At 55.0% G+C, this 72,089-nt stretch overlaps 1 protein-coding gene across 4 annotated transcripts; it reads left to right on the top strand.

Moving 5' to 3' along the window:
* Positions 1-17,130: 17,130 nt before the first annotated feature.
* DAG1 (dystroglycan 1) lies at positions 17,131-56,781 on the top strand. 4 transcript variants are annotated; one of them, XR_013218518.1, is made up of 4 exons: positions 34,339-34,491; positions 38,812-39,137; positions 51,567-56,143; positions 56,180-56,781. XR_013218518.1 is itself a non-coding variant. In XM_077277241.1 (3 exons), exons 2-3 carry the CDS (start codon positions 38,874-38,876, stop codon positions 53,955-53,957), a joined length of 2,655 nt encoding a protein of 884 aa, XP_077133356.1. In that variant the 5' UTR covers positions 17,131-17,276; positions 38,812-38,873; the 3' UTR covers positions 53,958-56,781. The 4 variants fall into 4 exon arrangements, 3 of the variants coding, with proteins under 3 accessions (XP_077133356.1, XP_077133355.1, XP_077133357.1); XM_077277241.1 differs by lacking the exon at positions 34,339-34,491 and adding an exon at positions 17,131-17,276 and having other exon boundaries at positions 51,567-56,781; XM_077277240.1 differs by having other exon boundaries at positions 51,567-56,781.
* The last annotated feature ends 15,308 nt before the right edge of the window (positions 56,782-72,089 follow it).

The raw sequence follows: 72,089 nt of genomic DNA, 5'->3' as shown, positions 1-72,089 counted from the left end.
ATATAGATAGATAGATAGATAGATAGATAGATAGATAGATAGATAGATATAGACTGTATATATGTTTTCACAAACATTTGAGCCCATGGATCCATTCTATGTCCATTTTGCAAGCTGGTGAGAAAGTCTCGCAGTACGGCTGCCATACGGAGGATGACAGGAGTAACATACGCTGCACACCCTGCCTACGGATGACATACGGAGGATGACAGGAGTAACATACGCTGCCACACCCTGCCTACGGATCACATACGGAGGATGACAGGAGTAACATACGCTGCCACACCCTGCCTACGGATTACATACGGAGGATGACAGGAGTAACATATGCTGCACACCCTGCCTACGGATGACATACGAGGATGACAGGAGTAACATACGCTGCACACCCTGCCTACGGATGACATACGGAGGATGACAGGAGTAACATACGCTGCCACACCCTGCCTACGGATTACATACGGAGGATGACAGGAGTAACATACGCTGCACACCCTGCCTACGGATGACATACGAGGATGACAGGAGTAACATATGCTGCACACCCTGCCTACAGATGACATACGGAGGATGACAGGAGTAACATACGCTGCACACCCTGCCTACGGATTACATACGAGGATGACAGGAGTAACATACGCTGCACACCCTGCCTACGGATTACATACGGAGGATGACAGGAGTAACATACGCTGCCACACCCTGCCTACGGATTACATACGGAGGATGACAGGAGTAACATACGCTGCCACACCCTGCCTACAGATGACATACGGAGGATGACAGGAGTAACATACGCTGCCACACCCTGCCTATGGATTACATACGAGGATGACAGGAGTAACATACGCTGCACACCCTGCCTACGGATTACATACGGAGGATGACAGGAGTAACATACGCTGCCACACCCTGCCTACGGATTACATACGGAGGATGACAGGAGTAACATATGCTGCACACCCTGCCTACGGATTACATACGGAGGATGACAGGAGTAACATGCTGCACACCCTGCCTACGGATGACATACGGAGGATGACAGGAGTAACATACGCTGCCACACCCTGCCTACGGATGACATACGGAGGATGACAGGAGTAACATACGCTGCCACACCCTGCCTACGGATGACATACGGAGGATGACAGGAGTAACATACGCTGCACACCCTGCCTACGGATGACATACGGAGGATGACAGGAGTAACATACGCTGCCACACCCTGCCTACGGATGACATACGGAGGATGACAGGAGTAACATACGCTGCACACCCTGCCTACGGATGACATACGAGGATGACAGGAGTAACATACGCTGCACACCCTGCCTACGGATTACATACGGAGGATGACAGGAGTAACATACGCTGACACACCCTGCCTACGGATTACATACGGAGGATGACAGGAGTAACATACGCTGCCACACCCTGCCTACGGATTACATACGGAGGATGACAGGAGTAACATATGCTGCACACCCTGCCTACGGATGACATACGGAGGATGACAGGAGTAACATGCTGCACACCCTGCCTACGGATGACATACGGAGGATGACAGGAGTAACATACGCTGCCACACCCTGCCTACGGATGACATACGGAGGATGACAGGAGTAACATACGCTGCCACACCCTGCCTACGGATGACATACGGAGGATGACAGGAGTAACATACGCTGCACACCCTGCCTACGGATGACATACGAGGATGACAGGAGTAACATACGCTGCACACCCTGCCTACGGATTACATACGGAGGATGACAGGAGTAACATACGCTGCCACACCCTGCCTACGGATGACATACGGAGGATGACAGGAGTAACATACGCTGCCACACCCTGCCTACGGATGACATACGGAGGATGACAGGAGTAACATACGCTGCACACCCTGCCTACGGATGACATACGAGGATGACAGGAGTAACATACGCTGCACACCCTGCCTACGGATTACATACGGAGGATGACAGGAGTAACATACGCTGCCACACCCTGCCTACGGATTACATACGGAGGATGACAGGAGTAACATATGCTGCACACCCTGCCTACGGATTACATACGGAGGATGACAGGAGTAACATACGCTGCCACACCCTGCCTACGGATTACATACGGAGGATGACAGGAGTAACATACGCTGCCACACCCTGCCTACGGATTACATACGGAGGATGACAGGAGTAACATACGCTGCCACACCCTGCCTACAGATGACATACGGAGGATGACAGGAGTAACATACGCTGCCACACCCTGCCTACGGATTACATACGGAGGATGACAGGAGTAACATATGCTGCCACACCCTGCCTACGGATTACATACGGAGGATGACAGGAGTAACATACGCTGCCACACCCTGCCTACAGATGACATACGGAGGATGACAGGAGTAACATACGCTGCCACACCCTGCCTACAGATGACATACGGAGGATGACAGGAGTAACATATGCTGCCACACCCTGCCTACGGATTACATACGGAGGATGACAGGAGTAACATACGCTGCCACACCCTGCCTACAGATGACATACGGAGGATGACAGGAGTAACATACGCTGCCACACCCTGCCTACAGATGACATACGGAGGATGACAGGAGTAACATATGCTGCCACACCCTGCCTATGGATTACATACGGAGGATGACAGGAGTAACATACGCTGCCACACCCTGCCTACGGATGACATACGGAGGATGACAGGAGTAACATACGCTGCACACTCTGCCTACAGATGACATACGGAGGATGACAGGAGTAACATACGCTGCCACACCCTGCCTACGGATGACATACGGAGGATGACAGGAGTAACATACGCTGCCACACCCTGCCTACAGATGACATACGGAGGATGACAGGAGTAACATATGCTGCCACACCCTGCCTACGGATTACATACGGAGGATGACAGGAGTAACATACGCTGCCACACCCTGCCTACAGATGACATACGGAGGATGACAGGAGTAACATATGCTGCCACACCCTGCCTACGGATGACATACGGAGGATGACAGGAGTAACATATGCTGCACACCCTGCCTACGGATGACATACGGAGGATGACAGGAGTAACATATGCTGCCACACCCTGCCTACGGATGACATACGAGGATGACAGGAGTAACATATGCTGCCACACCCTGCCTACGGATGACATACGGAGGACGACAGGAGTAACGTATGCTGCCACACCCTGCCTACGGATGACATACGAGGATGACAGGAGTAACATACGCTGCCACACCCTGCCTACAGATGACATACGGAGGATGACAGGAGTAACATATGCTGCCACACCCTGCCTATGGATTACATACGGAGGATGACAGGAGTAACATACGCTGCCACACCCTGCCTACGGATGACATACGGAGGATGACAGGAGTAACATACGCTGCACACTCTGCCTACAGATGACATACGGAGGATGACAGGAGTAACATACGCTGCCACACCCTGCCTACGGATGACATACGGAGGATGACAGGAGTAACATACGCTGCCACACCCTGCCTACAGATGACATACGGAGGATGACAGGAGTAACATATGCTGCCACACCCTGCCTACGGATTACATACGGAGGATGACAGGAGTAACATACGCTGCCACACCCTGCCTACAGATGACATACGGAGGATGACAGGAGTAACATATGCTGCCACACCCTGCCTACGGATGACATACGGAGGATGACAGGAGTAACATATGCTGCACACCCTGCCTACGGATGACATACGGAGGATGACAGGAGTAACATATGCTGCCACACCCTGCCTACGGATGACATACGAGGATGACAGGAGTAACATATGCTGCCACACCCTGCCTACGGATGACATACGGAGGACGACAGGAGTAACGTATGCTGCCACACCCTGCCTACGGATGACATACGAGGATGACAGGAGTAACATACGCTGACACACCCTGCCTACGGATTACATACGGAGGATGACAGGAGTAACATACGCTACCACACCCTGCCTACGGATGACATACGAGGATGACAGGAGTAACATACGCTGCCACACCCTGCCTACAGATGACATACGGAGGATGACAGGAGTAACATACGCTGCACACCCTGCCTACGGATGACATACGGATCACTTTTTTGGGAACATTTCTGCGTATTACGCCTGTAAAATACGGACCGTATTTCTCTAGGCTGAGTGTGGCGCCGGCCTCAATGTCGCGGCTTCTGGACTATATTATTACCAGGTGACGGAACAAACAAACTTTAGTCTCCAGAACATCAGCTTTTACCGATGGATCCAGATGCAGAGCGCTGTCTGCAGCGTCCACGCCGCCTCATCATACATACGCAGGCCCCCAATACTACACACGGTCATATGAGTGCGCCATATGGCCTATACGTCTGCAGCCACGAGTGACAACTCCACGGTGGAGGCATCGTATGATCCACAGGTAAAGATGGACACACATAGATCAGCAGAGGAGCTGCGTACACATTATTACCGTGGAAGAAACACAAGAGCGAGAACGTGACTGCAGTGACGGATTTACCAGAGGCCACAAAACCTCATGGGACAAGTGAAAGGTGCGGAGTGAACATGGCTGGGGAGCGGCGGAGGCAGCAGGAGAGGGGCGGAGGCAGCAGGGGAGGGGCGGAGGCAGCAGGAGAGGGGCGGAGGCAGCGGGGGAGGGGCGGAGGCAGCAGGAGAGGGGCGGAGGCAGCGGGGGAGGGGCGGAGGCAGCAGGAGAGGGGCGGAGGCAGCAGGGGAGGGGTGGAGGCAGCAGGAGAGGGGCGGAGGCAGCGGGGGAGGGGCGGAGGCAGCAGGAGAGGGGCGGAGGCAGCGGGGGAGGGGCAGAGGCAGTGGGGGAGGGGCAGGGGAGCGGCAGAGGCAGCAGGAGAGGGGTAGAGGCTGCGGGGGAGGGGCAGAGGCTGCGGGGGAGGGGGAGCGGCGGAGGCAGCAGGGGTGGGGGAGCGTCCGAGGCAGCGGGGGAGCAGAGTAGGCAGTGGGGGAGCAGAGGAGGCAGTGGGGGAGGGGGAGGCAGCGGGGGAGGCGGAGGAGGCAGCGGGGGAGCAGAGGAGGCAGTCGGGGAGCAGAGGAGGCAGTGGGGGAGGGGAGGCAGCGGGGGAGGCAGAGGAGGCAGCGGGGGAGGCAGAGGAGGCAGCGGGGGAGGGGGCAGCTCTGATGTCATATGGGAATATCTGCAGAAAGGAATCCCAAGGTGACTGAGGAGGGAGCGGCGGCCCCTTATCTCCAGGCCCCAGTACAGCGGTCATCAGCCGGCAGCTTAGTCAAGTGTTTGTTCGGAGTCTCAGCTTTTATCAGGCGCATCGTCTGCAGCCGCGACCCTGACAGCGAGCGGGGACGAAGGGTCTATGACGTCATCAGACGGCTGCAGGCGAGGACCGAAAGATGACGGGACCCCAGCACTCCACAAGTCACCCACTCTCCAAATATGCACCCCCATACACACTCCCTGAGCCCCCCGGACCCCCATACACACACGCACTGTGCAGTGTATACACTGTGGTGTAGTGACCCCTGTTACAGGTAGGGGGCGCTGTATGGGCTTCCCAGCGTGCGCATGGAGGCGTATGGAGGCCATAGGAGTGCATGGTAACCGAAGATATAGCTGTTGTGATGAGACAAAGTCCGGCAGAATTGTAGATGGCCGGTATGTGTGTCGCACAGGAGGATACTCTGCGTGGTCAGTCTGAAGTTGTGTTGTGGTCTGGGACCAGTAGTCCCACATGTAAATGTGTAGTTCTAATGGCAGATTGGCAGGGCTAGTTCTGAGAGATGGGAGGGTTAGACTAGCGCCACACACACACGCACACGCACACACACACACACACACACACACTCCCATCTAGGGGAGTGGTTAGTTCCATATAATGTGACGGAGGTCTGGTCACATGAGCTCTGAGTCTGGACCTGAATGATCTGTGCTGGAAGGTCCTGGAGAGCCCATGTGTTGGGAGTGTCGTCTCCCTGAAGAGCACATGGTGGGGCTTTGGACCTGGCACATGCCAGTGCTGTGGAACGGTCTGATAACCGTGGTAATGCTGACCGGGGTCAGTGAGAACGTCTGAAGGATACCTCTGTGGAGGAGAGGTATCCGAGAACTTGTGCGGCACCAACAGGTAACGGAAAGGGATCCATGTGTTATGCTGACCGGGGTCAGAGGAGAGAGACATTGTGTGTGGGGCACCTCTGAGGCCAAGAGGTGTCCAGGAACCTGTGAAGGTCACCAGCAGGTAACGGACGAGGTCCGTGTCTTATGCTGACCGGGGTCAGAGACGAACTATGGTAAAGCTGAATATATGCAGACGGTGTTCATGCTGTTATTAAGTTCCTGTGGATGTGGTTTTGCTGATGTGAAATAAACCTAAGAGACTGTGTTTTATAAGAAATCCGTGCCCGAGTGCGTTAATCCCATGCCAAGCGAGTGTCCCCCAAGACACGTAGTAGGCACTATGCTACAATATGTATATACAGTTGTGAAATATGTGTATATATATCTATATGTGTGTAGTGACCTATGTCTAGGGTTATATGTGTGACTAGTGATAATGTAACATCTGTCCTGAAGGCAAGTCGCACCTAGGTGTTAACAGGTACTTCCTTGGGACTAGTAGAATTGTGTCTCCCTATCTCACCAGGAGGTCTAGCTAGGGCCGAGAAGAAAGGGAACATTTGGCACCTCCTAGGTCTTGGAGGGGAGATGTTAATTGCAGCCGGAGGGTATCTATTCCTGAGAACCTTTTCACACGTATCTCAAGAGAAAATAATATATTCATTAGTATCGCGGCCGTGGCCCAATCAAACAGGCAGCAGTTATGATATTGGCCTGAGGGGTCGGTCTAGAAACCTGACCTCCAGACCAAAGTTATACATTTAGGCTGCAGACAGAGAATTGTGTTCACATGTTGGGGGCAGCCTGAGAAGCTGGTGTGGTCCAATCTACATTCGTCCTACCCTCGGAGCAGAAGACAACTATCAGTTAGATAATTTCTGTAACTTTTCTCCTGTTTATTTTGATACTGTTTTGCATAAGTTGTATGTCTTTTTATTATCATATTTTTATACCTTTTCTTATTGTAAGCACTGACCCTTTTGTTATTAAAGTATAAAACTTTAACAAGTTGAACCTTGAATGTCCTAAACGAATCCATAGCCTAAGATGTGTGAGCCTTATGAGTGATAGAAATATTTTTATTAGTATTATTATTAGACCGGGACTCATCGCCCGTGTATTCGGTGAGTGGTGGCAGCGCGTATGAGCGGGTGTGTGGCCTGGGTCGGTGTGTTATTTTTTTATGCTACCATTATGCAAGCGCTGCACAACGGGGGCAGCGGATGGTGTTTTTCAACGCATCCGCTGCCCCATTGTGAGGTGCGGGGAGGCGAGGGCGGAGTTCCGGGGGCGCATGCGCGGTCGGAAAAGACGGGAACGACGCACCAAAAAACGTTACAAGCAACGTTTTTTGGTGGCGACGGTCCGACGCAACACGACACAACCATCGCACGACGGTTGCGACGTGTGGCACTGCGTCGCTAATGCAAGTCTGTGGAGAAAAAACGCATCCTGCGAGCACTTTTGCAGGATGCGCTTTTTCTCCAAAACGACGCATAGCGACGCAGTGCACGACGCTAGTGTGAAAGTAGCCTTACAGCATAGGACAGAGGTTGAATGCTGGACTGAGAGAGGGGAGATAGATTAACCCTTGCAGGCACAACCCCAAGTCACGTGTGAGAGCGGGCACGTGACGAATAAGTGACACCACGGAGAAGGGATCTGTGACAACAGTTGTGCTCAAAAGTTTACACACCCCGGCAGATTATTTGCTTTCTTGGCCTTTTTTCAGAGAATATGAGTGATAACACCAAAACTTTTCCTCCACTCCTGGTCAGTGGTTGGGTGAAGCCATTTATTGTCTCTACTGTGTCTTCTCTTTATAAATCCTAATGACCCTGATCTAAAGTTCACATCCCCCGGTGATTGTGGCCTGATAACACGCACAGAAGTTGACACAAATGGGTGTGACTGGCTCCTAAAGGTAAGGAAAGCCACAAATAACATCAGCTGAAATGCTGGACTCTCTGGGAAGGAGCGGTGCGGCCGTCTCTAGCACAATTAGGGCTCATACTCACCTGCGAGGAACTCGGCTGAGTCTCGTATGTTAATACCCGGCACTCAGATCGGAGCGTGCGGCCGCATAGGAATACATGGAGCCGCACGCTCCGCTCCTGAGTGCCGGCAGCAGCACCGGGTATTGACGTGCGAGACTCATCCGAGTTTCTCACAGGTGAGTATGAGCCCTAATAATAATGATTTTATCATAATAATTTTATTTATATAGCGCCAACATATTCCGCAATAAGGAGGCACTTGAAGAAAAATGGACTGCATGGTCGAGTCACCAGAAGAAAGCCATTACTGCACAAATGCCACAAAGTATCTCGCCTACAATACGCAAAACAGCACAGAGACAAGCCTCAAAACTTCTGGAAAGAGGTAATTTGGAGTGATGAGACCAAAACTGAACTTTTTGGCCACAACCATAAACGTTACATTTGGAGAGAAGTTAACAAGGCCTATGATGAAAGGAACACCATTCCTACTGTAAAGCATGGAGGTGGATCGCTGATGTTATGGGGATGTGTGAGCTACAAAGGCACAGGAAACTTGGTCAAAGTTGAAGGAAAGATGACAACAATCCAAAACACAAGGCAAAGTCGACCTGTCATTGGCTACAACAGAATAAAGTGAAGGTTCTGGAGTGGCCATCTCAGTCTCCTGACCTCAGTATCATTGCACCACTCTGGGGAGATCTCAAGCGCGCAGTTCCTGCTAGACAGCCCAGGAGTTTAGAGGAACTGGAAGCTTTTTGCCAAGAAGAGTGGGCAGCTTTACCATCTGAGAAAATAAAGAACCTCATCCACAACGACCACAAAAGACTTCAAGCTGTCATTGATGTTAGAGGGGGCAACACACGGCATTAATGGGGAATGTGAACTTTTGATCAGGGTCATTTGGATGTTTTGGGTTGTCATGATTTATAAAGAGGTAACGGTTCACGGGGAGGATACCTGTATCATCCCCACCACTCACATCAATTTATCATGAGCCGGGGTTGTTTGGTTGCCCCTGGTTCTTTCTGAAGGGGATTTATCTATATCCCAATTCCGTTCCGATTTGGAACTTGCAGCTCTCTGGTGCCCCCTTTACCCTCAGATCAGACAGGGTACTGCACCTAGGATAATTAGTCGCCAGAAAGGCTACCTTACTTCGTACTGGCTAATGGGCACAGTGCAGCAAGGGCACTATAACAACTCCCACTCAGGCGGGAACAATAATTATCAACGCCGCCGGTCGGTACAAAGCCTCCCAATCGCACAGGACAAATTCCGCTGCCACCAGCTCCGATTTCCTACGTAGTAATGGGTCCGGAGACAACCCAGATTAGTAGCGTAATTCACTTCAGAGGACACGACCATGCGTCATAGAGCAAGGAGAGACAAGCTAGTAATTTTATATTTTACTCCCAAAAAGGGTAGGCAGTGGCTACAGAGGTATAAAAAGATATTATAAAGAAGACAAGTATCATATGTACAGTACAATTACAAATAAATTGGGATTAACAGTGAATAATCACATTTCGTTATGTCATCTTATCTTATGGCTGACTGTGCTGTGGGGAAGGCCGAGCATATATCCAGATGCATCACCCCTGTATAGCAGCTAGACCCCAAAGACACATGAAGACTGCTTGCTTACCTCACTTATTTCCTAGCCTAAACCCAGGCACTCCCCCTGTGGTGACCTCACTTAGAGGCTGAAACCGCCCCTTTTACTTAGTGTTATGGCAACCATTTTTCTACCTATCTTGCTGTATGAATCTTGTATACGACAGACACCAGGATCAAGAGGTGCACCACGTCGGGGCGATTCTTTTAAGTGTAAACACAGCATATTTACATGACCTGCTTACAGAGAAACCCGCACTTTGCACTCGGGTTTAGCTTCTAGTAATTACAGGGAGTTATAGATCCCTCGATGGACATCAGGAATATAAAATTCTTATATCTCTAGCCCTGATCGATGCCAATATACATAACCTTGAAAGAACAATAGAAGCTCATGCTTTCTGTACCAGTTTTAACCTGTACCAGGTGGGAGGGGGGAATGAGTAGGGGAGACTTGTCTGCCCGCAGCATAGAGCCAAATACAGGTCCTTCTCAAAAAATTAGCATATAGTGTTAAATTTCATTATTTACCATAATGTAATGATTACAATTAAACTTTCATATACTATAGATTCATTATCCACCAACTGAAATTTGTCAGGTCTTTTATTGTTTTAATACTGATGATTTTGGCATACAACTCCTGATAACCCAAAAAACCTGTCTCAATAAATTAGCATATTTCACCCGTCCAATCAAATAAAAGTGTTTTTTAATACCAAACAAAAAGACCGTCAAATAATAATGTTCAGTTATGCACTCAATACTTGGTCGGGAATCCTTTGGCAGAAATGACTGCTTCAATGCGGCGTGGCATGGAGGCAATCAGCCTGTGACACTGCTGAGATGTTATGGAGGCCCAGGATGCTTCAATAGCGGCCTTAAGCTCATCCAGAGTGTTGGGTCTTGCGTCTCAACTTTCTCTTCACAATATCCCACAGATTCTCTATGGGGTTCAGGTCAGGGGAGTTGGCAGGCCAATTGAGCACAGTAATACCATGGTCAGTAAACCATTTACCAGTGGTTTTGGCACTGTGAGCAGGTGCCAGGTCGTGCTGAAAAATGAAATCTTCATCTCCATAAAGCATTTCAGCCGATGGAAGCATGAAGTGCTCCAAAATCTCCTGATAGCTAGCTGCATTGACCCTGCCCTTGATGAAACACAGTGGACCAACACCAGCAGCTGACATGGCACCCCACACCATCACTGACTGTGGGTACTTGACACTGGACTTCAGGCATTTTGGCATTTCCTTCTCCCCAGTCTTCCTCCAGACTCTGGCACCTTGATTTCCGAATGACATGCAAAATTTGCTTTCATCAGAAAAAAGTACTTGGGACCACTTAGCAACAGTCCAGTGCTGCTTCTCTGTAGCCCAGGTCAGGCGCTTCTGCCGCTGTTTACCTGGGGAATGCGGCACCTGTAGCCCATTTCCTGCACACGCCTGTGCACAGTGGCTCTGGATGTTTCCACACCAGACTCAGTCCACTGCTTCCTCAGGTTCCCCAAGGTCTGGAATCGGTCCTTCTCCACAATCTTCCTCAGGGTCCGGTCACCTCTTCTCGTTGTACAGCGTTTTCTGCCACATTGTTTCCTTCCAACAGACTTACCATTGAGGTGCCTTGATACAGCACTCTGGGAACAGCCTATTTGTTGAGAAATTTCTTTCTGGGTCTTACCCTCTTGCTTGAGGGTGTCAATGATGGCCTTCTTGACATCTGTCAGGTCGCTAGTCTTACCCATGATGGGGGTTTTGAGTAATGAACCAGGCAGGGAGTTTTTAAAAGCCTCAGGTATCTTTTGCATGTGTTTAGAGTTAATTAGTTGATTCAGAAGATTAGGGTAATAGGTCGTTTAGAGAACCTTTTCTTGATATGCTAATTTATTGAGACAGGTTTTTTGGGTTATCAGTAGTGTTGAGCGATACCGTCCGATACTTGAAAGTATCGGTATCGGAAAGTATCGGCCGATACCGGCAAAGTATCGGATCCAATCCGATACCGATACCCGATACCAATACAAGTCAATGGGACTCAAGTATCGGACGGTATTCCTGATGGTTCCCAGGGTCTGAAGGAGAGGAAACTCTCCTTCAGGCCCTGGGAACCATATTAATGTGTAAAAGAAAGAATTAAAATAAAAAATATCGCTATACTCACCTGTCCGACGCAGCCGGGACCTCAGCGAGGGAACCGGCAGCGTTGTTTGTTTAAAATTCGCGCTTTTACTTGGTTACGTGAGGTCACGGCTTGTGATTGGTCAGGGCGGCCATGTTGCCGGGACGCGGACCAATCACAGCAAGCCGTGACGAAATTACGTCACGGCTTGCTGTGATTGGTCCGCGTCCCGGCAACATGGCCGCCATTAACCAATCACAAGCCGTGACGTCACGGGAGGCTGGACATGCGCGTATTTTGAAAAGCGCGCGTGTCCAGCCTCCAGTGACGTCCCGGCTTATGATTGGTCACGGCGCCATGTTGCCGGGACGCGGACCAATCACAGCAAGCCGTGACGAAATTACGTCACGGCTTGCTGTGATTGGTCCGCGTCCCGGCAACATGGCCGCCATTAACCAATCACAAGCCGTGACGTCACGGGAGGCTGGACACGCGCGTATTTTAAAAAGCGCGCGTGTCCAGCCTCCAGTGACGTCCCGGCTTGTGATTGGTTAATGGCGGCCATGTTGCCGGGACGTCACTGGAGGCTGGACACGCGCGCTTTTCAAAATACGCGCATGTCCAGCCTCCCGTGACGTCCCGGCTTGTGATTGGTTAATGGCGGCCATGTTGCCGGGACGCGGACCAATCACAGCAAGCCGTGACGTAATTTCGTCACGGCTTGCTGTGATTGGTCCGCGTCCCGGCAACATGGCCGCCCTGACCAATCACAAGCCGGGACTTCACGTAACCAAGTAAAAGCGCGAAATTTAAACAAACAACGCTGCCGGTTCCCTCGCTGAGGTCCCGGCTGCGTCGGACAGGTGAGTATAGCGATATTTTTTATTTTAATTCTCTTTTTTACACATTTTTACATTAATGTTGTTGCGATACCCGATACCACAAAAGTATCGGATCTCGGTATCGGAAATTCCGATACAGCAAGTATCGGCCGATACCCGATACTTGCAGTATCGGAATGCTCAACACTAGTTATCAGGAGTTGTATGCCAAAATCATCAGTATTAGGCCGGAGACACACTGGTGCGAGAGACGGCCGAGTCTCGCTGGTTAAAAGCAAGCTGTGGCACCTGCACTCCGGAGCTGAGCGTGCAGCTCCATGTATTGCTATGGAGCCGCACGCTCCGCTCCGGAATGCAGGTGCCACATCTTGCTTTTAACCAGCGAGACTCGGCCGTCTCTCGCACCAGTGTGTCTCCGGCCTTAAAACAAGAAAAGACCTGACAAATTTCAGTTGGTGGATAATGAATCTATAATATATGAAAGTTTAATTGTAATCATTACATTATGGTAAATAATGACATTTAACACTATATGCTAATTTTTTGAGAAGGACCTGTAAATTCTTGAGGGAGGAGGGAAATGAGGGGTTCTGGGTTACACACAGGCACAGTGGGAAGAGGGGGGTGGGAAAGGCCCACAGCGTGTGTCTGAAGGCCATGGAACTTTTCGGTAGATACTCAAACATGGCATATTCCCATTATCGAGACAAGAGGAAACACAGTAGTAACAATAAATGGCTTCACCCAACCACTGACCAGGAGAGGCGGAAACGTTTTGGTGTTATCCTTCATATTCTCTGAAAAAGGCCAAGAAAAAAAATTCTGCTGGGGTGTGTAAACTTTGGAGCACAACTGTATACACATATAGACAGAGGATGGGAGAAAATGTACTGTGCAGTGTACACATATAGAAACACACACGATACTCACATACTGTGCCGCTCTCTCCCCCGCGCTCACATACTGTGCCGCTCTCTCCCTGGTGCTCACATACCGAGCCGCTCTCTCCCCCGCGCTCACATACTGCGCCGCTCTCTCCCCCGCGCTCACATACTGCGCCGCTCTCTCCCCCGCGCTCACATACTGTGTCGCTCTCTCCCTGGTGCTCACATACCGCGCCGCTCTCTCCCCCGTGCTCACATACTGCGCCGGTCTCTCCCCCGCGCTCACATACTGTGCCGCTCTCTCCCTGGTGCTCACATACCGATCCGCTCTCTCCCCCGCGCTCACATACTGCGCCGCTCTTTCCCACGGGCTCACATACTGCGCCGGTCTCTCCCCCGTGCTCACATACTGTGCCGCTCTCTCCCCCGCGCTCACATACTGTGCCGCTCTCTCCCTGGTGCTCACATACCGAGCCGCTCTCTCCCCCGCGCTCACATACTGCGCCGGTCTCTCCCCCGCGCTCACATACTGTGCCGCTCTCTCCCTGGTGCTCACATACCGATCCGCTCTCTCCCCCGCGCTCACATACTGCGCCGCTCTTTCCCACGGGCTCACATACTGTGCCGCTCTCTCCCTGGTGCTCACATACCAAGCCGCTCTCTCCCCCGCGCTCACATACTGCGCCGCTCTTTCCCACGGGCTCACATACTGTGCCGCTCTCTCCCTGGTGCTCACATACCGCGCCGCTCTCTCCCCCTGCGCTCACATACCGCGCCGCTCTCTCCCCAGCGCTCACATACAGCGCTGCTCTCTCCCCTGCGCTCACATACGGCGCCGCTCTCTCTGGTGCTCACATACTGAGCCGCTCTCTCTCTGGCGCTCACATACTGCGCTGCTCTCTCCCCCGCGCTCACATACTGAGCCACTCTCTCCCCCGCGCTCACATACTGCGCCGCTCTCTCCCCCGCGCTCACATACTGTGCCGGTCTCTCTGGTGCTCACATACTGAGCCGCTCTCTCTCTGGCGCTCACATACTGCGCTGCTCTCTCCCCCGCACTAACATACTGCGCCGCTCTCTCCCCCGCGCTCACATTCTGCTCTGCTCTCTCTGGCGCTCACATACTGAGCCGCTCTCTCCCCTGCGCTCACATACGGCGCCGCTCTCTCCCCCGCGCTCACATACGGCGCCGCTCTCTCCCCCGCGCTCACATACTGTGCTGCTCTCTCCCCCGCGCTCACATACTGCGCCGCTCTCTCTCTGGCGCTCACATACGGCGCCGCTCTCTCCCCTGCGCTCACATACGGCGCCGCTCTCTCCCCCGCGCTCACATACGGCGCCGCTCTCTCCCCCGCGCTCACATACGGCGCCGCTCTCTCCCCCGCGCTCACATACGGCGCCGCTCTCTCCCCCGCGCTCACATACGGCGCCGCTCTCTCCCTCGCGCTCACATACGGCGCCGCTCTCTCCCCCGCGCTCACATACGGCGCCGCTCTCTCCCTCGCGCTCACATACGGCGCCGCTCTCTCCCTCGCGCTCACATACGGCGCCGCTCTCTCCCCCGCGCTCACATACGGCGCCGCTCTCTCCCCCGTGCTCACATACTGCGCCGCTCTCTCCCCCACGCTCACATACGGCGCCGCTCTCTCCCCCGCGCTCACATACTGCGCCGCTCTCTCCCCCGCGCTCACATACGGCGCCGCTCTCTCCCCCGCGCTCACATACGGCGCCGCTCTCTCCCCCGCGCTCACATACGGCGCCGCTCTCTCCCCCGCACTCACATACGGCGCCGCTCTCTCCCCCGCGCTCACATACTGCGCCGCTCTCTCCCCCGCGCTCACATACGGCGCCGCTCTCTCCCCCGCGCTCACATACGGCGCCGCTCTCTCCCCCGCGCTCACATACGGCGCCGCTCTCTCCCCCGCGCTCACATACTGCGCCGCTCTCTCCCCCGCGCTCACATACGGCGCCGCTCTCTCCCCCGCGCTCACATACGGCGCCGCTCTCTCCCCCGCGCTCACATACGGCGCCGCTCTCTCCCCCGCGCTCACATACGGCGCCGCTCTCTCCCCCGCGCTCACATACGGCGCCGCTCTCTCCCCCGCGCTCACATACTGAGCCGCTCTCTCCCCCGCACTCACATACGGCGCCGCTCTCTCCCCCGCGCTCACATACGGCGCCGCTCTCTCCCCCGCGCTCACATACGGCGCCGCTCTCTCCCCCGCGCTCACATACTGCGCCGCTCTCTCCCCCGCGCTCACATACGGCGCCGCTCTCTCTCTGGCGCTCACATACGGCGCCGCTCTCTCCCCTGCGCTCACATACGGCGCCGCTCTCTCCCCCGCGCTCACATACGGCGCCGCTCTCTCCCCCGCGCTCACATACGGCGCCGCTCTCTCCCCCGCGCTCACATACGGCGCCGCTCTCTCCCCCGCGCTCACATACGGCGCCGCTCTCTCCCTCGCGCTCACATACGGCGCCGCTCTCTCCCCCGCGCTCACATACGGCGCCGCTCTCTCCCTCGCGCTCACATACGGCGCCGCTCTCTCCCTCGCGCTCACATACGGCGCCGCTCTCTCCCCCGCACTCACATACGGCGCCGCTCTCTCCCCCGCGCTCACATACTGCGCCGCTCTCTCCCCCACGCTCACATACGGCGCCGCTCTCTCCCCCGCGCTCACATACTGCGCCGCTCTCTCCCCCGCGCTCACATACTGCGCCGCTCTCTCCCCCGCGCTCACATACGGCGCCGCTCTCTCCCCCGCGCTCACATACGGCGCCGCTCTCTCCCCCGCGCTCACATACGGCGCCGCTCTCTCCCCCGCGCTCACATACGGCGCCGCTCTCTCCCCCGCGCTCACATACGGCGCCGCTCTCTCCCCCGTGCTCACATACGGCGCCGCTCTCTCCCCCGCGCTCACATACTGAGCCGCTCTCTCCCCCGCACTCACATACGGCGCCGCTCTCTCCCCCGCGCTCACATACGGCGCCGCTCTCTCCCCCGCGCTCACATACGGCGCCGCTCTCTCCCCCGCGCTCACATACTGCGCCGCTCTCTCCCCCGCGCTCACATACGGCGCCGCTCTCTCCCCCGCGCTCACATACGGCGCCGCTCTCTCCCCCGCGCTCACATACTGCGCCGCTCTCTCCCCCGCGCTCACATACGGCGCCGCTCTCTCCCCCGCGCTCACATACGGCGCCGCTCTCTCCCCCGCGCTCACATACGGCGCCGCTTTCTTCTCCCCAGCAGGATATATGTTTTCTCTGCCTCCTTCATGGAGTCTCCTGAGGTGAGCGTCCTCACTGCTGAGTGTTTGGTGCAGTGTAGCAGCAGCCCCCAGGACACAGTGTGGGGCAGATGACACAGCGGTGGGCGGGGCAGATGACACAGCGGTGGGCGGGGCTGTGGGCGGGGCTCCGGGCTGTGCAGCCTGTGTTCTCTGGTGTCTGACCAGCAGGCTGCAGGAGAGCAGCGTTAACCCTTCCGGCACCGGCGGCCGCTGCTGCTGACAGTCCGTGCCGCCCGTCACTATTGGAGGCGGCTGCAGCCAATCAGCGGCGGCTTCTCTGGGAGGGGGCGGGAATGGGCGGCTGTTTGGCTTCTTGCAGGACGAGGCCTCCGGTGTGTGCCGGTGTGGAGGCTGCAACCGGGAGCGAGGCTGCGGGACATGGAAGGTACCGCGACCCCCTCAGACACTGCGCGACCCCCTCAGACACCGCGACCCCCGACACTGCGACCCTCAGACACTGCGCGACCATCTCAGCGCACAGTGCCTCAGAGGCATATAATACGTCCCCCCCACACCCTGCGCTGTGCCCTCATATAATACGTCCCCCCCACACCCTGCGCTGTGCCCTCATATAATACGTCCCCCCCACACCCTGCGCTGTGCCCCCATATAATACGTCCCCCCCACACCCTGCGCTGTGCCCCATATAATACGTCCCCCCACACCCTGCGCTGTGCCCCCATATAATATGTCCCCCCCACACCCTGCGCTGTGCCCCATATAATACGTCCCCCCCACACCCTGCGCTGTGCCCCATATAATACGTCCCCCCCACACCCTGCGCTGTGCCCCATATAATACGTTTTCCCCACACCCTGCGCTGTGGCCCCATATAATACGTCCCCCCCACACCCTGCGCTGTGCCCCCATATAATACGTCCCCCCACACCCTGCGCCCCATATAATACGTCCCCCCACACCCTGCGCTGTGCCCCATATAATACGTCCCCCCCACACCCTGCGCTGTGCCCCCATATAATACGTCCCCCCCACACCCTGCGCTGTGCCCCATATAATACGTCCCCCCCACACCCTGCGCTGTGCCCCATATAATACGTCCCCCCCACACCCTGCGCTGTGCCCCATATAATACGTCCCCCCCACACCCTGCGCTGTGCCCCCATATAATACGTTTTCCCCACACCCTGCGCTGTGGCCCCATATAATACGTCCCCCCCACACCCTGCGCTGTGCCCCCATATAATACGTCCCCCCACACCCTGCGCCCCATATAATACGTCCCCCCACACCCTGCGCTGTGCCCCATATAATACGTCCCCCCCACACCCTGCGCTGTGCCCCCATATAATACGTCCCCCCACACCCTGCGCTGTGCCCCATATAATACGTCCCCCCCACACCCTGCGCTGTGCCCCCATATAATACGTCCCCCCACACCCTGCGCTGTGCCCCATATAATACGTCCCCCCCACACCCTGCGCTGTGCCCCCATATAATACGTCCCCCCACACCCTGCGCCCCATATAATACGTCCCCCCACACCCTGCGCCCCATATAATACGTCCCCCCACACCCTGCGCTGTGCCCCATATAATACGTCCCCCCACACCCTGCGCTGTGCCCCATATAATACGTCCCCCCACACCCTGCGCTGTGCCCCCATATAATATGTCCCCCCCACACCCTGCGCTGTGCCCCATATAATACGTCCCCCCCACACCCTGCGCTGTGCCCCATATAATACGTCCCCCCCACACCCTGCGCTGTGCCCCCATATAATACGTTTTCCCCACACCCTGCGCTGTGGCCCCATATAATACGTCCCCCCCACACCCTGCGCTGTGCCCCCATATAATACGTCCCCCCACACCCTGCGCCCCATATAATACGTCCCCCCACACCCTGCGCTGTGCCCCATATAATACGTCCCCCCCACACCCTGCGCTGTGCCCCCATATAATACGTCCCCCCACACCCTGCGCTGTGCCCCATATAATACGTCCCCCCCACACCCTGCGCTGTGCCCCCATATAATACGTCCCCCCACACCCTGCGCTGTGCCCCATATAATACGTCCCCCCCACACCCTGCGCTGTGCCCCCATATAATACGTCCCCCCACACCCTGCGCCCCATATAATACGTCCCCCCACACCCTGCGCCCCATATAATACGTCCCCCCACACCCTGCGCTGTGCCCCATATAATACGTCCCCCCACACCCTGCGCTGTGCCCCATATAATACGTCCCCCCCCACACCCTGCGCTGTGCCCCATATAATACGTCCCCCCCACACCCTGCGCTGTGCCCCATATAATATGTCCCCCCCACACCCTGCGCTGTGCCCCCATATAATATGTCCCCCCCACACCCTGCGCTGTGCCCCCATATAATACGTCCCCCCCACACCCTGCGCTGTGCCCCCATATAATACGTCCCCCCCACACCCTGCGCTGTGCCCCGATATAATACGTCCCCCCACACCCTGCGCTGTGCCCCCATATAATACGCCCCCCCACACCTTGCGCTGTGCCCCCATATAAAATGTCCCCCCACACCCTGCGCTGTGCCCCCATATAATACGTCCCCCCCACACCCTGCGCTGTGCCCCCACACCCTGCGCTGTGCCCCCATATAATACGTCCCCCCCACACCCTGCGCTGTGCCCCCATATAATACGTCCCCCCCACACCCTGCGCTGTGCCCCGATATAATACGTCCCCCCACACCCTGCGCTGTGCCCCCATATAATACGCCCCCCCACACCTTGCGCTGTGCCCCCATATAATATGTCCCCCCCACACCCTGCGCTGTGCCCCCATATAATACGTCCCCCCCACACCCTGCGCTGTGCCCCCATATAATACGTCCCCCCCACACCCTGCGCTGTGCCCCCATATAATACGTCCCCCCACACCCTGCGCTGTGCCCCCATATAATACGCCCCCCCACACCTTGCGCTGTGCCCCCATATAATACGTCCCCCCACACCCTGCGCTGTGCCCCCATATAATACGTCCCCCCCACACCCTGCGCTGTGCCCCCATATAATACGTCCCCCCCACACCCTGCGCTGTGCCCCCATATAATACGTCCCCCCACACCCTGCGCTGTGCCCCCATATAATACGTCCCCCCCACACCCTGCGCTGTGCCCCCATATAATACGTCCCCCCACACCCTGTGCTGTGTCCCCCCCCCCACACCCTGTGCTGTGTCCCCCCCCACACCCTGCGCTGTGCCCCCATATAATACGTCCCCCCCATACCCTGCGCTGTGCCCCCATATAATACGTCCCCCCCACACCCTGCGCTGTGCCCCCACATAATACGCTGTACCCCCACACCCTGCGCTGTGCCCCCACATAATACGGTGTGCCACCATATAATACGTCCTCCCCACACCCTGCGCTGTGCCCTCATATAATACGCTGTACCCCCACACCCTACGCTGTGCCCCCACTTAATACGTTGTACCCCCACACCCTGCGCTGTGCCCCCATATAATATGTTGTACCTCTACACACTGCGCTGTGCCCCCATATAATACGCTGTACCCCCACACCCTGCGCTGTGCCCCCATATAATACGCTGTACCCCCACACCCTGCGCTGTGCCCCCATATAATCCCCCCACACCCTGCGCTGTGCCCCCATATAATACGTCCCCCCACACCCTGCGCTGTGCCCTCATATAATACGCTGTACCCCCACACTCTGCGCTGTGCCCCCACATAATGCGTTGTACCCCCATATAATACGTTGTGCCCCCACACCCTGCGCTGTGCCCCCATATAATACGTTGTGCCCCCACACCCTGCGCTGTGCCCCCATATAATACGTTGTGCCCCCACACCCTGCACTGTGCCCCCATATAATACGTTGTACCCCCACACCCTGCACTGTGCCCCCATATAATACGTTGTACCCCCACACCCTGCACTGTGCCCCCATATAATACGTTGTACCCCCACACCCTGCACTGTGCCCCCATATAATACGTTGTACCCCCACACCCTGTACCTGCCTGTAACATGCCATCAGCAGGATCGGGGGTTTCCTTGACCCCTCAGTTTTGGCTTAGATCCTTAGTAATCACTGGCGGCCATCACTGCCCGTTCCCCACATTGAGGAGATCTTGCATTATAGCGCAGAGATCTCCAGGTTCTGCTGGAGCTTGTAGTTCTCCATTTGTGAGCTGCATGTGTTAGGGTCTTGTTGCAGCGGACAACGCTCTGCAGATTCCAACACATGAAAAATGCTCCCGTCATGTTTCCATGGGAACAGGAATCCTGTGAGACAATCGCTCTGCTCTTAGGGACGGAGGTCATTGGGGACACCGAATCTACCAAGAGGGTCCCCGACCTGACACATGGTCACACCAGCCCCGAACAGCAGAGGCTGTACATGGATCTGATCGGGATCGTTCACACCGAGATATTGATGTTGAGTCCAGATGAAAAACTTATTCAAATACTTTTATAATAATCTTCATATGTGCTAAACCCAGGATGGGCGGCACTGATCTCCACATGTATGGTTCCCATGGTGCTGGCCTCCACATGTATGGCTCCCATGGTGCTGGTCTCCTCATCTATGGCTCCCATGGTGCTGGTCTCCACATGTATGGCTCCCATGGTGCTGGCCTCCACATGTATGGCTCCCATGGTGCTGGTCTCCACATGTATGGCTCCCATGGTGCTGTCTCCGCATGTATGGCTCCCCTGGTGCTGGTCTCCGCATGTATGGCTCCCCTGGTGCTGGTCTCCGCATGTATGGCTCCCATGGTGCTGGTCTCCACATGTATGGCTCCCATGGTGCTGGTCTCCACATGTATGGCTCCCATGGTGCTGTCTCCACATGTATGGCTCCCCTGGTGCTGGCCTCCACATGTATGGCTCCCATGGTGCTGGTCTCCACATGTATGGCTCCCATGGTGCTGGTCTCCACATGTATGGCTCCCATGGTGCTGGTCTCCACATGTATGGCTCCCATGGTGCTGGTCTCCACATGTATGGCTCCCATGGTGCTGGCCTCCACATGTATGGCTCCCATGGTGCTGGTCTCCACATGTATGGCTCCCATGGTGCTGGTCTCCACATGTATGGCTCCCATGGTGCTGGTCTCCACATGTATGGCTCCCATGGTGCTGGTCTCCACATGTATGGCTCCCATGGTGCTGGTCTCCACATGTATGGCTCCCATGGTGCTGGTCTCCACATGTATGGCTCCCATGGTGCTGGTCTCCACATGTATGGCTCCCATGGTGCTGGTCTCCACATGTATGGCTCCCATGGTGCTGGTCTCCACATGTATGGCTCCCATGGTGCTGGTCTCCACATGTATGGCTCCCATGGTGCTGGTCTCCACATGTATGGCTCCCATGGTGCTGGTCTCCACATGTATGGCTCCCATGGTGCTGGTCTCCACATGTATGGCGCCCATGGTGCTGGTCTCCACATGTATGGCTCCCATGGTGCTGGTCTCCACATGTATGGCTCCCATGGTGCTGGTCTCCACATGTATGGCTCCCATGGTGCTGGTCTCCACATGTATGGCTCCCATGGTGCTGGTCTCCACATGTATGGCTCCCATGGTGCTGGTCTCCACATGTATGGCTCCCATGGTGCTGGTCTCCACATGTATGGCTCCCATGGTGCTGGTCTCCACATGTATGGCTCCCATGGTGCTGGTCTCCACATGTATGGCTCCCATGGTGCTGGTCTCCACATGTATGGCTCCCATGGTGCTGGTCTCCACATGTATGGCTCCCATGGTGCTGGTCTCCACATGTATGGCGCCCATGGTGCTGGTCTCCACATGTATGGCGCCCATGGTGCTGGTCTCCACATCTATGGCGCCCCTGGTGCTGGTCTCCACATCTATGGCGCCCCTGGGTCTTTGGCCTTTGTCTAAGGGCCCCTTCACACTGTGCAATCAAAGTCTGAACGAGCGTTCGATTTGTGACGTTTATCCGTCCTCGTTCCGAGGTTGCAAAGTGTGACATGGCGTTACGATTTGCGACGCAGCCCAGCATCGTACGATGTGAAAGAAAGAGCAGAACTTTCTTTCGTCGTAAATGTCCCGCTGTGGCGGTCGAAATCGTAGTATGTGACGGCGGTCATACGAGCTCGTAATGCGACTACGTGGGTTGGGCTTCCGCATACCTGTCTCCTGATTGGGCGTGACGTTTTAGCACGCCCATGCTGGTAATACGTCACGCTCGGAGTCGTAGGACTATGGCGGTGTGAAGGGTAGCGTACGATTGCGACGCGTGACGTTCACATCGCAACTACGTCAGAAAAAGCGTTAACATCGTAGAGTGTGACCGCTGGCTACGAGCTCGTACTGCGATGTCGAATATGACGCAAATGCGTCGTAATCGTAGCAGAATCGACCAGTGTGAAGGGGCCCTAATCCTGCAGGGTTGTCTTCCGTGTTTGCTTGCCCTGTGCACAAGAACATGGCTGCCAGTAGATGGTGTCTGTGACTGGGGAGTTAAGGTACCGTCACACTAGGCGATATCGCCAGCAATCCGTGACGTTGCAGCGACCTGGATAGCGATATCGCTGTATTTGACACGCAGCAGCGATCTGGATCCCGCTGTGAAATTGCTGGTCGCTGCTAGAAGGTCTGCACTTTATTTGGTCGCTAGGTCGCCGTGTATCGCCGTGTTTGACAGCAAAAGCAAGGATACCAGCGATATTTTACACTGGTAACCAGGGTAAACATCGGGTTACTAAGCGCAGGGCCGCGCTTAGTAACCCGATGTTTACCCTGGTTACAAGCGTAAAAGTTAAAAAAACAAACAGTACATGCTCACCTGCGCGTCCCCCAGCCTCTGCTTCCTGACACTGACTGAGCGCCGGCCCTAAACTGAAAGTGAAAGCACAGCGGTGACGTCACCGCTCTGCTGTTAGGGCCGGAGCTCAGTCAGTGTCAGGAAGCAGAGGCTGGGGGACGCGCTGGTGAGTATGTAGTGTTTGTTTTTTTAACTTTTACGCTGGTAACCAGGGTAAACATCGGGTTACTAAGCGCGGCCCTGCGCTTAGCAACCCGATGCTTACCCTGGTTACCCGGGGACCTCGGCATCGTTGGTCGCTGGAGAGCGGTCTGTGTGACAGCTCTCCAGCGACCAAACAGCGACGCTGCAGCGATCGGCATCGCTGTCGCTATCGCTGCAGCGTCGCTTAATGTGACGGTACCTTTAGAGAGAGTGAGAAATGTGGTCTCATCTTTCCCCTCCCCCTCTGTGAAGCACTGGCCCTCAAGTCCCACTCAGATGGAAAGATTCCTAAGCAGAAATTTTCCTATATCTTCTCTGTAACGTTTACTGAAAGTCCCCCAGCACAACGAGTGGGGGGTGCATCATCCCCCAGTTTTACAAGTGGGGCTCATTATCCCCCAGTACGACGAGCGAGGATGCATCATCCCCAGTATGATGAGCGGGGGCGCATTATCCAGCAGTACGATAAGGGGGGCCATCAATCCCCAGTATAATGAGCGGGGGTGCATCATCCCCCAGTATGACAAGCGGGGATGCATTATCCACCAGTATGACCAGCGGAGGCACATTATCCAGCAGTGTGACAAGCTGGGGCGCATTATCCACCAGTATGACCAGCGGAGGCACATTATCCAGCAGTGTGACAAGCTGGGGCGCATTATCCACCAGTATGACGAGCGGGGGCGCATTATCCACCAGTATGACGAGCGGGGGCGCATTATCCACCAGCATGACGAGCGGGGGCGCATTATCCACCAGTATGACGAGCGGGGGCGCATTATCCACCAGTATGACGAGCGGGGGCGCATTATCCACCAGTATGACGAGCGGGGGCGCATTATCCACCAGTATGACCAGCGGAGGCACATTATCCAGCAGTGTGACGAGCGGGGGTGCATTATCCACCAGCATGACGAGCGGGGGCGCATTATCCACCAGTATGACGAGCGGGGGCGCATTATCCACCAGTATGACTAGCAGAGGCGCATTATCCAGCAGTGTGACGAGCTGGGGCGCATTATCCACCAGTATGACGAGCGGGGGTGCATTATCCACCAGCATGACGAGCGGGGGCGCATTAACCAATAGTATGACGAGCGGGGGCGCATTATCCACCAGTATGACGAGCAGAGGCGCATTATCCAGCAGTGTGACGAGCTGGGGTGCATCATCCACCAGTATGACGAGCGGGGGTGCATTATCCACCAGCATGACGAGCGGGGGCGCATTAACCAATAGTATGACGAGCGGGGGCGCATTATCCACCAGTATGACGAGCGGGGGCGCATTATCCAGCAGTGTGACAAGCTGGGGTGCATAATCCACCAGTATGACGAGCGGGGGCGCATTATCCACCAGTATGACGAGCGGGGGCGCAGTATCCAGCAGTGTGACGAGCTGGGGTGCATCATCCACCAGTATGACGAGCGGGGGTGCATTATCCACCAGTATGACTAGCAGAGGCGCATTATCCAGCAGTGTGACGAGCTGGGGTGCATAATCCACCAGTATGACTAGCAGAGGCGCATTATCCAGCAGTGTGACGAGCTGGGGTGCATCATCCACCAGTATGACGAGCAGAGGCGCATTATCCAGCAGTGTGACAAGCTGGGGTGCATCATCCACCAGTATGACGAGCAGAGGTGCATTATCCAGCAGTGTGACGAGCTGGGGTGCATCATCCACCAGTATGACGAGCGGGGGCGCATTATCCACCAGTATGACTAGCAGAGGCGCATTATCCAGCAGTGTGACGAGCTGGGGTGCATCATCCACCAGTATGACGAGCGGGGGTGCATTATCCACCAGCATGACGAGCGGGGGCGCATTAACCAATAGTATGACGAGCGGGGGCGCATTATCCACCAGTATGACGAGCGGGGGCGCATTATCCACCAGTATGACGAGCGGGCAGTGCATTATCCACCAGTATGACGAGCAGGGGTGCATTATCCACCAGTATGACAGCGGGGGCGCATTATCCACCAGTATGACGAGGGGGGGGCGCCTCAATCCCCAGTATGACGAGCGGGGGGGTCGCATCAATCCCCAGTATAATGAGCGGGGGTGCATCATCTCCCACTCTCCCATAGAGGTGATGTCACAGCTCACCTACTGCTCTTTCTGCACAACATCTGAAAAGGTCACAAAGCTCCTATAGATGTGTGAGTCCTCTCCAGGTGGCATCTTCATGATACTGCTAAGAGTTGTACTGTTTATTACTCTTACCCTTAGTCTTTTTTGCTCCCCTTAGTCCTCATAACACTCCTTATAACTCTCCTAACTCCTTATAACACTCCTCTCTCCTTACTCCTTATAACTCTCCTAACTCCTTATAACACTCCTCTCTCCTTACTCCTTATAACTCTCTCTTTACAACTCTCTCTTTACAACTCTCTCCGCACTCCTTATAACTCTCTCCGCACTCCTTATAACTCTCTCCGCACTCCTTATAACTCTCTCCGCACTCCTTATAACTCTCTCCGCACTCCTTATAACTCTCTCCGCACTCCTTATAACTCTCTCCGCACTCCTTATAACTCTCTCCGCACTCCTTATAACTCTCTCCGCACTCCTTATAACTCTCTCCGCACTCCTTATAACTCTCTCCGCACTCCTTATAACTCTCTCCGCACTCCTTATAACTCTCTCCGCACTCCTTATAACACTCTCCGCACTCCTTATAACTCTCTCCGCACTCCTTATAGCCCTCGTCTCTCCGCACTCCTTATAGCCCTCGTCTCTCCGCACTCCTTATAGCCCTCGTCTCTCCGCACTCCTTATAGCCCTCGTCTCTCCGCACTCCTTATAGCCCTCGTCTCTCCGCACTCCTTATAGCCCTCGTCTCTCCGCACTCCTTATAGCCCTCGTCTCTCCGCACTCCTTATAGCCCTCGTCTCTCCGCACTCCTTATAGCCCTCGTCTCTCCGCACTCCTTCTCGCTCTCTTTATTACTCTCTTTTCTTCTTATTCTAGAGATATCGGCACAGAAGTACCAGTTCCGCAATCAGCGTTGTTAATTACTAGACCCAAGGTCTATCATTTAGTGATCTCCATTTGGCAATTTGTGATTTTTGAGATATTAACATTTTTATTTTCATCTCGTTGCCTTGGAAACCGTCCACCGCTGCTAGACATCGGAACGTTCTCGCCAGCTCTATCCATTGGGCAGTGTGATGTCTGGTACCTCCTAATCCCCAACACATTTATTGCAGCGCTTACAAGCTAGAAGGCAGCGGAGGTCGGTCTCCTAGGCAACGAGCTGTAAACAAGACAAAAGTGTTAAAGGTGTTATCCAGTTCCAGAGAATCCTCGTCCTCCAACTCTGGATTGTTTGAAACAATATTAATTATTTTCTCACCCTCTACAGGTCCAGTGCTGGAGTATAATGCCGCGTGATGGGTGATGGTGTTATATAGGTGGTGACCTTTGTTATATGGGGGTGACTGTGTTATATGGGGGTGACTGTGTTATATGGGGGTGACTGTGTTATACAGGGGGTGACTGTGTTATACAGGGGGTGACTGTGTTATATGGGGGTGACTGTGTTATGTAGGGGGTGACTGTGTTATACAGGGGGTGACTGTTATATGGGGGTGATGAGTGTTATGTAAGGGGTGACTGTGTTATACAGGGGGTGACTGTGTTATGTAAGGGGTGACTGTGTTATATGGGGGTGACTGTTATATAGTTGATGATGGGTGATATATAGTGCATGATGGGTGTTATATAGGGGTGATGGGTGTTATATAGTGGATGATGGGTGTTATATAGGGGTGATGGGTGTTATATAGTGGATGATGGGTGTTATATAGGGGTGATGGGTGTTATATAGGGGTGATGGGTGTTATATAGGGGTGATGGGTGTTATATAGGGTGATGGGTGCTATATAGGGGTGATGGGTGTTATATAGGGGATGATGGGTGTTATATAGTGGATGATGGGTGTTATATAGGGAATGATGGGTGTTATATAGAGGTGATGGGTGCTATATAGGCGATGATGGGTGCTATATAGGGGTGATGGGTGTTATATAGTGGATGATGGGTGTTATATAGGGGTGATGGGTGTTATATAGTGGATGATGGGTGTTATATAGGGGTGATGGGTGTTATATAGGGGTGATGGGTGTTATATAGGGGTGATGGGTGTTATATAGGGTGATGGGTGCTATATAGGGGTGATGGGTGTTATATAGGGGATGATGGGTGTTATATAGTGGATGATGGGTGTTATATAGGGGTGATGGGTGTTATATAGGGGTGATGGGTGTTATATAGGGTGATGGGTGCTATATAGGGGTGATGGGTGTTATATAGTGGATGATGGGTGTTATATAGTGGATGATGGGTGTTATATAGGGTGATGGGTGCTATATAGGGGTGATGGGTGTTATATAGGGGATGATGGGTGATATATAATGGATGATGGGTGTTATATAGGGGTGATGGGTGTTATATAGTGGATGATGGGTGTTATATAGGGCCTGATGGGTGTTATATAGGGGTGATGCGTGTTATATAGGCTGATGGGTGTTATATAGGGGCTGATGGGTGTTATATAGGGGCTGATGGGTGTTATATAGTGGATGATGGGTGTTATATAGGGGTAATGGGTGCTATATAGTGGATGATGGGTGTTATATAGTGGATGATGGGTGTTATATAGTGGATGATGGGTGTTATATAGTGGATGATGGGTGTTATATAGGCTGATGGGTGTTATATAGGGGTAATGGGTGCTATATAGTGGATGATGGGTGTTATATAGGGGTAATGGGTGCTATATAGTGGATGATGGGTGTTATATAGGGGTGATGGGTGTTATATAGGGTGATGGGTGTTATATAGGGTGATGGGTGTTATATAGGGGTAATGGGTGCTATATAGTGGATGATGGGTGTTATATAGGGGTAATGGGTGCTATATAGTGGATGATGGGTGTTATATAGTGGATGATGGGTGTTATATAGGGGTGATGGGTGTTATATAGGGTGATGGGTGTTATATAGGGTGATGGGTGTTATATAGGGGCTGATGGGTGTTATATAGGGGTAATGGGTGCTATATAGTGGATGATGGGTGTTATATAGGGGTGATGGGTGTTATATAGAGGTGATGGGTGCTATATAGGCGATGATGGGTGCTATATAGGGGTGATGGGTGTTATATAGTGGATGATGGGTGTTATATAGTGGATGATGGGTGTTATATAGGGTGATGGGTGCTATATAGGGGTGATGGGTGTTATATAGGGGTGATGGGTGTTATATAGGGGCTGATGGGTGTTATATAGGGGTAATGGGTGCTATATAATGGATGATGGGTGTTATATAGTGGATGATGGGTGTTATATAGTGGATGATGGGTGTTATATAGGGGTGATGGGTGTTATATAGGGTAATGGGTGTTATATAGGGGCTGATGGGTGTTATATAGGGGCTGATGGGTGCTATATAGGGGTGATGGGTGTTATATAGTGGATGATGGGTGTTATATAGTGGATGATGGGTGTTATATAGGGGTGATGCGTGTTATATAGGGTGATGGGTGCTATATAGGGGTGATGGGTGTTATATAGGGGCTGATGGGTGTTATATAGGGGTAATGGGTGCTATATAGGGGATGATGGGTGTTATATAGGGGCTGATGGGTGTTATATAGGGGTAATGGGTGTTATATAGTGGATGATGGGTGTTATATAGGGGTGATGCGTGTTATATAGGGGTGATGGGTGTTATATAGGGGCTGATGGGTGTTATATAGGGGTGATGGGTGTTATATAGGGGTAATGGGTGTTATATAGGGGTAATGGGTGCTATATAGGGGATGATGGGTGTTATATAGGGGTAATGGGTGCTATATAGGGGCTGATGGGTGTTATATAGTGGATAATGGGTGTTATATAAGGGCTGATGGGTGCTATATAGTGGATGATGGGTGTTATATAGGGGCTGATGGGTGTTATATAGGGGCTGATGGGTGTTATATAGGGGCTGATGGGCGTTATATAGTGGATGATGGGTGTTATATAGGGGCTGATGGGTGCTATATAGGGGATGATGGGTGTTATATAGGGGTAATGGGTGCTATATAGGGGATGATGGGTGCTATATAGGGGATGATGGGTGTTATATACTGAATGATGGGTGTTATATAGTGGATAATGGGTGTTATATAAGGGCTGATGGGTGTTATATAAGGGCTGATGGGTGCTATATAAGGGATGATGGGTGTTATATAGGGGCTGATGGGTGTTATATAGGGGCTGATGGGTGTTATATATTGGATGATGGGTGTTATATAGGGATGATGGGCGTTATATAGGGGATGATGGGCGTTATATAGGGGTGATGGGTGCTATATAGGGGTGATGGGTGCTATATAGGGGATGATGGGTGTTATATAGGGGCTGATGGGTGCTATATAGGGGTGATGGGTGTTATATAGTGGATGATGGGTGTTATATAGTGGATGATGGGTGCTATATAGTGGATGATGGGTGTTATATAGGGGCTGATGGGTGTTATATAGTGGATGATGGGTGCTATATAGTGAATGATGGGTGCTATATAGTGGATGATGGGTGTTATATAGTGGATGATGCGTGCTATATAGTGGATGATGGGTGTTATATAGGGGTGATGGGTGCTATATAGGGGCTGATGGGTGTTATATAGTGGATAATGGGTGCTATATAGGGGGGATGGGTGTTATATAGGGGTAATGGGTGTTATATAGTGGATGATGGGTGTTATATAGTGGATGATGGGTGTTATATAGGGGTGATGGGTGTTATATAGTGGATGATGGGTGTTATATAGGGGTGATGGGTGTTATATAGTGCATGATGGGTGTTATATAGTGGATGATGGGTGTTATATAGTGCATGATGGGTGTTATATAGTGGATGATGGGTGTTATATAGTGCATGATGGGTGTTATATAGTGGATGATGGGTGCTATATAGGGTGATGGGTGCTATATAGGGGTGATGGGTGCTATATAGGGGTGATGGGTGTTATATAGGGGTAATGGGTGCTATATAGGGGATGATGGGTGTTATATAGGGGTAATGGGTGCTATATAGTGGATGATGGGTGTTATATAGGGGCTGATGGGTTCTATATAGTGAATGATGGGTGTTATATAGTGGATGATGCGTGCTATATAGTGGATGATGGGTGTTATATAGGGGTGATGGGTGCTATATAGGGGCTGATGGGTGTTATATAGTGGATAATGGGTGCTATATAGGGGTGATGGGTGTTATATAGGGGTAATGGGTGTTATATAGTGGATGATGGGTGTTATATAGTGGATGATGGGTGTTATATAGTGGATGATGGGTGCTATATAGGGAATGATGGGTGTTTTATAGGGGTAATGGGTGCTATATAGGGGATGATGGGTGTTATATAGTGGATGATGGGTGCTATATAGTGGATGATGGGTATTATATAGGGGTGATGCGTGTTATGTAGGGTGATGGGTGCTATATAGGGGCTGATGGGTGTTATATAGGGGTAATGGGTGTTATATAGTGGATGATGGGTGTTATATAGGGGTGATGCGTGTTATATAGGGGTGATGTGTGTTATATAGGGGCTGATGGGTGTTATATAGGGCTGATGGGTGTTATATAGGGGTAATGGGTGCTATATAGGGGATGATGGGTGTTATATAGGGGTAATGGGTGCTATATAGCGGATGATGGGTGTTATATAGTGAATGATGGGTGTTATATAGTGGATAATGGGTGTTATATAGTGGATGATGGGTGTTATATAGGGGCTGATGGGTGTTATATAGGGGCTGATGGGCGTTATATAGTGGATGATGGGTGTTATATAGGGGTGATGGGTGTTATATAGTGGATGATGGGTGTTATATAGGGGTGATGGGTGTTATATAGTGCATGATGGGTGTTATATAGTGGATGATGGGTGTTATATAGGGGCTGATGGGTGTTATATAGTGCATGATGGGTGTTATATAGTGGATGATGGGTGTTATATAGTGGATGATGGGTGTTATATAGGGGTGATGGGTGTTATATAGTGAATGATGGGTGTTATATAGTGGATGATGCGTGCTATATAGTGGATGATGGGTGTTATATAGGGGTGATGGGTGCTATATAGGGGCTGATGGGTGTTATATAGTGGATAATGGGTGCTATATAGGGGTGATGGGTGTTATATAGGGGTGATGGGTGTTATATAGGGGTAATGGGTGTTATATAGTGGATGATGGGTGTTATATAGTGGATGATGGGTGTTATATAGGGGTGATGGGTGTTATATAGTGGATGATGCGTGTTATATAGGGTAATGGGTGCTATATAGTGGATGATGGGTGTTATATAGGGGTGATGGGTGTTATATAGTGGGTGATGCGTGTTATATAGGGTAATGGGTGCTATATAGGGGATGATGGGTGTTTTATAGGGGTAATGGGTGCTATATAGGGGATGATGGGTGTTATATAGTGGATGATGGGTGCTATATAGTGGATGATGGGTATTATATAGGGGTGATGCGTGTTATGTAGGGTGATGGGTGCTATATAGGGGCTGATGGGTGTTATATAGGGGTAATGGGTGTTATATAGTGGATGATGGGTGTTATATAGGGGTGATGCGTGTTATATAGGGGTGATGCGTGTTATATAGGGGCTGATGGGTGTTATATAGGGCTGATGGGTGTTATATAGGGGTAATGGGTGCTATATAGGGGATGATGGGTGTTATATAGGGGTAATGGGTGCTATATAGCGGATGATGGGTGTTATATAGTGAATGATGGGTGTTATATAGTGGATAATGGGTGTTATATAAGGGCTGATGGGTGCTATATAGTGGATGATGGGTGTTATATAGGGGCTGATGGGCGTTATATAGTGGATGATGGGTGTTATATAGTGGATGATGGGTGTTATATAGTGGATGATGGGTGTTATATAGTGGATGATGGGTGTTATATAGTGGATGATGGGTGTTATATAGTGGATGATGGGTGTTATATAGTGGATGATGGGTGTTATATAGGGGTGATGGGTGTTATATAGTGGATGATGGGTGTTATATAGGGGTGATGGGTGTTATATAGTGCATGATGGGTGTTATATAGTGGATGATGGGTGTTATATAGGGGCTGATGGGTGTTATATAGTGCATGATGGGTGTTATATAGTGGATGATGGGTGTTATATAGTGGATGATGGGTGTTATATAGGGGTGATGGGTGTTATATAGTGGATGATGGGTGTTATATAGGGGTGATGGGTGTTATATAGTGCATGATGGGTGTTATATAGTGGATGATGGGTGTTATATAGGGGCTGATGGGTGTTATATAGTGGATGATGGGTGTTATATAGTGGATGATGGGTGTTATATAGGGGTGATGGGTGTTATATAGTGGATGATGGGTGTTATATAGGGGTGATGCGTGTTATATAGGGTGATGGGTGTTATATAGTGGATGATGGGTGTTATATAGGGGTGATGCGTGTTATATAGGGTGATGGGTGCTATATAGGGGATGATGGGTGTTATATAGGGGTGATGGGTGTTATATAGGGGTAATGGGTGCTATATAGGGGATGATGGGTGTTATATAGGGGTAATGGGTGCTATATAGTGGATGATGGGTGTTATATAGTGGATGATGGGTGCTATATAGTGGATGATGGGTGTTATATAGGGGTGATGCGTGTTATGTAGGGTGATGGGTGCTATATAGGGGCTGATGGGTGTTATATAGGGGTAATGGGTGTTATATAGTGGGTGATGCGTGTTATATAGGGGTGATGCGTGTTATATAGGGGTGATGCGTGTTATATAGGGGCTGATGGGTGTTATATAGGGGTAATGGGTGCTATATAGGGGATGATGGGTGTTATATAGGGGTGATGCGTGTTATATAGGGGTGATGCGTGTTATATAGGGGCTGATGGGTGTTATATAGGGCTGATGGGTGTTATATAGGGGTAATGGGTGCTATATAGGGGATGATGGGTGTTATATAGTGAATGATGGGTGTTATATAGTGGATAATGGGTGTTATATAAGGGCTGATGGGTGCTATATAGTGGATGATGGGTGTTATATAGGGGCTGATGGGCGTTATATAGTGGATGATGGGTGTTATATAGTGGATGATGGGTGTTATATAGTGGATGATGGGTGTTATATAGGGGTGATGGGTGCTATATAGTGGATGATGGGTGTTATATAGGGGTGATGGGTGTTATATAGTGGATGATGGGTGTTATATAGGGGTGATGGGTGTTATATAGTGGATGATGGGTGTTATATAGGGGTGACGGTGCTATGCGCGGTGGGGGCAGGGATCGCTATCTCCCGCCGCTCTAGTGCCTTGTGTCGGTCTTTAGGACCCTGCGCGGATGCTTGTTAGGACACGCCCACTGGCTTCTCTCGCTCATAACTGGTAGTTTATGTAGCCGGGCGGGGTCATAAAGCTACGGGGCGGAGCGAACCAAAGCAGCAGGGGAGGACTGGACGAGCAGATTCAGAGTAGGGGTGGACACTGCGACTTTGGCGGCGGAGGAGGCCTGTGTGATAGCGGCGGCCCTAGAGGCCTCTCCCGGGACACGGAGCGGAGATCGACCGGTGCGTGAGGCCACGGCATGGAAGTGTGTGGAGGACGGGGGCAGTAGTGTCCGGTGTGTGTGGAGGACGGGGGCAGTAGTGTCCGGTGTGTGTGTGGAGGACGGGGGCAGTAGTGTCCGGTGTGTGTGGAGGATGGGGGCAGTAGTGTCCGGTGTGTGTGTGGAGGATGGGGGCAGTAGTGTCCTGTGTGTGTGTGGAGGATGGGGGCAGTAGTGTCCTGTGTGTGTGGAGGATGGGGGCAGTAGTGTCCGGTGTGTGTGGAGGATGGGGGCAGTAGTGTCCGGTGTGTGTGGAGGATGGGGGCAGTAGTGTTCGGTGTGTGTGGAGGATGGGGGCAGTAGTGTCCTGTGTGTGTGTGTGGAGGATGGGGGCAGTAGTGTCCTGTGTGTGTGGAGGATGGGGGCAGTAGTGTCCGGTGTGTGTGGAGGATGGGGGCAGTAGTGTCCTGTGTGTGTGTGGAGGATGGGGGCAGTAGTGTCCTGTGTGTGTGTGGAGGATGGGGGCAGTAGTGTCCGGTGTGTGTGGAGGATGGGGGCAGTAGTGTCCTGTGTGTGTGTGGAGGATGGGGGCAGTAGTGTCCTGTGTGTGTGTGGAGGATGGGGGCAGTAGTGTCCTGTGTGTGTGTGGAGGATGGGGGCAGTAGTGTCCAGTGTGTGTGGAGGATGGGGGCAGTAGTGTCCGGTGTGTGTGGAGGATGGGGGCAGTAGTGTTCGGTGTGTGTGTGTGGAGGATGGGGGCAGTAGTGTCCTGTGTGTGTGGAGGATGGGGGCAGTAGTGTCCGGTGTGTGTGTGTGGAGGATGGGGGCAGTAGTGTCCTGTGTGTGTGTGGAGGACGGGGGCAGTAGTGTCCGGTGTGTGTGTGTGGAGGATGGGGGCAGTAGTGTCCTGTGTGTGTGTGGAGGATGGGGGCAGTAGTGTCCTGTGTGTGTGTGGAGGATGGGGGCAGTAGTGTCCGGTGTGTGTGGAGGATGGGGGCAGTAGTGTCCGGTGTGTGTGTGTGTGGAGGATGGGGGCAGTAGTGTCCGGTGTGTGTGTGTGTGGAGGATGGGGGCAGTAGTGTCCGGTGTGTGTGTTGAGGACGGGGGCAGTAGTGTCCGGTGTGTGTGTGGAGGATGGGGGCAGTAGTGTGCGGTGTGTGTGGAGGATGGGGGCAGTAGTGTCCGGTGTGTGTGGAGGATGGGGGCAGTAGTGTCCGGTGTGTGTGGAGGATGGGGGCAGTAGTGTCCGGTGTGTGTGTGTGGAGGATGGGGGCAGTAGTGTCCGGTGTGTGTGGAGGATGGGGGCAGTAGTGTCCGGTGTGTGTGTGGAGGATGGGGGCAGTAGTGTCCGGTGTGTGTGGAGGATGGGGGCAGTAGTGTCCTGTGTGTGTGGAGGATGGGGGCAGTAGTGTCCGGTGTGTGTGTGGAGGATGGGGGCAGTAGTGTCCGGTGTGTGTGGAGGATGGGGGCAGTAGTGTCCTGTGTGTGTGTGGAGGATGGGGGCAGTAGTGTCCGGTGTGTGTGTGGAGGATGGGGGCAGTAGTGTCCGGTGTGTGTGTGGAGGATGGGGGCAGTAGTGTCCGGTGTGTGTGTGGAGGATGGGGGCAGTAGTGTCCGGTGTGTGTGTGGAGGATGGGGGCAGTAGTGTCCGGTGTGTGTGTGGAGGATGGGGGCAGTAGTGTCCGGTGTGTGTGTGGAGGATGGGGGCAGTAGTGTCCTGTGTGTGTGTGTGGAGGATGGGGGCAGTAGTGTCCTGTGTGTGTGTGTGTGTGTGTGTGGAGGATGGGGGCAGTAGTGTCCGGTGTGTGTGGAGGATGGGGGCAGTAGTGTCCGGTGTGTGTGTGTGGAGGATGGGGGCAGTAGTGTCCGGTGTGTGTGGAGGATGGGGGCAGTAGTGTCCGGTGTGTGTGTGGAGGATGGGGGCAGTAGTGTCCGGTGTGTGTGGAGGATGGGGGCAGTAGTGTCCTGTGTGTGTGGAGGATGGGGGCAGTAGTGTCCGGTGTGTGTGTGGAGGATGGGGGCAGTAGTGTCCGGTGTGTGTGGAGGATGGGGGCAGTAGTGTCCTGTGTGTGTGTGGAGGATGGGGGCAGTAGTGTCCGGTGTGTGTGTGGAGGATGGGGGCAGTAGTGTCCGGTGTGTGTGTGGAGGATGGGGGCAGTAGTGTCCGGTGTGTGTGTGGAGGATGGGGGCAGTAGTGTCCGGTGTGTGTGTGGAGGATGGGGGCAGTAGTGTCCGGTGTGTGTGTGGAGGATGGGGGCAGTAGTGTCCTGTGTGTGTGTGTGGAGGATGGGGGCAGTAGTGTCCTGTGTGTGTGTGGAGGATGGGGGCAGTAGTGTCCTGTGTGTGTGTGGAGGATGGGGGCAGTAGTGTCCGGTGTGTGTGGAGGATGGGGGCAGTAGTGTCCTGTGTGTGTGTGTGGAGGATGGGGGCAGTAGTGTCCTGTGTGTGTGTGGAGGATGGGGGCAGTAGTGTCCTGTGTGTGTGTGGAGGATGGGGGCAGTAGTGTCCGGTGTGTGTGGAGGATGGGGGCAGTAGTGTCCGGTGTGTGTGGAGGATGGGGGCAGTAGTGTCCGGTGTGTGTGTGGAGGATGGGGGCAGTAGTGTCCGGTGTGTGTGTGGAGGATGGGGGCAGTAGTGTCCTGTGTGTGTGTGTGGAGGATGGGGGCAGTAGTGTCCAGTGTGTGTGTGGAGGATGGGGGCAGTAGTGCCTGGTGTGTTTTCAGGGCTGTAGAGGACTCTCCTTGTGAATAGAATATACTTGTTACGCCCCGCCTCCTTGTCTCTCCCCTGTGTATCGAATATACGGGTTATGCCCCGCCTCCTGGACCCTCCTCTGTGAATAGAATATACGGGTTATGCCCCACCTCCTGGACTCTCCCTTGTGCAGAATGTTACGCCCCTCCTCCTGGACTCTCCCTTGTGTATAGAATATACGTGTTATGCTTCGCCTCCTGGACTCTCCCTTGTGTAGAATGTTACGCCCCGCCTCCTGGACCCTCCTCTGTGAATAGAATATATGGGTTACGCCCCTCCTCCTGGACTCTCCCTTGTGTATAGAATATACGTGTTATGCTTCGCCTCCTGGACTCTCCCTTGTGTAGAATGTTACGCCCCGCCTCCTGGACCCTCCTCTGTGAATAGAATATATGGGTTACGCCCCGCCTCCTGGACCCTCCTCTTTGACTAGAATATGCGGGTTATGCCCCACCTGCTGGACTCTCCCTTGTGTAGAATGTTACGCCCCGCCTCCTGGACCCTCCTCTGTGAATAGAATATATGGGTTACGCCCCGCCTCCTGGACCCTCCTCTTTGACTAGAATATGCGGGTTATGCCCCACCTGCTGGACTCTCCCTTGTGTAGAATGTTACGCCCTGCCTCCTGGACTCTTCCCTGTGAATAGAATATATGGGTTACGCCCTGCCTCCTGGACACTCCCTTGTGCAGAATGTTACGCCCCGCCTCCTGGACTCTTCCCTGTGAATAGAATATATGGGACACTCCCTTGTGCAGAATGTTACGCCCCGCCTCCTGGACTCTTCCCTGTGAATAGAATATATGGGTTACGCCCTGCCTCCTGGACACTCCCTTGTGCAGAATGTTACGCCCCGCCTCCTGGACTCTTCCCTGTGAATAGAATATATGGGACACTCCCTTGTGCAGAATGTTACGCCCCGCCTCCTGGACTCTCCCCCGTGTAGAATGTGTTACGCCCCTCCTCCTTGACTTGTGTGGGTGGGCTCAGCAGCAGTGGGATGACATTGTTCCCCTCGTGGGGGTCTTGAAGGATGGGCAGTGTTGTATACTGGGCGCCCTATAGATGGCTGCGCCCTGTGTGATCCCTCCGGCCAGCGCTGGGGATCCTCAGATCTCTGCGGTCACTGTGGAGTTTGGTGCAGTGGTCTCTGCTGCTCATACATTGTCCCAGCACCTCAGCTGTGTGATGCTCTGTGGGGGTATGGCCGCCACCTGACTCGTCTCCGCAGCTCTGGCTGTGACTGGAGGAGTCCTGGTAACCTAATGCCGCCGTGGGTATAAATACTGTCCGGCCGCGGCTATTCCTGGCACTGCCGCCCCCTCGTCTCCTGCGGGTTGGCTCCGCGGCCCCCCGTGCTCTGACCGCTGACGAGATGCCTCAGAGTCTCTGCGCTGCTGATCTCCAGTATTGGTGCGGGACGTCTGACGAGAGCCCTGTGATGTCTGGTAATGGGGACCCCAGAATTTACACCTGGGAACGGAGGACAGCGGTGGGGGGCTCCATGTTCTGTGGGGCTGTGCTCCTGTTCTGTGCCTGCAGTGTAAAGCATGGTGGACTTGACCACATCTTAATTTTTGTTTCCTCAGATGTCGGCAATGAGGGGCCATAGTGTCCAGTGAGACCCCCATATCCTGCCGGACACAAGAGGATGATGACCGAGATGAATGCCCCCCGGACCCTCCTGGTGCTTGTCTTGGCCTCCTCGGCGTGGGCGGTCTGGCCAAATGATGCTGTGGGACAGGACCGCGACTGGGACCCTCAGCTCGAGGCCTCCATGCATTCCCTCTTCCCAGATGTTAAAGAGACCGTGACGCCAATGAGTGGAATCCCTGACAGCTCCACTCTGGTGGGCCGAGCGTTCAGGATAACCGTGCCCACCCATCTGCTGCCCGCCGGGGAAGAGTCCATCCAGGTGAGAGATGTGGGGGCAGAAACAATCGATCCATCAACAGCCCACCCACCGCAGTGGTGTGCTCCAGGACAGACCTTATGGTGGGCACGGCCCGGTACTGACCGCTGGGGAGGGGGAGCCGGAGGGCACGGCCCGGTACTGACCGCTGGGGAGGGGGAGCCAGAGGGCACGGCCCGGTACTGACCGCTGGGGAGGGGGAGCCGGAGGGCACGGCCCGGTACTGACCGCTGGGGAGGGGGAGCCGGAGGGCACGGCCCGGTACTGACCGCTGGGGAGGGGGAGCCGGAGGGCACGGCCCGGTACTGACCGCTGGGGAGGGGGAGCCGGAGGGCACGGCCCGGTACTGACCGCTGGGGAGGGGGAGCCGGAAGGCACGGCCCGGTACTGACCGCTGGGGAGGGGGAGTCGGAGGGCACGGCCCGGTACTGACCGCTGGGGAGGGGGAGTCGGAGGGCACGGCCCGGTACTGACCGCTGGGGAGGGGGAGTCGGAGGGCACGGCCCGGTACTGACCGCTGGGGAGGGGGAGTCGGAGGGCACGGCCCGGTACTGACCGCTGGGAAGGGGGAGTCGGAGGGCACGGCCCGGTACTGACCGCTGGGGAGGGGGAGCCGGAGGGCACGGCCCGGTACTGACCGCTGGGGAGGGGGAGCCGGAAGGCACGGCCCGGTACTGACCGCTGGGGAGGGGGAGCCGGAAGGCACGGCCCGGTACTGACCGCTGGGGAGGGGGAGCCGGAAGGCACGGCCCGGTACTGACCGCTGGGGAGGGGGAGTCGGAGGGCACGGCCCGGTACTGACCGCTGGGGAGGGGGAGCCGGAGGGCACGGCCCGGTACTGACCGCTGGGGAGGGGGAGCCGGAGGGCACGGCCCGGTACTGACCGCTGGGGAGGGGGAGCCGGAGGGCACGGCCCGGTACTGACCGCTGGGGAGGGGGAGCCGGAGGGCACGGCCCGGTACTGACCGCTGGGGAGGGGGAGCCGGAGGGCACGGCCCGGTACTGACCGCTGGGGAGGGGGAGCCGGAGGGCATGGCCCGGTACACACCGCTGGGGGGGGGAGCCGGAGGGCACGGCCCGGTACTGACCGCTGGGGAGGGGGAGCCGGAGGGCATGGCCCGGTACTCACCGCTGGGGAGGGGGAGCCGGAGGGCATGGCCCGGTACACACCGCTGGGGAGGGGGAGCCGGAGGGCATGGCCCGGTACTCACCGCTGGGGAGGGGGAGCCGGAAGGCACGGCCCGGTACTCACCGCTGGAGAGGGGGAGCTGGAGGGCACGGCCCGGTACTCACCGCTGGGGAGGGGGAGCCGGAGGGCACGGCCCGGTACTCACCGCTGGGGAGGGGGAGCCGGAGGGCACGGCCCGGTACTGACCGCTGGGGAGGGGGAGCCGGAGGGCATGGCCCGGCACACACCGCTGGGGAGGGGGAGCCGGAGGGCACGGCCCGGTACTCACCGCTGGGGAGGGGGAGCCGGAGGGCATGGCCCGGTACACCAGTTGGGGGCGAGTGGGAGACGGCAGTGGATACCGTACACCAGTGGGGGGAGACGGCAGTGGATACCGTACACCAGTGGGGGGAGACGGCAGTGGATACCGTACACCAGTGGGGGGAGACGGCAGTGGATACCGTACACCAGTGGGGGGAGACGGCAGTGGATACCGTACACCAGTGGGGGGAGACGGCAGTGGATACCGTACACCAGTGGGGGGAGACGGCAGTGGATACCGTACACCAGTGGGGCCTGCAGCTGCTCCCGCTCTGTAAACCTGTAATGATCAGTCTTGTGTCCTGGAATGTGGAGGATTTCACAGGGAGCAGATTATGGCGGCTGCTCCCCTCCCCCAGTAAAGGTCATGGACGTTGCAGGGAGCTGCGTACTGGTGCTGGAATGTGGAAGCGGGCATGCTGCGTCTCCTCCCGACCACCTGAGAGCGCGAGGCCTCGGGGCGTCCTGTTCGGGGCGTCCTGTGCTTATCGGTGACACTGTCTGGGTGTGGACGCACCAGTGACCTGCCGGATGGGGAGTATTAGCGCCCTCTATTGGTACCACTGGAAATCCGCACCTCGGGGGAGATGAAGACCATTTCATGTCCTTGAGGGTCACCCTCCTCTATATTTCATTAACGTGGTGGGTATCTGGACAGAACGCGGAGGACCGTGGCCGGGTCTTACGGATGTCGCCTCATATGCGCCTCTCCTGATGGGGTGCCCATGGATCATGTGACCCCCAAACCATTAAGAACAGAAAAGAGAATAAGAAATAAAAATGGTGACAATCGTAAGAATCCTGCCATGTCCCAGCGTACCTGAGGGTATCTGACGGCCTCCACCCTGTCCCAGCATCCCTGAGCGTGTCTGATGGCCTCTGCCCCGTCCTCTGTGCACCACCTGAGCGTGTCTGATGGCCTCCGCCCCGTCCTCTGTGCACCACCTGAGCGTGTCTGATGGCCTCTGCCCCGTCCTCTGTGCACCACCTGAGCGTGTCTGATGGCCTCTGCCCCGTCCTCTGTGCACCACCTGAGCGTGTCTGATGGCCTCTGCCCCGTCCTCTGTGCACCACCTGAGCGTGTCTGATGGCCTCCGCCCCGTCCTCTGTGCACCACCTGAGCGTGTCTGATGGCCTCCGCCCCGTCCTCTGTGCACCACCTGAGCGTGTCTGATGGCCTCCGCCCCGTCCTCTGGACACCTGAGCGTGTCTGGCCTCCGCCCCGTCCTCTGTGCACCACCTGAGCGTGTCTGATGTCCTCCGCCCCGTCCTCTGTGCACCTGAGCGTGTCTGATGGCCTCCGCCCGTCCTCTGGACACCTGAGCGTGTCTGATGGCTTCCACCCCGTCCTCTGGACACCTGAGCGTGTCTGATGGCCTCCGCCCCGTCCTCTGTGCACCACCTGAGCGTGTCTGATGGCCTCCGCCCCGTCCTCTGTGCACCACCTGAGCGTGTCTGATGGCCTCCGCCCCGTCCTCTGTGCACCACCTGAGCGTGTCTGATGGCCTCCGCCCCGTCCCCTGTGCACCACCTGAGCGTGTCTGATGGCCTCCGCCCCGTCCTCTGTGCACCACCTGAGCGTGTCTGATGGCCTCCGCCCCGTCCTCTGTGCACCACCTGAGCGTGTCTGATGGCCTCCGCCCCGTCCTCTGTGCACCACCTGAGCGTGTCTGATGGCCTCCGCCCCGTCCTCTGTGCACCACCTGAGCGTTTGACGGCCTCCGCCCCGTCCTCTGCACCTGAGCGTGTCTGATGGCCTCCGCCCCATCCTCTGTGCACCACCTGAGCGTGTCTGATGGCCTCCGCCCCATCCTCTGTGCACCACCTGAGCGTCTGATGGCCTCCGCCCCATCCTCTATGCACCACCTGAGCGTGTCTGATGGCCTCCGCCCCGTCCTCTGCACCTGAGCGTGTCTGATGGCCTCCGTCCCGTCCTCTGCACCTGAGCGTGTCTGATGGCCTCCGCCCCGTCCTCTGTGCACCACCTGAGCGTGTCTGATGGCCTCCGCCCCATCCTCTGTGCACCACCTGAGCGTCTGATGGCCTCCGCCCCATCCTCTATGCACCACCTGAGCGTGTCTGATGGCCTCCGCCCCGTCCTCTGCACCTGAGCGTGTCTGATGGCCTCCGTCCCGTCCTCTGCACCTGAGCGTGTCTGATGGCCTCCGCCCCGTCCTCTGTGCACCACCTGAGCATGTCTGATGGCCTCCGCCCTGTCCTCTGCACCACCTGAGCGTGTCTGATGGCCTCCGCCCCGTCCTCTGGACACCTGAGCGTGTCTGGCCTCCGCCCCGTCCTCTGTGCACCACCTGAGCGTGTCTGATGTCCTCCGCCCCGTCCTCTGTGCACCTGAGCGTGTCTGATGGCCTCCGCCCGTCCTCTGGACACCTGAGCGTGTCTGATGGCTTCCACCCCGTCCTCTGGACACCTGAGCGTGTCTGATGGCCTCCGCCCCGTCCTCTGTTCACCACCTGAGCGTGTCTGATGGCCTCCGCCCCGTCCTCTGTTCACCACCTGAGCGTGTCTGATGGCCTCCGCCCCGTCCTCTGTGCACCACCTGAGCGTGTCTGATGGCCTCCGCCCCGTCCTCTGTGCACCACCTGAGCGTGTCTGATGGCTTCCGCCCCGTCCTCTGGACATTTGAGCCTTCACCTGTAATGATCGCTCTCAGATTTTCCCAGAAATAACGAACGGCCGATATAAAAGCACCACAGGGACCAGAAATGCCACAGACCACGTAACCAGTCCTACAGGGCATACAATGTCCGACCTCGAGAGACCCCCGACCGGCTGTCTGTAAGCTGCAGTCCCCCATATGAGGGCACTGGGACCCCCAGAGGTGCGCTGGTATTTTGTGGGTGACGTGTGTATCGTCTGCTCCAGTACGGGGAGGGTTTGTTGTCTTCATGAATTGAACTCTTCACATGTGCTTTTCCCCAGATTTTTTTTTTGGGGGACAGGGTAGATTTTCTAGACTTTCAGATTGGAGTAAAGGAAGGATTCCTGGTCACAGAAACCTCCAAAATCTCAATGCCACTAGTTCTGATAGTGCTCATCCTCCATACACAAAGATCCCTCCCGTACAGGCTCCTGTGTGTGTGTATAGGATCCCTCCCGTACAGGCTCCTGTGTGTGTGTATAGGATCCCTCCCGTACAGGCTCCTGTGTGTGTGTATAGGATCCCTCCCGTACAGGCTCCTGTGTGTGTATAGGATCCCTCCCGTACAGGCTCCTGTGTGTGTATAGGATCCCTCCCGTATAGGTTCTGTGTGTGTGTATAGGATCCCTCCCGTACAGGCTCCTGTGTGTGTATAGGATCCCTCCCGTACAGGCTCCTGTGTGTGTATAGGATCCCACCCGTACAGGCTCCTGTGTGTGTATAGGATCCCTCCCGTACAGGCTCCTGTGTGTGTGTAGGATCCCTCCCGTATAGGTTCTGTGTGTGTATAGGATCCCTCCCGTATAGGTTCTGTGTGTGTGTATAGGATCCCTCCCGTACAGGCTCCTGTGTGTGTATAGGATCCCTCCCGTACAGGCTCCTGTGTGTGTGTAGGATCCCTCCCGTATAGGTTCTGTGTGTGTATAGGATCCCTCCCGTATAGGTTCTGTGTGTGTGTATAGGATCCCTCCCATACAGGCTCCTGTGTGTGTATAGGATCCCTCCCGTACAGGCTCCTGTGTGTGTATAGGATCCCTCCCGTACAGGCTCCTGTGTGTATGTATAGGATCCCTCCCGTACAGGCTCCTGTGTGTGTGTATAGGATCCCTCCCGTACAGGCTCCTGTGTGTGTATAGGATCCCTCCCGTACAGGCTCCTGTGTGTATATAGGATCCCTCCCGTACAGGCTCCTGTGTGTGTGTATAGGATCCCTCCCGTACAGGCTCCTGTGTGTGTGTATAGGATCCCTCCCGTACAGGCTCCTGTGTGTGTATAGGATCCCTCCCGTACAGGCTCCTGTGTGTGTATAGGATCCCTCCCGTACAGGCTCCTGTGTGTGTATAAGATCCCTCCCGTACAGGCTCCGGTGTGTGTGTAGGATCCCTCCCGTACAGGCTCCTGTGTGTGTATAGGATCCCTCCCGTACAGGCTCCTGTGTGTGTGTATAGGATCCCTCCCGTACAGGCTCCTGTGTGTGTGTGTGTGTGTGTGTATAGGATCCCTCCCGTACAGGCTCCTGTGTGTGTATAGGATCCCTCCCGTACAGGCTCCTGTGTGTGTATAGGATCCCTCCCGTACAGGCTCCTGTGTGTGTATAGGATCCCTCCCGTACTGGCTCCTGTGTGTGTATAGGATCCCTCCCGTACTGGCTCCTGTGTGTGTATAGGATCCCTCCCGTACTGGCTCCTGTGTGTGTATAGGATCCCTCCCGTACAGGCTCCTGTGTGTGTATAGGATCCCTCCCGTACAGGCTCCTGTGTGTGTATAGGATCCCTCCCGTACTGGCTCCTGTGTGTGTATAGGATCCCTCCTGTACAGGCTCCTGTGTGTGTATAGGATCCCTCCCGTACAGGCTCCTCTGTGTGTGTGTATAGGATCCCTCCCGTACAGGCTCCTCTGTGTGTGTGTATAGGATCCCTCCCGTACAGGCTCCTGTGTGTGTGTGTGTGTGTGTGTGTGTATAGGATCCCTCCCGTACAGGCTCCTGTGTGTGTATAGGATCCCTCCCGTACAGGCTCCTGTGTGTGTATAGGATCCCTCCCGTACAGGCTCCTGTGTGTGTATAGGATCCCTCCCGTACAGGCTCCTGTGTGTGTGTGTATAGGATCCCTCCCGTACTGGCTCCTGTGTGTATAGGATCCCTCCCGTACTGGTTCCTGTGTGTATAGGATCCCTCCCGTACTGGCTCCTGTGTGTATAGGATCCCTCCCGTACTGGCTCCTGTGTGTATAGGATCCCTCCCGTACTGGCTCCTGTGTGTGTATAGGATCCCTCCCGTACAGGCTCCAGTGTGTGTATAGGATCCCTCCCGTACAGGCTCCTGTGTGTGTGTATAGGATCCCTCCCGTACAGGCTCCTGTGTGTGTGTGTGTGTGTATAGGATCCCTCCCGTACAGGCTCCTGTGTGTGTATAGGATCCCTCCCGTACAGGCTCCTGTGTGTATAGGATCCCTCCCGTACTGGCTCCTGTGTGTGTATAGGATCCCTCCCGTACAGGCTCCTGTGTGTGTATAGGATCCCTCCCGTACAGGCTCCTGTGTGTGTGTATAGGATCCCTCCCGTACAGGCTCCTGTGTGTGTGTGTGTGTGTGTGTGTATAGGATCCCTCCCGTACTGGCTCCTGTGTGTATAGGATCCCTCCCGTACAGGCTCCTGTGTGTGTATAGGATCCCTCCCGTACAGGCTCCTGTGTGTGTATAGGATCCCTCCCGTACAGGCTCCTGTGTGTGTATAGGATCCCTCCCGTACAGGCTCCTGTGTGTGTATAGGATCTCTCCCGTACTGGCTCCTGTGTGTGTATAGGATCCCTCCCGTACTGGCTCCTGTGTGTGTATAGGATCCCTCCCGTACTGGCTCCTGTGTGTGTATAGGATCCCTCCCGTACAGGCTCCTGTGTGTGTATAGGATCCCTCCCGTACAGGCTCCTGTGTGTGTATAGGATCCCTCCCGTACTGGCTCCTGTGTGTGTATAGGATCCCTCCTGTACAGGCTCCTGTGTGTGTATAGGATCCCTCCCGTACAGGCTCCTCTGTGTGTGTGTATAGGATCCCTCCCGTACAGGCTCCTGTGTGTGTGTGTGTGTGTGTATAGGATCCCTCCCGTACAGGCTCCTGTGTGTGTATAGGATCCCTCCCGTACAGGCTCCTGTGTGTGTATAGGATCCCTCCCGTACAGGCTCCTGTGTGTGTATAGGATCCCTCCCGTACAGGCTCCTGTGTGTGTATAGGATCCCTCCCGTACAGGCTCCTGTGTGTGTGTGTATAGGATCCCTCCCGTACTGGCTCCTGTGTGTATAGGATCCCTCCCGTACTGGCTCCTGTGTGTATAGGATCCCTCCCGTACTGGCTCCTGTGTGTATAGGATCCCTCCCGTACTGGCTCCTGTGTGTGTATAGGATCCCTCCCGTACTGGCTCCTGTGTGTATAGGATCCCTCCCGTACTGGCTCCTGTGTGTATATAGGATCCCTCCCGTACTGGCTCCTGTGTGTATATAGGATCCCTCCCGTACTGGCTCCTGTGTGTGTATAGGATCCCTCCCGTACTGGCTCCTGTGTGTGTATAGGATCCCTCCCGTACTGGCTCCTGTGTGTGTATAGGATCCCTCCCGTACAGGCTCCTGTGTGTGTATAGGATCCCTCCCGTACAGGCTCCTGTGTGTATAGGATCCCTCCCGTACTGGCTCCTGTGTGTATAGGATCCCTCCCGTACAGGCTCCTGTGTGTATAGGATCCCTCCCGTACTGGCTCCTGTGTGTGTATAGGATCCCTCCCGTACTGGCTCCTGTGTGTGTATAGGATCCCTCCCGTACTGGCTCCTGTGTGTGTATAGGATCCCTCCCGTACAGGCTCCTGTGTGTGTATAGGATCCCTCCCGTACAGGCTCCTGTGTGTATAGGATCCCTCCCGTACTGGCTCCTGTGTGTATAGGATCCCTCCCGTACAGGCTCCTGTGTGTATAGGATCCCTCCCGTACTGGCTCCTGTGTGTGTATAGGATCCCTCCCGTACTGGCTCCTGTGTGTGTATAGGATCCCTCCCGTACTGGCTCCTGTGTGTGTATAGGATCCCTCCCGTACAGGCTCCTGTGTGTGTATAGGATCCCTCCCGTACAGGCTCCTGTGTGTATAGGATCCCTCCCGTACTGGCTCCTGTGTGTATAGGATCCCTCCCGTACAGGCTCCTGTGTGTATAGGATCCCTCCCGTACTGGCTCCTGTGTGTGTATAGGATCCCTCCCGTATAGGTTCTGTGTGTGTGTATAGGATCCCTCCCGTACAGGCTCCTGTGTGTGTATAGGATCCCTCCCGTACAGGCTCCTGTGTGTGTGTATAGGATCCCTCCCGTACTGGCTCCTGTGTGTATAGGATCCCTCCCGTACTGGCTCCTGTGTGTATAGGATCCCTCCCGTACTGGCTCCTGTGTGTGTATAGGATCCCTCCCGTACTGGCTCCTGTGTGTGTATAGGATCCCTCCCGTACTGGCTCCTGTGTGTGTATAGGATCCCTCCCGTACTGGCTCCTGTGTGTGTATAGGATCCCTCCCGTACTGGCTCCTGTGTGTGTATAGGATCCCTCCCGTACTGGCTCCTGTGTGTGTATAGGATCCCTCCCGTACTGGCTCCTGTGTGTGTATAGGATCCCTCCCGTACTGGCTCCTGTGTGTGTATAGGATCCCTCCCGTACTGGCTCCTGTGTGTGTATAGGATCCCTCCCGTACTGGCTCCTGTGTGTGTATAGGATCCCTCCCGTACTGGCTCCTGTGTGTGTATAGGATCCCTCCCGTACTGGCTCCTGTGTGTGGGTGCGTCCGTCATCTGTGCACGCGTGCGTTCTGCCGGCTGTCGTCTGTGCGGGCGTTCCATCTCTTCCCGCTATCTGTCGACAAGATAAATAACAATTTTCTGGAGTGATGAGTGTGTCCCTTTCACTCTGCACCACATTTCTTGCTCTCCGTTCTCTAGGGTGAGCAGCTGTACAGGATCCCGTGTGGCTCAGCCTGACACCTTCCCACCCAAGGTTTAAGCCTTTGGTTGTTTTTCATATTGTCCCTGCATACTTCTTTGTTGATCGACCATTTCACGTAATTCCTGTAACTGCGGGGCGGAGGAGGAAGGAAGGGACCGCCCTGGGGCGGAGGAGGAGGAAGGAAGGAAGGGCCGGCCCCGGGGCGGAGGTGAAAGGAAGGGACTGCCCCCGGGAGCGGGGTGGAGGAGGAGGAAGAAAGGGCCTGCCTTCGGGGAGCCGGGCAGAGGAGGAGGAGGGAAGGGCCTGCCCCCGGGGAGCCGGGCAGAGGAGGAGGGAAGGGCCTGCCCCCGGGGAGCCGGGCAGAGGAGGAGGGAAGGGCCTGCCCCCGGGGAGCCGGGCAGAGGGGGGGGGGAAGGGCCTGCCCCCGGGGAGCCGGGCGGAGGGGGGGGAGAAGGGCCTGCCCCCGGGGAGCCGGGCGGAGGGGGGGGGGAGAGGGCCTGCCTTCGGGGAGCCGGGCAGAGGAGGAGGAGGGAAGGGCCTGCCCCCGGGGAGCCGGGCAGAGGAGGAGGAGGAGGAGGAGGAGGGAAGGGCCTGCCCCCGGGGAGCCGGGCAGAGGAGGAGGGAAGGGCCTGCCCCCGGGGAGCCGGGCAGAGGAGGAGGGAAGGGCCTGCCCCCGGGGAGCCGGGCAGAGGAGGAAGGGAGGGTCGGCCCCTGTTAGTCGGGCGGCGGAGGAGGAGGAAGGAAGGGGGCCTGTTCACAATCCCTATATCGGGAGGACACAATTCTTCTTACTGGATGGGGGCAGTTGTCTTTTTCAGGCGATGTCTGTGTCGGCCGCAGTGAATGCCGTACTTTCTGCTTGCCTTACACCATGGTCTTTTACGTTTCTGGTGGAGGCCGTCCTGTTGGAGGTGCCTATATGTGGGGGACGCGGCCATATGTCGGTGAGAGTGTACTACCGGGGAGACATATACTGTGCACAGTTCCAAACCTCTCCAGAAAGCAAAGCTTGCTGTATTAGCTGTTCTCCAGTCGCCTCCGGAGCAGCGCTCACTTCTCCTCAGCCCTCTCCAGATCTGGCTGTGTCGGCCCCGGGTCAGTACGTGCCCAGTGCGTCGCTGAGGCCGGTTTCACACGTCAGTGGCTCCGGTACGTGAAGTGACATTTTTCTCACGTACCGGAGACACTGGCACACGTAGACCCATTCAAATGAATGGGTCTATGCACATGTCTCCGTGTTTTCACGGACCGTGTGTCCGTGTGCAAAACACGGAGACATGTCCGTTTTTCTCCGGCAGCACGGTCCGCAAAGTGTCCCGCACACGTGCACACAGAGAACAGTGTGCACTCTCCTCCGTGTGCACGTACTGCCCGCAGGAGAAACAGTGCTACAGTAAGATCTGTCCCCCCTGCTTGTGGTGCTGAAGGCAGCATTCATCCCTTCTGTCCTGCTTGGCTGAAAGCAGCGCTTGCAGAACAGAAGAGATGAAAATGACGTTTTGCTTTTTTTTCTTTAAAAATAAAGTTTGGGGGTCACCTCCCACCCCTCCCCACCCCCTGTGCTCTCGCCCCCTTGCAGAGAAATACTCACCCAGCTCCCGCGATTCCTCCTCTCAGCGCCGCTGCTTGTCCTGTGTAAGCGGTCACGTGGTACCGCTCATTACAGTGATGAATATGTGGCTCCACCTCCCATAGGGTTGAAGCCGCATATTCATCCCTGTAATGAGCGGTACCACGTGACCGCTCATACAGGACAAGCTGCGGCGCTGAGAGGTGGCATCGCGGGAGCTGGGTGAGTATTTTAATGCAAACGGGCGGGCGCACAGAGGGCGGGAGATGACTCCGAGCTTTATTTTTAACAAAAAAAATATTTAAAAAATTGATTTTTCATTCCTTCTCTCCAGCGAACGCTGCTGGGGAGAAGAAATGAATGCCGGCTTCAGCACCAAAAGCAGGGGACAGCGCTTAACTCTAGCGCTGTCTCCTGCACGGGTCCGTGTGGTCCTCAGGCGGCACACGGGCGGCACATGGCTGCCGCACGTGTGCCACGTGAGCACACGGATAACTCCGGTACCGATTTTTCCGCTACCGGAATTATCTGGACGTGTGAGACTGGCCTGAGGCTGCGAGGTCTGCACTGTCCGCGGTCTGTGTGAGTAGATGTTGGGGGTCAGCAGAGGTCACTGTATACAGTATATCCTCATATTACAGAACTGACAACATGACCGCGGCTCCTTCCTCCACCTGTGCAGGGTTGTCGGTGGCTGTTGCTCATTAGTCGCGGTTCCTGGTCTCATCTGGTCGGTTCTCTGATTTTAGGAAATTTCCTTGTGTCCAGCCCTGTGTTGAGTGGGGCAGCCGCCATACAGGGTGTGGATCAGAGGGTAACGGCCCCGGGCCGTAGCCGACCATCAGCTGTCACTACTGTGTGCATATATATGATGACATGCTGCTGCCACCGTACGGGGGTTAGCGGCGGCCCCACTGGACGGGTGGCTGCTTATTATAGCACACGAGTCAGAGTTTCCAGAATTCTCCTCGTTCCATCTCCCAAGTGCACTCATGGCTGCTCTCCTTGAGTCTCTTACTATCGCGTGTTTGCCACCATCAGCATGTCACTGGGCAGCAGCTGTGGTCTCCATGTAGTGCAGACCTCTATAGGGAGCGAGTTCAGTCACCCCAGGTGTGTAGGCCGGTGTAGGCACGGCGTGGGACAAGCAGCCAGCGGTGTAGGTACGGTGTGGGACAAGCTGCGGCCGGTGTAGTCATGGTGTGGGACAAGCAGCAGCCGGTGTAGTCATGGTGTGGGACAAGCAGCAGCCGATGTAGGCATGGTGTAGGACAAGCTGCGGCCGGTGTAGGCGCGGCGTGGGACAAGCTGCGGCCGGTGTAGTCATGGTGTGGGACAAGCAGCAGCCGATGTAGGCATGGTGTAGGACAAGCTGCGGCCGGTGTAGGCACGGTGTGTGACAAGCTGCGGCCGGTGTAGGCACGGCGTAGGACAAGCGTCCGCCGGTTTAGGTGCTGTGTAGGCGTGATGTGGGACAAGCGGCGGCCAGTGTAGTCGTGGCGTTGGACACTTGGCGCCAGTGTATGCCAGGTGTGGGACAAGTGGCGGCCAGTGTAGACGCGGTGTAGGACAAGCGGCGACCAGGCCAGGTATTGGGTGGAGTTCAGTGCATGCTTCCATGAGGTCACCAGTTGGTATTCCTGTTATAAGTGTTACGTGCGCCTCTCCGGCTCCCCATGTCGGATGCAAGTATATACGTGTGATCTGTACGACCGCGTCTTGACACTGAATCTCTCGTTTCTTTCCTCTGCAGATCGTTGAGGTTGGGAAGGAGACGCTCCCATCATGGCTGCATTGGCAGGATGACTCACTGGAGGGGCTTCCATTGGACAGTGATAAAGGGGTGTATGATATTTCTGTCACCACCTTTCTGCTGGCTCCTAACGGTTCATTTGTCCCACAAGCCTCCGATGTCTTCTCCATCGAAGTTCACCCTGAGGACCATAGTGAACCACCGTCTATCCGACTGGCAGGAGCTGAGTCCAATGACGTTTCGCCCTTCTTGTGTGGCACCGATGAACCCATCACCATCCTCACAGTCATCCTAGATGCTGATTTGACTAAAATGAGCCCAAAGCAGAGAGTGGAGTTGCTGAGGAGCATGAGGGACTTCTCGGAGGTGGAGCTGCATCACATGAAGTTGGTCCCTGTGGTCAATAACAGACTCTTTGATATGTCCGCCTTTATGGCTGGGCCTGGAAACGCTAAGAAAGTGGTAGAGAATGGGGCACTGCTGTCCTGGAAAGTCGGCTGCTCCATGGATCAGAACAGTGTGCCAAACATCAGCTCTGTTGAGGTCCCGGCAAAGGAAGGAGCAATGTCTGCCCGCCTGGGTTACCCCGTTGTGGGGTGGCATATTGCCAACAAAAAGCCTCACATGCCTAAAAGACTTCGAAGGCAGATTTACACCACGCCAACTCCTGTGACGGCAGTTGGTCCTCCCACCACTGCTGCCCACGAACCACCAGTAAGAATTGTCCCAACCCCAACATCACCAGCTATAGCCGGGCCGACGGATACAACTGTCCCTCCGGTTCGTGAGCCCATCCCTCTTCCTGGGAAGCCAACCATTACTATCAGGACTAGGGGACAGATCATGCATACCCCAACTCTTACTGTCATCCATCCTACAAAGGTGGAACCTACCAGCATGTTTCCTGGCCATGTCACTCCAACGGTCACCAAGCCTTCATATATAGAACCCACGTCAACTGTAACATCACCATCTGCAACTACAAAGAGGCCGAAGTCTACCCTGAAACCTGCAACGACTCCCAGTACAGATTCATCTACGACTTCAACCAGAAAGCCGACTCGGAGAACCAAACCTCCCAAAACGAGACCCCCAGATACCAAGACACCACCCACTAAGATGGAGACAACTACTCCCAGCCGCGCGCGAACCTCTACCAGCACCGTCCCCCGCACATATAACACTGAACCTGAGCTAAAGAACCATGTGGATAAAGTCGTGGCCTGGGTGGGGACTTACTTTGAAGTTAAAATACCACCGGACACTTTCTACGATAAGGAGGATGGCACCACGGACAATCTGAGACTTACACTTGAGCCCAGGAAAAGTGCAAGCCCTCAACAGTGGGTGATCCTCAACAGCACCAGCCAAGTCATGTACGGCATGCCCGATTTCCAACAAGTGGGCGACCACGAGTACTACTTAAAGGCCACGGACAAGGGCGGCCTCACTGCTGTAGATGCCCTCGAAATCCAAGTCCGGAACTTTTTCCTCAAAGAGCCATCACCTGTTAAATTTACTGCTCGGTTCCAGGGCGACCATGAATCAGTCCTCAATGACGTCAACAAGAAGATACAGCTGGTGAAGAAGCTTGGCTTTGCCTTTGGTGATCGGAACAGCAGCTCCATCACTCTGCAGAACATCACCAGGGGCTCCATCGTGGTGGAGTGGACCAATAACACGCTGCCCGTCGATCAGTGCCCGAAGGATCAGATCGAGGCGATTGGGAGGAAGATCTATGATGAGCAGCGGAAGCCCCGACATCACTTTATCTCTGCCATGGAGCCGGAGTTTAGACTTGAGGATGTAGCGATATCCCTCACCGGCAGCTGCCAGCATCAGCACAGGCTTTTCGGGATCCCTCTAACACCAGAAGAGCAGGTTGTCACGGCGGTCGCCCCAACTGTAGCCGCTGACAGAAACCCTGAAAAGAGCAGTGAGGATGACGTCTACCTCCACACAGTCATCCCGGCTGTCGTGGTGGCCGCCATCTTGTTAATTGCCGGTATTATAGCAATGATCTGTTACCGGAAGAAGAGGAAAGGCAAGCTAACCATCGAGGACCAGGCCACTTTTATAAAGAAGGGGGTGCCCATCATATTTGCAGATGAATTGGACGACTCCAAGCCACCGCCTTCCTCCAGTATGCCATTGATCCTCAAGGAGGAGAAAGCTCCTCTGCCCCCGCCTGAGTACCCCAACCAGAATGTGCCAGAGACTATCCCCCTAAACCACGACACTTTAGGGGAGTACGCCCCACTTAGGGATGAGGACCCGAATGCTCCCCCTTACCAGCCTCCCCCACCTTTCACAGCACCCATGGAGGGGAAAGGGTCTCGTCCGAAAAACATGACCCCCTATCGATCTCCACCCCCTTACGTGCCCCCTTAATGAACGGTGTCCTCTGTGAGGGGCGGATTAGGGCTGTGGTCCCTTCAGAGCTTGGTCGCCTGCAATCTGTCACTGCGACAGAAAACTCTGCTGTTCTAAGCAAAGAATCGGAGACCTGGAAGATTTCCTAAAGACTCGGGGGGCCTGGGTCCCGCTCCCTCACAGCCCCCACATCGGACAGCCGCCATTCTCATGTTTGTGTTGATACAAATATGCGTCCACGTCTAGATTGCAGGCAGAGACGCTGACGAGCGCAGGAAGTGACCGCACGTCCCCGAGTCCGCTCCCGGAGGCGCCGCTCCTCTGCTCTTCTTGCCTTTAACACTAACTGTCTTTGATTTCTTCTCTTCACATGTCTACGACATAACAGACGTAACGGAGTCGCGGTCCGGAGACCTCGCTGGTTTTACGTTTTTACATGTAATCCTCGGTTTGTAATGGGGACACTTAACGTCCGGAAACGTCACCAGCGGAGATGGCGCCACCTGTGGATGGGAGGTTCCAGCAGCTCTGCCAGCTGGTTGTAGCTGGGGTCTCAGTCCACGCACCACCGAGTCCAGACCACCGGCTTCCTTGGTGCGTCCGGCGCAGATTTTAAGTAAAGATGCAATATTTTTCTGTGGTTGATTTCCTCCTGATGGCTCAGATGAATGGTCACCACCACCACTGAAGGTTCATGACCCTGGCGCCGCTGATCCTGTATGGTGCTGTCCCAGGCGGCCACTTATCACTCGGTTTTTTTTAACAAAGTTTTGATAAGCCTCAAAGTGTTTTATTAGGAAATGTTGTGATGCTGTAGCCGGCGTTACGAGGGGCTCTCTCGTGGAGGGGGTGCGAGGGGCTCTCGTGGAGGCGTCGCTCGCGGCCGCTCCTCCGCTTCAGTCTGTCCTGTCCCCGTGCTTTTGTTGCCATTATTTATCACATCCTTTTGCGATTTTGCTTTTTCTGACTAAACGGTTTTGTTTGATTTTTTTTTTTTTTTTTAAATCCTTATTCCATTAAAGGAAGGGAAGTGGTTTGCAATAACGTCTCAAGCCTTTGGGGGGCGGCGGTGGGGCTGAGTACGACACCATACACTAAAGCCATATTGAATGTCCTGCTGGGTAGCGAAGACACTGGATTTCACAGAGGGGCAGATCATCCCGGGCGTCCGTATTAGGCCCATCGCCTCCACCCTCAATGCTCCATGTCCGGGGAGGGGTCTGTGGACAGTGGCAGGAGGCAATAGTGTGCCGGCGAGGGGCCTGAGGTCAGGGGCCGATGGTGTGCCGGGGAGGGGCCTGAGGTCAGGGGGCGATGGTGTGCCGGCGAGGGGCCTGAGGTCAGGGGCCGATGGTGTGCCGTGGAGGGGCCTGAGGTCAGGGGGCGATGGTGTGCCGGGGAGTGGCCTGAGGTCAGGGGGCGATGGTGTGCCGTGGAGGGGCCTGAGGTCAGGGGGCGATAGTGTGCCGTGGAGGGGCCTGAGGTCAGGGGGCGATGGTGTGCCGGGGAGTGGCCTGAGGTCAGGGGGCGATGGTGTGCCGGGGAGTGGCCTGAGGTCAGGGGGCGATGGTGTGCCGGGGGGTGGCCTGTGATCAGGGGGGCGATGGTGTGCCGGGGAAGGGCCTGAGGTCAGGGGGCGATGGTGTGCTGTGGAGGGGCCTGAGGTCAGGGGGCGATGGTGTGCCGGGGAGGTGCCTGAGGTCAGGGGGCGATGGTGTGCCGGGGAGGGGCCTGAGGTCAGGGGGCGGTGGTGTGCCGGGGAAGGGCCTGAGGTCAGGGGGCGATGGTGTGCCGGGGAGTGGCCTGAGGTCAGAGGGCGGTGGTGTGCCGGGGAAGGGCCTGAGGTCAGGGGGCGATGGTGTGCCGGGGAGTGGCCTGAGGTCAGGGGGCGATGGTGTGCTGTGGAGGGGCCTGAGGTCAGGGGGCGATGGTGTGCCGGGGAGGTGCCTGAGGTCAGGGGGCGATGGTGTGCCGGGGAGGTGCCTGAGGTCAGGGGGCGATGGTGTGCCGGGGAGGGGCCTGAGGTCAGGGGGCGGTGGTGTGCCGGGGAAGGGCCTGAGGTCAGGGGGCGATGGTGTGCCGGGGAGTGGCCTGAGGTCAGAGGGCGGTGGTGTGCCGGGGAAGGGCCTGAGGTCAGGGGGCGATGGTGTGCCGGGGAGTGGCCTGAGGTCAGAGGGCGGTGGTGTGCCGGGGAAGGGCCTGAGGTCAGGGGGCGATGGTGTGCCGGGGTGTGGCCTGAGGTCAGGGGGCGATGGTGTGCCGGGGAGTTGGCTGAGGACAGCGTCGGGGAGCGATGGCGGTGTACAGGGGCGCTGTGTTCTCTGCTAGCAGATAATCATTGATCAGCCATGCAGTTGTTGGGTGCAGCATTGAGGCCGGCTCCTCTTAAAATGTACCTGTCATCGGCGCACAGCGGAAGCCACCATTTTGACTTAATGGTCCGTGTTATAATTGAAGAGCGAAGGTCACGAGCGGTAGCTCCACCCCATAATGGCCGCTGCCGCTGGGCGAGTGATGGATACACTTTAAAGCACATAAGACGTGATGAGGGGCAGCAGATGCTGCGCGGGCCCCACGGCTCCTCACCACTTGGGCTGCGCGGGCCCCACGGCTCCTCACCACTCGGGCTGCGCGGGCCCCACTGCTCCTCACCACTTGGGCTGCGCGGTCATTATTAAACAATTTGCCTTATTACTTGTCCATAATTCTCCCACAATCCTTTTCTGTGCACCGTTGATGATGATGATGTTTGCTGCGGCCGCTCGGTCAGTGTGGAGCATATAGTGTGTACGTTATCTTACAGATCCTTGTATTGTATAGACAATAAACCACCGTGACTTTACTGCTGCATCTGTGTACGCCGGACCTCCGATCCGGACCCTGCTGACTCCATTCCACACCTTCCCCCAAACTCCTAAACGTGCGCATGTGCTCAGCGGTGGAGACTGGAGGAAATCCCTGCCAGACTCCTGTCCCCTTCCCCCTAACTCCTCCTGGTCCCATCCATTGCCCACACCAGTCTCCTGGTCCCTTTCTCCCCAGACCCCCTCCTCCTGGTACCTTTCTCCCCACCCGCAGACTCCTCCTCCTGGACCCTTTCTCCCCAGACCCCTCCACCTGGTCCCTTTCTCCCCACCCCCAGACTCCTCCTCCTGGTCCCTTTCTCCCCACCCCCAGACTCCTCCTCCTGGTCCCTTTCTTCCCACCCCCCAGACTCCTCCTCCTGGTCTCTTCCCAGACTCCTCCTGGCTCCTTTCTCCCCACCCTCAGACGCCTCCTCCTGGACTCTTTCTCCCCACCCTCAGACTCCTCCTGGTCCCTGTAACAGGGTCTGCCGTGCTGGAGTACCTCTTTCAGTACCACCCCGTGTTTCAGGAGGTCCACTCTCCTTTGGCTGGAGTCTGAATGAAGGACGCTGACTGGAATTGCTTGGTTACATGGGCGCATATAAAAGATAATAATAATTTTTATTTATATAGCGCCAACATATTCCGCAGCACTTTATAATTAATCGGGGACATATACAGACAAATTCAATAAAAGTTAAGACAATTTAAACAGTGACATTAGGGGTGAGGTCCCTGCTCGCAAGCTTACAATCTACAAGGAAATGGGGGGACACAATAGGTGAAGAGTGCTCGTTATTTCAGGTCTGGCAATTATAATAAATCGGGATTTTCATATAAAGCTGCATGATCCGGTCATCAGCCGTGTGTTTAAGTGCAATAGTCAAGTATCAAGTGCAGTTATCATGTGCATGGAGGGTGTGGAGACAGATGAATAGTAGGGGGCAGATTCAGAGTAATATTTGGAGGGAGGGAACAGGGCAAAGTTAGTTTACTGAGTAGTTAATGTGGTAGGCTTGTTTGAAGACATGATGAATAGGTCGGGACTAGGTATCAGTCTGATCATCTGGGGAAGTGCATTCCAGAGAGCTGGCGCAGCACAAGAGAAGTCTTGGAGACGGAGGTGCGAGGTTCGGATTACGGGGGATGTTAGTCTTAGGTCATTTGTAGAACGGAGGGTACGTGTAGGGCGATAGACAGAGATGAGATAGGAGATATAAGGCTAAATAAATAAAAGATCACTGCTTCTCCATGTATTTCCAGTGTGAACACACTTTACTCACAGGACACAGAATATATATCACACAGATACACAGGGCAGGTCAATTGAAAAGCGGCAGGCCAGACATACATTACAATAGCCGCAGGGGGCCGGAGCCTGCCGATATTTACTGTGGGAATTACAAAGGTGGGGGGAGGTCAGAAGGGGGATATCTTGTCCCCTCTGCCCAGGGGCACAGCCTGTGGGCTGAGGCATTAGGGACATACATCTCACATGGAACCTATTATACATACATATACTGCACAACATATTCTGGGTGCTGAGTGGTTCCATAACACGTAACACGGCTCCCCCTTTTCAGCGACGCGATCGGCATACACAGTCTGATCCTTAACGTATCGGTTTGGGGATGATCGAAGTTTATGGGGTTGGTACAAGTTCCGTTTGTCGACTTAGTCCATCGGCATTACCATTTTGTTTGCTGGGTCTGTAGTGGATGGTGAAGTCCAGAGGTTGTAGGGCTAAACTCCACTGCAGTAATCTGGCGTTGTCTCAGGAGACCCGATTAAGCCAGACTAGGGGATTATGATCCGTTAGGAGGGAAAACTGTCGTCCATACAAATATGGTTGTAACTTTTTGAGTGCCCATACTACCGCCAGGCACTCCTTCTCGATGGCCGCATAGCTCACTTCACGGGGCAGTAGTTTCCAACTCAGGTAAGCTACCGGGTGTTCTTGGCCGTCCGGCCCGACTTGGCTCAGTACTGCCCCCAATCCAAACATAGGAGCGTCTGTGTGAACAAGGAAATGTTTAGTTGGATCGGGTGCGGCCAATACAGGGGTATTGGTGAGGGCGTCCTTTAGCTGGCGGAAGGCTTCCTCACACTCTGGGGTCCAGGTTACCTGGCGGGGTTGGTTCTTACAGGTCAGATCAGTGAGGGGCTTGGCTACGCTGCTGTAATTGGGAACGAATTTCCTGTAATACCCCGCTGTCCCTAGAAACGCCATGACCTGGGTTTTAGTGCGTGGGGTGGGCCATTTGGCTATGGCCTCAATCTTGGCTGGTTCTGGTCTCTTTCCCACTTCCCACCCAATGCCCTAAATACTGAACCTCCGCTTTGCCCACGTGACACTTGTTTGGGTTCAGGGTGATTCCAGCCATGTGGATCCTGTCCAACGCTGTCTCTAGGTGATTTAGATGCTCTTCCCATGTCGCGCTGTAGATGGCGATGTCATCCAGGTAGGCACAAGCATAGTCCTGGAGACCATCCAGAAGCCGGTCAGCCAGCCTCTGGAAGGTCGCCGGGGCATTCTTCATCCCGAATGGCATAACTCGAAACTGGAATAAGCCAAACGGGGTGACAAATGCCGACTTGGGAATAGCGTCAGGACTAAGGGGAATCTGCCAGTAGCCTTTGCATAGATCGATGGTGGTCAAATACTTTGCCCCCACCAGCCGGTCTAACAGCTCATCCACGCGCGGCATGGGATACGCATCCGTCATCGTTTTCTCATTGAGCCTGCGATAGTCTACACAAAACCGTGTAGTCCCATCCTTCTTGGGCACTAACACTACGGGGGATGCCCAGGGACTATCTGACTCTTCAATGACCCCTAAATGCAACATCTCTTGTCTCATCCCTTCTCGTACAGACTCAGGGACGCGGAAGGGGGGTTGTCGCAGGGCGGTCTGATCCTGGGTCTCAACCTTGTGTTGTGCCAGGCGAGTGTACCCTGGTCTCCCTAAAAACATCCTCTGTCGCTGCCTCAACAACGCCTCCGCCTGCTGTCTCTCCCGGGGACCTAGGTTTTCACCCAAGTGTACCTGGTCCCATGTTTTAGACTGAGTCCTTTCCCCTAAGACATCAGGCAAGGGAAGCCCAGCTAAATCCTCTGCTTTAGGTGCACAGATGGCCACTACCTCTTCAGGGAGCTCCCGGTAGGGCTTCAGCATGTTCACGTGGAACATGCGGATAACCCTGGGGTCGTCACAATCGGCGACATTATAGGTGGTGTCGGCTATTTTCCCCACTAACTGGTAGGGCCCCTGCCATGCAGCTTGGAACTTGTTCTGCCTAGTGGGCTCTAACACCAGGACCTTCTGTCCTATTTCCAAGGTGTGTTCTCTGGCCCTCCGATCGTACCATACGCGCTGGCGCCGTTGGGCCACCTGCATGTTCCCACGTACAGCCTGGGTCAGCTCCTGTAGGCGGTCCCGGAATTCCAGCACATAGGGTACAATAGGTACCCCTTCTATGATGCCCTCCCCTTCCCAGTGTTCTAGCACTAAGTCTAGGGGTCCCCTTACCTGCCTCCCGTATACCAGTTCGAACGGGGAGAACCCCGTGGATTCTTGGGGCACCTCCCGATAGGCAAACAGGAGGTGTGGCAAGAATTTCTCCCAGTCCCTGTAGGTCCTGGTAAAAGTCCCAATGAGTTGTTTTAACGTCCCGTTAAAGCGTTCACACAACCCATGGGTTTGTGGGTGGTACGGGGTGCTTCTAATGGACTTTACGCCGCACAGCTTCCACAGTTGGTTCGTCACCTCTGCTGTAAACTGGGTACCATGGTCCGAGATAATCTCCCAGAAAATCCAACCCGTGAGAAAACCTGGAGCAGGGCAGCCGCCACCGTCTCTGCCAGTATGTTAGGTAACGCAACCGCCTCTGGATACTGTGTGGCATAATCTACCACTGTCAATATATACCTTTTCCCTGACGGACTGGGTTTGGCTAACGGCCCTATCAGATCGACTGCTGCTCGGCTAAATGGTTCCTCCACAATGGGGAGGGGGCGTAATTTGGCCTTGCATCGATCTCCCTTCTTGCCAATGCCCTGGCAACTCACAGGTCTGGCAGTACTGACGAACATCATAGGTTACCCCCGGCCAAAAGAAGTTTTGTGTCAGACAATGCCTGGTGCGACTGACGCCGAAGTGCCCGGCCAAGGGTATGTCATGAGAGATTCGCAGTAACTCCTGCCTATACTTCTTGGGAACTACCAGCTGTCGTTTTATAGTGGGGCTCGTCCCTGTGTGGGGCTGCTCTGTGATCCGGTAGTGGAGTCCCTGCTTCCATATAAACTGTTCCCCTTCCAGTACCCCTCTCCCCTCTTGTGCCTTCCCACAATATCCCTCCAATGAAGGATCCTCAAGTAACTCCCTCTTAAATTCATCTGGTGTGGCCCAAGAAATGTGCCTGGCTATGGGAATACGTGTAGGGCTGGGATGTCTTACCTGGGCCTCCTCTGAGTGTGATTCCGCCTCCGCAGCTCGAGCTTGTCTCTGGGTGGTCACAGGATATGTCTCAGCCAGAGGGGCAACCGAGAAGGCAGACAACATGGGCCCCAAGTCATTTCTCAGCAAGACGTCTGCAGTCAAATCCTCCATCAAGCCGACCTCTAGAAGGCCATCCCCGACTCCCCAGTTCAGGTGAATCCTGGCAGAGGGCAGTCAATGTATGGCTCCCTCTGCTACACGGACTGCCACTGTCCGGTCCGTCTTCTCTTGGTCCCGGACGAGATAAGGCTTCATAAGGGTCAAAGTTGCTCTGGAATCTCTTAGTCCCTGCATACGTTTCCCATTAACCCACACGACCTGTCGATGCTGTTGTCGATTTTCAGCCCGGGCTGCCTGCACGGGGTCTACTTCATGCAGCACTTCCTCCATCTCTTCCACCCCCTGGTTAGTCGTAGCCCCCAATGCTGGGTCAGCTTCGCCTTGGTAGCAGTGTACAGCGGCCCGGCTGAAGGTAGCTGTTCCCGCCTTTGACCACTGGGTATGCTGAGTCTGGTTGGGACATTGTCTTTGCAGGTGGCCCAGCTGATGGCAGGTGTGGCATCGCCGCCCCAGGGGGACTGTGGTAGGCCGGGTTTTTAGCTGGTCCCCCTACAATCTGATTTGGGGGCCTCCAGGTCCATGGGCGGACCCCTAGTGACCATCTTTGATCCGAATAACTGAGGCCTCCTGGCATGATGTTCATCAGCCAGACGAGCGGCCTCCTCAAGAGTCGTTGGCCGCCTGTCCCAAAGCCGTTCCTGTGTCTCGGGGGTTAGTCCATTAAAGAATTGTTCTAACAAGAAGAGCTGGAGGATGTCCTCCTTAGTGGTTGCTTGGCTTCCTTGTATCCACTGTAGCAGTGACCGCTGTAATTTACAGGCCCATTCAGCGTGGGTATCGGTTACGCTTTTTATAAGTCCGCTGAACTTTTGGCGGTATGCCTCTGGTGTCAGCGCATACCGGGCCAAGATCACTTTGATCCGCTCATAGTCCATACAGTCCTCATCAGGTACCGTGTGATAGGCGTCCGCTGCCCGACCGGTCAGCTTGCTGGCCAGAATCCGAACCCGTTCCTCCGGCTTCACTTGATGAAGGGCACACTGCTGCTCAAAGTCCTGCAGAAAGCCATCAATGTCTTCCTCTGCCTCCCCCAACTGTTGGAAGGCATTATACTGGATCTTTTTGTGGCTTACTGTTGAAGGTACCTGGTCGGAGGCCAGAGCTCCCCCTGCTCGCTGACTCTCCTCTCTCCGCTCTGCCATCTCCATCTTGGCCAGCTCCACTTTGGTCCGCTCGGCCATCTTTTCCTTCAGATCAGTACGCACATCAGCCATCACCTCGTATGAGCTCTACTGGAGGGTTTGGGCCATAGAACGCCAGTCTGTTCTTTACCTCCCTCTGGAATTCAGTCTTCTCCACGTTCACATTGGGGGGTGCTGCACCGTCGTGTTCCATGATGGCTGCTATCAAATCCGCTTTTTTGTTGCTGGCGATTAACCCTCGGGCTTCCACCAGATCTTTTAATATAGTCCTCTTTAACTTCTGGTAGTTGTTTTCCATTCATTCCTTTCCTCCTGTAGAAGGGGTATCAGATCCCGCTGTCTGCCACCAGTGTAACGGGGTCTACTGTGCTGGAGTACCACTTTCAGTACCACCCCGTGGTTCAGGAGGTCCACTCTGCTTTGGCTGGAGTCTGAATGAAGGACGCTGGCTGGAATTGCTTGGTTACATGGGCACCTATAAAAGATCACTGCTGCTCCACGTATTTCCAGTGTGACAACACTTTACTCACAGGACACAGAATATATCACACAGGTACAAAGGGCAGGCCAATATAAAAACAGCAGGCCAGACATACAATAGCCGCAGGTGACCGGAGCCTGCCGATATTTACTGTGGGAATTACAAAGGTGGGGGAGGTCAGAAGGGGGATATCTTGTCTCCTCAGCCCAGGGGCGCAGCCTGTGGGCTGATGCATTAGGGACATGCATCTCACATGGAACCTATTATATATACATATAACTGCATAACATATTCTGGGTGGTGGGGGGGTTCCGTAACAGTCCCTTTCTCCCCACCCTCAGACTCCTGGACCCTATCTCCCCAGACCCCTCCACCTGGTCCCTTTCTCCCCGTCCTCAGACTCCTGTTCCTTTCTCCCCACCCCCAGACTCCTCCTCCTGGTCCCTTTCTCCCTGCCCTCACACTCCTCCTCCTGGAACCTTTCTAACCACCCTCAGACTCCTCCTGGACCATTTCTCCCCAGACCACTCCGCCTGCTGGTCACAGTACAGAATACACAGGACACGGGGGGGATATGTGGGGTCTGCTCCTGCTGGTCACAGTACAGAATACACAGGACATGGGGTGATATGTGACGTCTGCTCCCCCTGCTGGTCACAGTACAGAATACACAGGACATGGGGTGATATGTGACGTCTGCTCCTCCTGCTGGTCACAGTACAGAATACACAGGACACGGGGTGATATGTGACGTCTGCTCCTCCTGCTGGTCACCGTACAGAATACACAGGACACGGGGTGATATGTGACGTCTGCTCCTCCTGCTGGTCACAATACAGAATACACAGGACACGGGGTGATATGTGACGTCTGCTCCTCCTGCTGGTCACAGTACAGAATACACAGGACACGGGGGATATGTGACGTCTGCTCCCCCTGCTGGTCACAGTACAGAATACACAGGACACGGGGGATATGTGACGTCTGCTCCTCCTGCTGGTCACAATACAGAATACACAGGACACGGGGGATATGTGACGTCTGCTCCCCCTGCTGGTCACAGTACAGAATACACAGGACACGGGGTGATATGTGACGTCTGCTCCCCCTGCTGGTCACAGTACAGAATACACAGGACACGGGGTGATATATGACGTCTGCTCCTCCTGCTGGTCACAGTACAGAATACACAGGACACGGGGGGATATGTGACGTCTGCTCCTCCTGCTGGTCACAATACAGAATACACAGGACACGGGGGATATGTGACGTCTGCTCCCCCTGCTGGTCACAGTACAGAATACACAGGACACGGGGGATATGTGACGTCTGCTCCCCCTGCTGGTCACAGTACAGAATACACAGGACACGGGGTGATATGTGACGTCTGCTCCTCCTGCTGGTCACAGTACAGAATACACAGGACACGGGGGGATATGTGACGTCTGCTCCTCCTGCTGGTCACAGTACAGAATACACAGGACACGGGGTGATATGTGACGTCTGCTCCTCCTGCTGGTCACAGTACAGAATACACAGGACAAGGGGTGATATGTGGCCTCTGCTCCCCCTGCTGGTCACAGTACAGAATACACAGAACACGGGTGATATGTGGCCTCTGCTCCCCCTGCTGGTCACAGTACAGAATACACAGGACACGGGGTGATATGTGACGCCTGCTCCTCCTGCTGGTCACAGTACAGAATACACAGGACACGGGGTGATATGTGACGTCTGCTCCCCCTGCTGGTCACAGTACAGAATACACAGGACACGGGGGGGATATGTGACGTCTGCTCCTCCTGCTGGTCACAGTACAGAATACACAGGACACGGGGTGATATGTGACGTCTGCTCCTCCTGCTGGTCACAGTACAGAATACACAGGACACGGGGTGATATGTGACGTCTGCTCCTCCTGCTGGTCACAGTACAGAATACACAGGACACGGGGGGGATATGTGACGTCTGCTTCTCCTGCTGGTCACAGTACAGAATACACAGGACACGGGGTGATATGTGACCTCTGCTCCTCCTGCTGGTCACAGTACAGAATACACAGGACACGGGGGGATATGTGACGTCTGCTCCCCCTGCTGGTCACAGTACAGAATACACAGGACACGGGGGGGATATGTGACGTCTGCTCCTCCTGCTGGTCACAGTACAGAATACACAGGACACGGGGTGATATGTGACGTCTGCTCCCCCTGCTGGTCACAGTACAGAATACACAGGACACGGGGGGATATGTGACGTCTGCTCCTCCTGCTGGTCACAGTACAGAATACACAGGACACGGGGGGGGGATATATGACGTCTGCTCCTCCTGCTGGTCACAGTACAGAATACACAGGACACGGGGGGCTATGTGACGTCTGCTCCTCCTGCTGGTCACAGTACAGAATACATAGGACACGGGGGGATATGTGACGTCTGCTCCTCCTGCTGGTCACAGTACAGAATACACAGGACACGGGGGGATATGTGACGTCTGCTCCTCCTGCTGGTCACAGTACAGAATACACAGGACACGGGGTGATATGTGACGTCTGCTCCTCCTGCTGGTCACAGTACAGAATACACAGGACACGGGGTGAAATGTGACGTCTGCTCCTCCTGCTGGTCACAGTAAAGAATACACAGGACAAGGGGTGATATATGACGTCTGCTCCTCCTGCTGGTCACAGTACAGAATACACAGGACACGGGGTGATATGTGACGTCTGCTCCTCCTGCTGGTCACAGTACAGAATACACAGGACACGGGGTGATATGTGACGCCTGCTCCTCCTGCTGGTCACAGTACAGAATACACAGGACACGGGGGGGATATGTGACGTCTGCTCCTCCTGCTGGTCGCAGTACAGAATACACAGGACACGGGGTGATATGTGACGTCTGCTCCCCCTGCTGGTCACAGTACAGAATACACAGGACACGGGGGGGATATGTGACGTCTGCTCCTCCTGCTGGTCACAGTACAGAATACACAGGACACGGGGTGATATGTGACGTCTGCTCCCCCTGCTGGTCACAGTACAGAATACACAGGACACGGGGTGATATGTGACGTCTGCTCCTCCTGCTGGTCACAGTACAGAATACACAGGACACGGGGTGATATGTGACGTCTGCTCCTCCTGCTGGTCACAGTACAGAATACACAGGACACGGGGGGGGATATGTGACGTCTGCTCCTCCTGCTGGTCACAGTACAGAATACACAGGACACGGGGTGATATGTGACGTCTGCTCCTCCTGCTGGTCACAGTACAGAATACACAGGACACGGGGGGGATATGTGACGTCTGCTTCTCCTGCTGGTCACAGTACAGAATACACAGGACACGGGGTGATATGTGGCCTCTGCTCCCCCTGCTGGTCACAGTACAGAATACACAGGACACGGGGGGATATGTGACGTCTGCTCCTCCTGCTGGTCACAGTACAGAATACACAGGACACGGGGTGATATGTGACGTCTGCTCCCCCTGCTGGTCACAGTACAGAATACACAGGACACGGGGGATATGTGACGTCTGCTCCCCCTGCTGGTCACAGTACAGAATACACAGGACACGGGGTGATATGTGACGTCTGCTCCTCCTGCTGGTCACCGTACAGAATACACAGGACACGGGGGATATGTGACGTCTGCTCCTCCTGCTGGTCACAGTACAGAATACACAGGACACGGGGTGATATGTGACGTCTGCTCCCCCTGCTGGTCACAGTACAGAATACACAGGACATGGGGGATATGTGACGTCTGCTCCTCCTGCTGGTCACAGTACAGAATACACAGGACACGGGGGGCTATGTGACGTCTGCTCCCCCTGCTGGTCACAGTACAGAATACACAGGACACGGGGTGATATGTGACGTCTGCTCCCCCTGCTGGTCACAGTACAGAATACACAGGACACGGGGGATATGTGACGTCTGCTCCCCCTGCTGGTCACAGTACAGAATACACAGGACACGGGGTGATATGTGACGTCTGCTCCTCCTGCTGGTCACAATACAGAATACACAGGACACGGGGGATATGTGACGTCTGCTCCCCCTGCTGGTCACAGTACAGAATACACAGGACACGGGGTGATATGTGACGTCTGCTCCCCCTGCTGGTCACAGTACAGAATACACAGGACACGGGGTGATATATGACGTCTGCTCCTCCTGCTGGTCACAGTACAGAATACACAGGACACGGGGGGATATGTGACGTCTGCTCCTCCTGCTGGTCACAATACAGAATACACAGGACACGGGGGATATGTGACGTCTGCTCCCCCTGCTGGTCACAGTACAGAATACACAGGACACGGGGGATATGTGACGTCTGCTCCCCCTGCTGGTCACAGTACAGAATACACAGGACACGGGGTGATATGTGACGTCTGCTCCTCCTGCTGGTCACAGTACAGAATACACAGGACACGGGGGGATATGTGGCCTCTACTCCCCCTGCTGGTCACAGTACAGAATACACAGGACACGGGGGGATATGTGACGTCTGCTCCTCCTGCTGGTCACAGTAGAGAATACACAGGACACGGGGGATATGTGACGTCTGCTCCCCCTGCTGGTCACAGTACAGAATACACAGGACACGGGGGGGATATGTGACGTCTGCTCCTCCTGCTGGTCACAGTACAGAATACACAGGACAAGGGGTGATATGTGGCCTCTGCTCCCCCTGCTGGTCACAGTACAGAATACACAGAACACGGGTGATATGTGGCCTCTGCTCCCCTGCTGGTCACAGTACAGAATACACAGGACACGGGGTGATATGTGACGTCTGCTCCCCCTGCTGGTCACAGTACAGAATACACAGGACACGGGGGGGATATGTGACGTCTGCTCCTCCTGCTGGTCACAGTACAGAATACACAGGACACGGGGTGATATGTGACGTCTGCTCCTCCTGCTGGTCACAGTACAGAATACACAGGACACGGGGTGATATGTGACGTCTGCTCCTCCTGCTGGTCACAGTACAGAATACACAGGACACGGGGGGATATGTGACGTCTGCTTCTCCTGCTGGTCACAGTACAGAATACACAGGACACGGGGTGATATGTGACGTCTGCTCCCCCTGCTGGTCACAGTACAGAATACACAGGACACGGGGGGGATATGCGACGTCTGCTCCTCCTGCTGGTCACAGTACAGAATACACAGGACACGGGGTGATATGTGACGCCTGCTCCCCCTGCTGGTCACAGTACAGAATACACAGGACACGGGGGGATATGTGACGTCTGCTCCTCCTGCTGGTCACAGTACAGAATACACAGGACACGGGGGGGGGGGATATATGACGTCTGCTCCTCCTGCTGGTCACAGTACAGAATACACAGGACACGGGGGGATATGTGACGTCTGCTCCCCCTGCTGGTCACAGTACAGAATACACAGGACACGGGGGGATATGTGACGTCTGCTCCTCCTGCTGGTCACAGTACAGAATACACAGGACACGGGGGGATATGTGACGTCTGCTCCTCCTGCTGGTCACAGTACAGAATACACAGGACACGGGGTGATATGTGACGTCTGCTCCTCCTGCTGGTCACAGTACAGAATACACAGGACACGGGGTGAAATGTGACGTCTGCTCCTCCTGCTGGTCACAGTAAAGAATACACAGGACAAGGGGTGATATATGACGTCTGCTCCTCCTGCTGGTCACAGTACAGAATACACAGGACACGGGGTGATATGTGACGTCTGCTCCCCCTGCTGGTCACAGTACAGAATACACAGGACACGGGGTGATATGTGACGTCTGCTCCTCCTGCTGGTCACAGTACAGAATACACAGGACACGGGGTGATATGTGACGTCTGCTCCCCCTGCTGGTCACAGTACAGAATACACAGGACACGGGGTGATATGTGACGTCTGCTCCCCCTGCTGGTCACAGTACAGAATACACAGGACACGGGGTGATATGTGACGTCTGCTCCCCCTGCTGGTCACAGTACAGAATACACAGGACACGGGGTGATATGTGACGTCTGCTCCTCCTGCTGGTCACAGTACAGAATACACAGGACACGGGGTGATATGTGACGCCTGCTCCTCCTGCTGGTCACAGTACAGAATACACAGGACACGGGGTGATATGTGACGCCTGCTCCTCCTGCTGGTCACAGTACAGAATACACAGGACACGGGGTGATATGTGACGTCTGCTCCTCCTGCTGGTCACAGTACAGAATACACGGGACACGGGGTGATATGTGACGTCTGCTCCTCCTGCTGGTCACAGTACAGAATACACAGGACACGGGGGGGATATGTGACGTCTGCTCCTCATGCTGGTCACAGTACAGAATACACAGGACACGGGGTGATATGTGACGTCTGCTCCCCCTGCTGGTCACAGTACAGAATACACAGGACACGGGGGGATATGTGACGTCTGCTCCTCCTGCTGGTCACAGTACAGAATACACAGGACACGGGGTGATATGTGACGCCTGCTCCTCCTGCTGGTCACAGTACAGAATACACAGGACACGGGGGGGATATGTGACGTCTGCTCCTCATGCTGGTCACAGTACAGAATACACAGGACACGGGGGGATATGTGACGTCTGCTCCTCCTGCTGGTCACAGTACAGAATACACAGGACACGGGGTGATATGTGACGTCTGCTCCCCCTGCTGGTCACAGTACAGAATACACAGGACACGGGGGATATGTGACGTCTGCTCCTCCTGCTGGTCACAGTACAGAATACACAGGACACGGGGTGATATGTGACGTCTGCTCCTCCTGCTGGTCACAGTACAGAATACACAGGACACGGGGAGGATATGTGACGTCTGCTCCTCCTGCTGGTCACAGTACAGAATACACAGGACACGGGGGGATATGTGACCTCTGCTCCTCCTGCTGGTCACAGTACAGAATACACAGGACACGGGGGGATATGTGACGTCTGCTCCCCCTGCTGGTCACAGTACAGAATACACAGGACACGGGGGGGATATGTGACGTCTGCTCCCCCTGCTGGTCACAGTACAGAATACACAGGACACGGGGTGATATGTGACGTCTGCTCCTCCTGCTGGTCACAGTACAGAATACACAGGACACGGGGTGATATGTGACGTCTGCTCCCCCTGCTGGTCACAGTACAGAATACACAGGACACGGGGGGATATGTGACGTCTGCTCCTCCTGCTGGTCACAGTACAGAATACACAGGACACGGGGGGGGGATATATGACGTCTGCTCCTCCTGCTGGTCACAGTACAGAATACACAGGACACGGGGGGATATGTGACGTCTGCTCCTCCTGCTGGTCACAGTACAGAATACACAGGACACGGGGTGATATGTGGCCTCTGCTCCCCCTGCTGGTCACAGTACAGAATACACAGGACACGGGGTGATATATGACGTCTGCTCCTCCTGCTGGTCACAGTACAGAATACACAGGACACGGGGGGATATGTGACGTCTGCTCCTCCTGCTGGTCACAATACAGAATACACAGGACACGGGGGATATGTGACGTCTGCTCCCCCTGCTGGTCACAGTACAGAATACACAGGACACGGGGGATATGTGACGTCTGCTCCCCCTGCTGGTCACAGTACAGAATACACAGGACACGGGGTGATATGTGACGTCTGCTCCTCCTGCTGGTCACAGTACAGAATACACAGGACACGGGGTGATATGTGACGTCTGCTCCTACTGCTGGTCACAGTACAGAATACACAGGACACGGGGGGCTATGTGACGTCTGCTCCCCCTGCTGGTCACAGTACAGAATACACAGGACACGGGGGGATATGTGACGTCTGCTCCTCCTGCTGGTCACAGTACAGAATACACAGGACACGGGGTGATATGTGACGTCTGCTCCCCCTGCTGGTCACAGTACAGAATACACAGGACACGGGGTGATATGTGACGTCTGCTCCCCCTGCTGGTCACAGTACAGAATACACAGGACACGGGGGGATATGTGACGTCTGCTCCCCCTGCTGGTCACAGTACAGAATACACAGGACACGGGGTGATATGTGACGTCTGCTCCTCCTGCTGGTCACAGTACAGAATACACAGGACAAGGGGTGATATGTGACGTCTGCTCCCCCTGCTGGTCACAGTACAGAATACACAGGACACGGGGTGATATGTGACGTCTGCTCCCCCTGCTGGTCACAGTACAGAATACACAGGACACGGGGGGATATGTGACGTCTGCTCCTCCTGCTGGTCACAGTACAGAATACACAGGACACGGGGTGATATGTGACGTCTGCTCCTCCTGCTGGTCACAGTACAGAATACACAGGACACGGGGTGATATGTGACGTCTGCTCCTCCTGCTGGTCACAGTACAGAATACACAGGACAAGGGGTGATATGTGACGTCTGCTCCCCCTGCTGGTCACAGTACAGAATACACAGGACACGGGGTGATATGTGACGTCTGCTCCCCCTGCTGGTCACAGTACAGAATACACAGGACACGGGGGGATATGTGACGTCTGCTCCTCCTGCTGGTCACAGTACAGAATACACAGGACACGGGGTGATATGTGACGTCTGCTCCTCCTGCTGGTCACAGTACAGAATACACAGGACACGGGGTGATATGTGACGTCTGCTCCTCCTGCTGGTCACAGTACAGAATACACAGGACACGGGGGGATATGTGACGTCTGCTCCTCCTGCTGGTCACAGTACAGAATACACAGGACACGGGGGGATATGTGACGTCTGCTCCTCCTGCTGGTCACAGTACAGAATACACAGGACACGGGGGGATATGTGACGTCTGCTCCTCCTGCTGGTTACAGTACAGAATACACAGGACACGGGGGGATATGTGACGTCTGCTCCCCCTGCTGGTCACAGTACAGAATACACAGGACACGGGGTGATATGTGACGTCTGCTCCTCCTGCTGGTCACAGTACAGAATACACAGGACACGGGGTGATATGTGACGTCTGCTCCCCCTGCTGGTCACAGTACAGAATACACAGGACACGGGGGGATATGTGACGTCTGCTCC

Source organism: Ranitomeya variabilis, chromosome 8, assembly GCF_051348905.1.
Source record: "Ranitomeya variabilis isolate aRanVar5 chromosome 8, aRanVar5.hap1, whole genome shotgun sequence".
Lineage (NCBI taxonomy): Eukaryota > Metazoa > Chordata > Amphibia > Anura > Dendrobatidae > Ranitomeya > Ranitomeya variabilis.
Note: the sequence above shows the minus strand (reverse complement) of the source record. Positions and strands in the feature narration are given on the sequence as shown.

Bases quoted from the DNA above. Each gene is read 5' to 3' on its own strand.
- DAG1 (XM_077277241.1), top strand. From the start codon at position 38,874: ATGATGACCGAGATGAATGCCCCCCGGACCCTCCTGGTGCTTGTCTTG. The intron at 39,138-51,566 runs GTGAGAGATGTG...TTTCCTCTGCAG, and splicing joins CCGGGGAAGAGTCCATCCAG to ATCGTTGAGGTTGGGAAGGA.